This window comes from Chrysemys picta, chromosome 3 (assembly GCF_011386835.1).
Source record: "Chrysemys picta bellii isolate R12L10 chromosome 3, ASM1138683v2, whole genome shotgun sequence".
Taxonomy (NCBI): Eukaryota; Metazoa; Chordata; order Testudines; family Emydidae; genus Chrysemys; species Chrysemys picta.
In genome coordinates this window covers 24,228,616-24,300,704 of record NC_088793.1, presented here as the reverse complement: position 1 = coordinate 24,300,704, position 72,089 = coordinate 24,228,616, and the positions used below count along the sequence as shown (strand labels likewise).

At 45.1% G+C, this 72,089-nt stretch overlaps 1 protein-coding gene and 1 long non-coding RNA gene across 3 annotated transcripts; both read right to left on the bottom strand.

The window, feature by feature from the left end:
- Window positions 1-18,696: 18,696 nt before the first annotated feature.
- Window positions 18,697-49,696, bottom strand: LOC122173586 (uncharacterized). 2 transcript variants are annotated; one of them, XR_010599387.1, is made up of 6 exons: window positions 49,475-49,696; window positions 47,586-47,645; window positions 43,784-43,919; window positions 40,165-40,294; window positions 38,229-38,363; window positions 18,697-25,576 (listed from the first exon to the last, which is right to left on the bottom strand). It is a non-coding gene; the product is annotated as an uncharacterized LOC122173586 (long non-coding RNA). The 2 variants fall into 2 exon arrangements; XR_010599386.1 differs by having other exon boundaries at window positions 38,229-38,331; window positions 49,475-49,691.
- Window positions 49,697-61,647: 11,951 nt separating this feature from the next.
- On the bottom strand, window positions 61,648-63,915 carry LOC135982177 (uncharacterized). The gene is made up of 2 exons (XM_065587607.1): window positions 63,212-63,915; window positions 61,648-62,217 (listed from the first exon to the last, which is right to left on the bottom strand). Exons 1-2 carry the CDS (start codon window positions 63,786-63,788, stop codon window positions 61,742-61,744), a joined length of 1,053 nt encoding a protein of 350 aa, XP_065443679.1. The 5' UTR covers window positions 63,789-63,915; the 3' UTR covers window positions 61,648-61,741.
- Window positions 63,916-72,089: the final 8,174 nt, after the last annotated feature.

The window sequence follows — 72,089 nt, the reverse complement described above, 5'->3', positions numbered from 1 at the left end:
GCCAGGGAGTGCTCGACTCCTGGCTCTGCCCCAGGCCCCGCTCCCACTCCACCCCTTCCCTCAAGGCCACGCCTCTGCCCCACCCCGCCCCACCTCTTCCCACCCTGTTCCATCCCCTCCCCTGAGCGCCGTGTCCTTGCTCCTCCCCCCTCCCTTCCAGCCTTCTGCACGCCATGAAACAGCTGATTACGGCAGGCAGGAGGCGCGGGGAGGGAGGGGGAAGCACTGATTGTTGGGTCCCGCCAGCGGATGAGAGGTGCCTGGGGGGAGGGTAGAGCTTATAGGGGGGCTGCCAGTGGGTGCTCAGCACTCACCATTTTTTCCCTGTGGGTGCTCCAGCCTCGGAGTCAGCCTATGGTGGTGAGTGGTTTGAGGATGGTTTCTAGGAGTCCCAATATTACTTCAGTAAAAGTGCCATGGCCAGATATGATGGGTCTGCCTGGGTTTCCTTGTTTGTGAATCTTTGGAAGCATGCAGAAAGTCCCTGGGGTGGGTTTGTGGGGGATGAGTTTATAGTGTTTCTCTTGGAGTTGTTTGGGGAAGGATTTAATGATATCCTTAAATTGTGGGTAAATTGTGGTGTGGGGTCTTCTTTGAGTTCTTTATAGTAGGTGATGTCAGAAAGTTGATGGTTGGCCTCATTAATGTAGTCAGCACGTTTGAGGATTATGATGGTGCCCCCTTTGTCTGCTGTCTTGATCACTATCTATCTAGTGGTGACTGCAGAGCTGTCTTCTCAGCAGTGGTGAGATTGTGGTGGATGTGATGTTTAAGGATTTCACAGTGATTTTTTTTTCCTGAAGCAATCAATGTAATGATCAAGAGTGTGGTTTCATCAGCTCTGTGATGTCTAGTCATATGATGATTCTTTTTTTCTGATGATTCTCCATGGGGACATGGTAATTGTGAGTGGTGTCGTCATTGTGGAAGAATTCTTTGAGGAGAAAGCATTTTTCTAGTTCTCCACATGTTAGTATGGTATCGGGTTCTGTGGTGGAGCAGAATTTCTGTCCCTTAGAGGAGGGGTGGTCAACCTGTGGCTCCGGAGCCGCATGCGGCTCTTCAGAGGTTGATATGTGGCTCCTTGTATAGGCACCGACTCTGGGGCTGGAGCTACAGATGCTAACTTTCCAACGTGCTGGGGGGTGCTCACTGGTCAACCCCCTGCTCTGCCCCAGGCCCTGCCCCCACTCCATCCCTCCCCCCACCCCAAGCCTGCCATGCCCTCGCTTCGCCCCCTCCCCCACAGAGCCTCTTGCGCATGCAAAACAGCTGATTGTGGCAGGTGGGAGGCACTGGAGGGCGGGAGTTGATGGGGGGGGGCTGCTGATGTATTACTGTGGCTCTTTGGCAATATACATTAGTAAATTCTGGCTCCTTCTTAGGCTTAGGTTGGCCACCCCTGCCTTAGAGAATACAGATAATACAGCTGCAGTTAGGGGCAGTCCTGATAAATTGATGATGTTCGGGTGTCATATAGTGTCCGTGTGGTGGGTACTGATGCCATGGTTTCTCCTTGAGGTGGTGTTCTGTGGGTTGTGGAGTAGTTGTAGTTGGTTCCACTTCTTGTTTTTGGGTTGGAGGGCTTGTCATCAGGTTTTTTTTTAAAGAGTTGTTTTGGATTCCTTGCATGATTTCCCAGTAACTTTCCTGATTTTTTTTCTTCCATTTTGTGGGAGTCTGTGATGAGTTCTTGTTTGCGGTGATCCCTTCTGGAGCATGTGAGGTGCAGTAAGTGGTTCCTCAGTTTTTCTGCAGTCTGTCTGCAGAGGTGTTCAGCCTATTTGGAGTTATATGCAGTGGTCAGAGAGTTATGGATAGTGAGACCTCTGGGGATGATGTTTCGTTTCTTGCATTTGCTCAGGAAGTAGATGTCTGTCTGTGGATGTCAGCTCTGCCTCAGAAGCATGAACAGAGTCAATAGTAGAGGGCTAACATCACTGGTCTACAATTTTTGAGAAGTCGTTGCTTCAGAGATAAAATGTGCTATTTATTATGTATTTTGATGTGCTGAATTCAAACATGACAATTAAAACAACTGATTGGCTACTGTTTCTAAGATATTTAAGTTTTACATTTTATGTCTATGTATATTGTGTAGATAGTAGAGTTTTAATCATAAATTGTAAACCTAGGTCTTTTCATGTGTTTATGGTTGCTTTACATGATAATATTTCACCTGTCCTGTTTATGTAACACTTTAAAAATCAGCAAAAGGGTTATATAAATCAAATTTATTATGAAAAAAAAAGGCAAAAAACTATTCTGTACATAGTTTAGTCCTATTCAGTGTCTACTCGGCGCTTCTTGGCTTGTCTCTTGTATTCATTAAATGGAGCATCTCTTGTCACTGTCAGCAATAGTCTGCAAGCACTGATGGGCTCCATTTGCCCTGATAGCGTTTCTCCATTGTTGCAATGTCCTGGTGAAATCGCTTGCCGTGCTTGTCGCTCACTGCTCCGCAGTTCGGTTGAAAAAAATCTAGATGAGAGTGCAAAAAATGTATCTTTAGTGACATGTTGCAACCAAGGCTTTTGTATGCCTTGAGGAGGTTTTCCACCAACAACCTGTAGTTGTCTGCCTTGTTGTTTCCGAGAAAATTTATTGCCACTAACTGGAAGGCTTTCCATGCCGTCTTTTCCTTGCCACGCAGTGCATGGTCAAATGCATCATCTCAAAGAAGTTCACGAATCTGAGGACCAACAAAGACACTTTCCTTTATCTTAGCTTCACTTAACCTTGGAAATTTTCCACGGAGGTACTTGAAAGCAGCTTGTGTTTTGTCAATGGCCTTGACAAAGTTCTTCATCAGACCCAGCTTGATGTGTAAGGGTGGTAACCAAATCTTCCTTGATTCAACAAGTGGTGGATGCTGAACACTTTTCCTCCCAGGCTCCAATGACTGTCGGAGTGGCCAATCTTTCTTGATGTAGTGGGAATCTCTTGCACGACTATCCCATTCGCAGAGAAAACAGCAGTACTTTGTGTATCCAGTCTGCAGACCAAGCAAGAGAGCAACAACCTTCAAATCGCCACAAAGCTGCCACTGATGTTGGTCATAGTTTATGCACCTCAAAAGTTGTTTCATGTTGTCATAGGTTTCCTTCATATGGACTGCATGACCAACTGGAATTGATGGCAAAACATTGCCATTATGAAGTAAAACAGCTTTAAGACTCCTCTTCGATGAATCAACGAACAGTCTCCACTCATCTGGATCGTGAACGATGTTGAGGGCTGCCATCACACCATCGATGTTATTGCAGGCTAAAAGTTCACCTTCCATGAAGAAGAATGGGACAAGCTCCTTTTGATGGTCACGGAACCTGGAAACCTTAACATCACCTGCCAGGAGATTCCACTGCTGTAGTCTGGAGCCCAAGAGCTCTGCCTTTCTCTTGGGTAGTTCCAAATCCCTGACAAGGTCATTCAGTTCACTTTGTGTTATGAGGTGTGGTTCAGAGGAAGAGGATGGGAGAAAATGTGGGTCCTGTGACATTGATGGTTCAGGACCAGAAGTTTCATCCTCTTCCTCTTCCTCGTCTGACTCAAGTGAGAATGATTCTGGTGCACCAGGAACCAGCAGTCCTTCTCCGTGGGGTACTGGGCGTATAGCTGATGGAATGTTTGGATAATGCACAGTCCAATTTTTCTTCTTTGACACACCTTTCCCAATTGGAGGCACCATGCAGAAGTAACAATTGCTGGTATGATCTGTTGGCTCTCTCCAAATCATTGGCACTGCAAAAAGCATAGATTTCCTTTTCCTGTTCAACCACTGGCGAAGATTTGTTGCACAAGTGTTGCAGCATATGTGTGGGACCCACCTCTTGTCCTGATCTCCAATTTTGCAGCCAAAATAAAGGTGATAAGCTTTCTTAACCATAGTGGTTATACTGCGCTTTTGTGATGCAAAAGTCACTTCACCACAAACATAGCAGAAGTTATCTGCACTGTTCACACAAGTATGAGGCATCTCTGCTCACTTTGGCTAAACAGAAATATGTCCCTTTGCAAAATCAAACACTGACAAATAAGAGAGCACGACACTGTATGATTTCTACAGCTGATATAGGGCAATTTGTTCAGCAGAGTGATGTAAGCTTGGTTATGATTGCATCATCCATGACTTCTAGGAATAACATGATGCAATTCATATCATGTATGACGCAATACCAGCTTCAGATTGCATCATTCATTGTTTTGCCTAAAAAGCAAGTACTGTCCAAACCCAGTCATAGATTTATTCATAGAGCCAGTCAAAGATATATTTTAGTCATTTCTGGTTTAAATTGAGATCCCTTCCCTTTATAACTCACTTATCCTCTGCCATTCCCAAATCAAGGGTCGTATATACTGACCCAATAGCATATCTTGAATACTAGAGCCAATCAACAATTTTAAGCATCATTTTCGTTCTCAGTGACCCAGAATTAGTAAAGTTTGACTACATTTATTTCAGAAGCATTTTGGCTGTAGAGTAGTGCATTTAATCATGGTGTATTTTCCTCCCCTTGGAGCAACTGTTCCTGCTCAGAGTGATTGACTCTGGCAGCCAGACCTCTGGAGCGCGTTCTATTGTTAACTAGGAGCCCTTAGCTGGTACTGATAGCCAAGGGCTGGCCTGCTGCCTGTGCCAGTCATTGTTCTGTTTGCTTCCTTTAACAAAGGGTTTTCTTTTTCTATTGGAGTCATTCCAGTATATTCAGAAGAATTCATGAAAGAGGGGAGGGTGTTTTTAAAACAGTTTTGCCTGTTTGATATGGTTGCTGATTTCCTTGAGTGTGCTCAGGTGCTCCCCAGGACTTGCTAAGTGACCTTGCTCCAGCTTTTGAAGTTTAGTGAATGAACAGCCAGAGCTCTCATAGGCAGGGCTGCAATCTTTACACAGAAGTCCATGACAAGGGTGAGACCCTGCCATGCCTTCTGAGTTCCATATGGCGAATCTTCCTTTAAGTCAGAATCTAGGTGAAACTAAAGAAGCCCTTTCCCCTGGCAGGCCCCATGAAATGTGCCCTTTCCTTCAAATGTCCTCATGGAACTCCAAAGATCTCATTTTCATTTCTCTTGGCATCTCTTTACCACGTTAGGTCTCACCACTGTTCCAGCCCTATCTTTTTAAAAACTGCTGTGTAACATCATAAAATGTTCTGGGGGAACGCTACACACGTACCCTTTAAGGTTAACTGCTTGTATGATGTGACTGGCCAGTAGAAGTGGGCAAAATATTTCATCTGAAATTTTTTTTGATGAAAAGTTCAGATTTGGCAACACTGAAACATTTCATGAATTGGTTTTGCTGCATTGGTTCAGCTGAACACCCTCCTTCCCCTCCAAAATCCAGAAAAATAAAAATGTTTTGTTTAGACATTTTTGAAACAAAATGTTTTCATTTTTTTAGTTAGGATGGCGTTTTTGTTCTGAAATTTCCTTTAATTTTATTTTTTAAAAATTAAAAAGGTACAAAAAGGCTGGGAATAGAAAAGAAATATTTCATTTTAGAGCATTCATCAAGGGTCATGGTGGATTCTTCATTACTGACAATTTTTAAATCAAGATGGACTGTTTTTCTAAAACATCTGCTCTAGGAATTATTTTGCGGAAGTTCTATGGCCTGTGTGATACAGGAGATAGGACTAGATGATCCCAATGGTCCCTTCTGGCTTTGGAATCCATGATTCTATGACTTTTTGATTCACCAGTAAATGTTTTCCATCTAACCCAAAACAACTTTAAAAAATTTTTTTTAATTGTCCGTGAACTAAAAAATGCATTATTCACACATCTCTACCGGACAGTAATAATCAGCATAGTAATATTAATGCCCTCCCTTCCCCACGCTACATCAATTTTATATATTGTTGTGAAAAGTAAAGAACACTATGACCAGAATGCTATTATTATCCATGATAAAGCCATGAAGTTCCAGCTATTTAATGGTGGGAAAATATATAGCCTCTCTTTCAGAGGCTCATCAGTGGTTTGTGCAAATCCCTGCTCTTGGATACACACACTTTCATTAAATTAAATAGTACACATGTGCATATGTGAGGGCAGAATTTTGTCGATTGCAATGGGCCTAATTAGCATGTGGTTCAGTCTTTCCTGTGTGAAAACTAGTACTGTAGCATGGATCTTGTTTCAAAAGGATTTTGGGGACTTTAGAGTCTGTCTATCCCATAGCTGGGAGTGAGCCTCCCAGCCTGGGTCCACAAATTTGTGCTACAGGCCTTATGTCAACACACTAGAAATAGCTGTGTAGACACTGCGGCTGGAGCTTGGGCTCTGAAGCCGCACATCTACACTGCCATTTTTAGTGTGCTAGCATGAGCCCTGCTCCTGCAAGTCTGTGGACCCAGGCTAGGAGGCTTTGTCCCAGATGTAGTGTAGACATAGCCACGGACTTCACAATGTGCTTTGTAGGAGCTCTGACTGTCCAACCCTGCTGAAGCTGGGCTGCCCTGCTCTCCCAGAAATAGTCTCATCCTACATAGTAGCTTTTTCATAATAAGCAACAGAGGGTCCTGTGGCACCTTTGAGACTAACAGAAGTATTGGGAGCATAAGCTTTCGTGGGTAAGAACCTCACTTCTTCAGATGCAAGTGATAGTTCACTGAGCTAATTCCCAAATAAAGTGGGCACAAAGGAGCTTTCAAAGGCCTGCTTGTTACAGAACCAACTCTCTGGAACAAGGAAGCTCCACTCTATGATCATTACTAAAACTATTGGGCCTGAATAAGGGGACTGGTTGGTTCAGGGGTGTGGTGATGGAACCTAGACTCATTTCCAAAAGTCATAACCATCTGAGGATTGTTCATGGCTCTATGTTTGGCGATCAGACCAGTTGCCAATGAACAGGTGCTACCAGCACTGCAACTGGTCCCTTTGTTTGCAGTCTCAGCAGAGAGATCAGGGACTGAATGGACACAGAGACTGATTTATCGTCTGATCCCTAGAAGTGATCCCCTCAAGGTCAAGGCAGAATGACTCCATGAAGGATGGAGGCTGTTAGAATGGCATCTTGCAGCAGCTCTAAATCCATATGAAAAACGTTGAACACATAAAATCAACGTTGCTGCTTTTCCTACGTATAATAACTGTAGGTACATTAGATTAGTAACCTTTGTTGCCATGGGAATGCTGCAAAAGAGAGCCTAGCTGCTGGAATTCAGAATGTCTGTTACTTATGCTGCCAAAACCAGTTGCATGTCTTTAGAAGTACAGCGTAGCATCGTGCCATCATATCACCTACCAGGCAGCAATTACTTTTTAAAAAGTCTCGGCTTGGCTTAATTAGCAAGGTTTGCTAATTAAGGTTTCCCAGTCTGGGAATTTCAGAATGACAGTTTGTGGGAAAGCCACTGTGGGTGGATGAAAAGATCCCATAATTAAATTTAGTTCGGAACCCCATGTTGTCATTTGCATGCACATCCCCCATATCTGAATCTTTGACTCTAGGCCCCTTCTCGCTATATCATCTTCAGTAATTTATAGTCATGTAAAATGGGTAGATTGTTAGATGAACATCATATGATGAGATGTATGGGGAATTGCTTATAACTGAATGTGTATATGTTACTCTGTGTTCTACTACAGTACATCTGGTGTACCACACACTGCCTTAAAGTATGGGCCTCAGTACTTTGCAACACTTTCAGTTTTGACGTCAGAAATCAGGTGTTATTTAAGGTGATCCTAAACGTCAAACCTGTCTGCTATCTCCTGGGACCATTGTTGTTGAAGCACCTCAGATGTTCAGTCCTTGTTAGGGACCATCATCTTTCCTGTCCTCACTTGGCAACCTACACAACTGTGCCACTCCTCTAATGCTGCCTGTTCTTTACATGTTCAGCAATAGGGACAGGAACACAACCAACTTCTCCACCCTGTCCTTGGAACCTTAGCCATTCTTCAATACAGAGCTGAATCCAGACATCACAACTTAACCCCAACGTGGTTTTGAAGCTCTGAAATAGGTAAGATTTGCATTTCAGTTTTGTCTGTCTGTACTGCTAGCTGGGACTGCAAGCACAATTGCTAGACTACAAGAGAGGTTTTACCCATAGCATTTCCAGCCAGGATCATAAGCAGCAGTGCCAGAAGTCTTACAAGAAAGTCTGTTCGTGAGAGTGCCAGGCTTATTTTGCAAAGTCAGGGTTTGGATAGCTCAGCTCTATTGCCAAATGTCTGGCTGCATATCCAGTCCATGATGATGAATCCTTTGAGGTTGACTTGTTTCTAGTCAAAACAGAAGATCTCACAGGCAGCCATAAATTGATTAGACTGACTTTACCTCTGTCTTCTGTGGGTAGTCTACATCTTCATATATTTCTCAGACTCCCCACCTCCTTCCTTGAAAGATGCTGTGGGTTTGGAGCACTCAAATATATACAAACATTCAAGACCTTTTGTGTCATGGATAAATAGTTGTGGTGATCCAGTCCAGAACTAGTCTAAAGTTTGGGAGTGCTTTGAACAGGACATCTGGCTTAGGCCTCATCTCTAACATTTTCACATCTGTGTGAACTCTTTCAGATGGTCTTCTGTGCAATTGTTCTCTGTCTTCTCCCAATGATCACTGTCCACACCTCACTAGCAATCATCAGGAGACCTTCCCACTAACCTGGCATAATCCTAGAGTCTCTTGTTTTGCCTGGGCTTCGGTTTATTAGGTTCTGGTGGGTTGCTGCTGTGATAGCATTCACAGAGTTACCATTTTTGTGTTACAACACTAAGCAGATACATACGCTACTTGTGACGTGTTATAACTGCTTGAGGTGGGAAAGTACTCTCCATGGTCTCTGTGGGCCGTTCTTGTCATGTATGGGGTCCCCAGAAAGAGCATGGCCAGCTTCCTGCTCAGAGCTTGGGGGCCCAACATCAGTGGAGGAACACTTTTGCATTTAGCAACAGCTATCACATTTGGTACTGGGACAGCTGCTGTGATAGCATTCACAGAGTTACCATTTTTGTGTTACAACACTAAGCAGATACATACGCTACTTGTGACGTGTTATAACTGCTTGAGGTGGGAAAGTACTCTCCATGGTCTCTGTGGGCCGTTCTTGTCATGTATGGGGTCCCCAGAAAGAGCATGGCCAGCTTCCTGCTCAGAGCTTGGGGGCCCAACATCAGTGGAGGAACACTTTTGCATTTAGCAACAGCTATCACATTTGGTACTGGGACAGCTGCCTTTTGGATAGCTCTGTCCCTGAGCACTCAGGTTGGGCAGGGCACCCAGTTCAGGGACCCAATTTTCAGAGCTCTTGCAGCGCCCATCCTCAGGTTTGGGAATGTCTCTGGATTGCAGAGCATTCATAACCGAGTGCTTGCGTTCCCTGCTGCATGTCCAAAATGCCCTCACGTATCACTTGCCAAAGGCCAGTTAATGGCAGAGCTAGGAATTGAACTCAAAACTGCAGGCTCCCAGGCCAATACCTTAAACACAAGGCCATCCTTCCTAGCACATAAATCTGCTGTCTTCATTCTTTGCTGGCAGGTTAAAATGTGCATATTCCTTTCTCATTGTCTTCAGTGGGCTTAGGTCCAATGGGGGAATGTTTTGTGCACTCTTTTTATAGTTCTTATGAAAGTTAGAATAGCTGTTATATTTTCAAGCTATGCCATTGTGCTTGGCCTGGACTGGGGAAGATCTAGGCAAAGTCCCACAGTTAATATTTCCCGGTGACTTGACTAGCCTTGGAGGTGGAATACTTGAGACCTAAACAAAGCGAATGGGTACAAATGGCTTAGAGTGCGGTTCTGTGCTGAAGAGTGACTCCAAAATGGTATCAGGGTGTGTCACGTTTAATGCTGCCAAAGGAGTTCACCACAGATGTGCTCAGTTTAGAAGGGAGACTGTGGCTATTCTAACAGCCAGCCCTGCGAACACATGCTGATACAAACATCACCACTCAGAGGTGCTGCAGGACAGACAGGCCATGAGGGACACCCTTGCAACCCCATTGTCTTCAGTAGCTTTGACAGGGCCTGGAACAAGGTGTCAAAGCAGATCCTCCACCTCCTCACTAGCAGCCCCCTGGATTGTCTCCTAAGGCTCCACCCTCACGCCCTTGTCACACCTATTCTGGTCTTTAGGTCAGGGGTGTTATTTGCTATGGGGCAAAGGGGGGGGCAGTTGTCCCCGCTGACCTTGATAAGGCCCCCAGACTTTTTACCTGGCAGGGTAGAGGAGAAGAAATCTACTGCTATTCCCAGCAATCTCGCCCCACTCCCTGTGGGGTTGCTGGGTCTGTGCTTTAGGTGATTCCTGGCCAGCCTCTGCTGAGAAGCTTCCTCAGGGTAGGCCCCAGCGTCTCTGGCAGCTACCCCCTTCTGCCTGAGCTGCAGTCTTACACCCCAGCTGTTTAGGGTGACCTTATTTCCCAAAGGGAAAATGGGACACTGCATAGGGCTAGCTCTCCCCCTCTCCCACCTCCACGCAGAAATGGCCCATACCGCTTGCCCAAGCCCCTCCTCCCCCATGCAGGATTTGCCCGAGCCACTCACCTGAGTCCCCCTCTCCCTGTGGGGCTGGTGTCACTGTTTGCTGGAGGCCGGCCTGCCCCTCGCCCAAGCCCTGGCTTCCTCCCTGCACAGGGCTGGCATCAGTGCTCCCCCCCGCACGTTCTTCTGCACCTCACTTTTTGACAAAAGTGGGCATTTGTCCTGTTTGCTCTTGCCAGCTGCTCAAGTTGGAAATGCCCACTTTTGCCAAAAAAGTTGGGACAGCCAGGACAGAGCTTAAAAAAAGGGACTGTCCTGGCCAAAGTGGAACGTATGGTCACCCAACGTTCCTGTTGGAGAAGAAAATGTATTTTATAATTTTGCTCAGAGAGAATTGAGCCGTGAGGCTGCATGGTGCCCCTGCGTATCTATCCATTCTGTCATGATGAGCTACGCACCGCGAGGCAGTCAGGCGTTAGAAGTGGCTGCCATAGAATATGTATTTGTTTTTTTCTATGACTCACAAAGTGCATATGGGGTAGTAACTGGGGCTGACTGAAAAACAGCAATTCTGTTTTGCAAAAATTTGCCAGGTTTTGAAGTTTATTTTCATTCCAATGCAGAAAGAAAATGAGACCTTTTGAAATTTGTTGTGAAAAAACACAAGAAAGACCCCAGAATAACCAGTAGTTGGGACAGTGTTCTCGGATGAGGGAGACTCCAGCTCAAGTGAATCAGCCAGCGCAGGGGACTAGGGCCTTAGACTCCTACCCACCAGGTTATAGAGTCAGTCTTTGTTTCTGGCTCAATGAATATTTATACAAAATGGAACAGCTCCAACAGGAGAGATTGGCAGTGTCTGAATCCAGCATTGTAGCCTTTTAGTTGATTGTATTAAGCAAGCAGCCAGAGGTCACCTTGGACCTCCTAGATGAGCTCATAGTTTTTGTGTTCTGGCCCCTCAGAGCTTCACAGCAGCAGTGGGGCTAACCCTTGGATCTAGGGCATGGTGGGAATTTCTTGATGAAAGGCTTTTTCGTTGGAAAATGCTGATTTGTTGAAACAGAAACTATTCGTGGGAAAAGAATGGTTGTAACAAATTTCCCGCTTAAACAAAAAATTGAAAAAATATTATCAAAAGACTCCCCACTTTCAACATTTTCTAAACAAAGAAGGTCTAATTTTTTGGAGTTGATACAACTGCATTTTGAAATGCAAGTTAATTTATAGTAAAAAAAGAAATAAAAACATTCTCGACATTCACTTTCCTGTTTTACAATGAAGCCCATCATAGAGGTGTTTAAACTCTAGAATCATTCGCTTCTCTGGCTGGCCTGAAATCCATTCCAGACATAATCAAGGGATCTTCAGAAGGCTGATAAATGCCTTACCATAGGATTAACTGCATCGGAAGAAGTGGGCTGTAGTCCACGAAAGCTTATGCTCTAATAAATTTGTTAGTCTCTAAGGTGCCACAAGTACTCCTGTTCTTCTCTTTACAGTAGGCACTTCTTATATAAAATAACTCTTGGAAAGGTCTGATCAGGTTATGATCAAATAAGGCTTATCCTTAATGCCTATAGGACCTGCATCAGTGCTCACCGGGAGTCTTTCTTTCAACTTCATTGATTTCATTGGGATTTGAATCAGATCCATGAAAGAGGAACCATTTTATTGTCTATTAAAATGCAGCTTCCTCTGGGGTGGAAGGTGATAGTTGTGCAGCATGAACATGAACTGTTGAGAAACTATTGAGGACAGGTATTTAAGAAAACTTACTATATTCAAAGGGGGTTTGGGTAGGCAGATTGTAGCTTCTTACATTGGCATGTGGCCAGGAGACTGGGACTAGGATGTTTGAGCACCAGCGTGGCCAGTAGCATCGTTTTCCATCTTTTCCAAAAAGCTGCATGCAAGCAGCAGCACCTTGCTGGAACATTAATTCCAAACTGACTCAAACAGAAGTGCTTCCTACTAAAACATCCACACTACTCCCAACAGCACATGGTGTTCTTCAGAGGTCACTTATCTAAGCACCAACAACCCTGACACTGCTTTGCTTGTGAAATATTACAACAGCACAGTACTCTATGGATGCAGACAACATGTAATTGCTTTTCCAGTGCTAAACATATGCACCCCTCTCTGAGGTTGTTCATTAATAAAAGTAAACAGATGACGCTATAATCAGTGTGACTCTGCTGGTAACTCACCCTGTCTCTCCTAAGCTCTCTTTATATAACTCTGCCTGCTTCTATCCTGTATTACTGCAAATTGTTAGAAGAGAGAGTGCGGGAGGAGGTGGGAAAGGATAAAGGGCAAGATAAAGCACGTGCTCAGAGAAGGAAGAAGGCTAATTTGGTGTTATGGATTAGGAGCCAATAGTGGATAAATAAACTTCCCTGAATAGAGTGTGTTTGTCAGTATTGCTTTATTATTCCAACTGAAAGTGAATGATAGAAAATATGACCAGAGTTATCTTACTAGAAGCAGAAAAATGTATAGATTCATAGATATTAAGGTCAGAAAGGAGCATTATGTCCATCGGGTGAGTGACCTCCTATATAACACAGCCCATAGAATGTCACTAACTGGTTCCTCTATTAAACCCATAACATGTGACTGAGACAGAGCACGTCTTTTGGAAAGGCATCCACATACATTAGTGCCAGATGGATAACAGAAAATCTTTTTTCTGTAGTGATGTGGAATTAAGGGACACAGAGAAGAAAAACTCTAATTGGGCTGAGACTAAAGTTAGAGCAGAGAAGCCAGGATAATTGGTCCTGCTTTGAGCAGTGGGTTGGACTAGATGACTTCCTGAGGTCTCTTCCAACCCTAATCTTCTATGATTCTATGATAATCAGAACTAGGGCCCAGGACTGGCAATCAAAAGACCTGCCATTTTCTATTCCTGGCTTTGTGACCATGAGCAAGTCTCTTAACCTCTGTGTGCCTCTGTTTCACCAACTATAAAATAGCGATAATTAAGGTTTCATGTATTATCCCCATTTCACAGGGTGGGAGACTAAGACACAGAGTTAAGGTCTGTCTAGTCTACGGATTGTAGAGCATTTGTAAGCTGCTGACCCCCACATGTTCAGAACCTATGAATAACACAGCTCCTAAGCATGTGTTCGTTCTGTAATTGGCCCCTATGTAACACCAGGGCTGGATGGCTTTTCCCCACTGTACTGTAGGGAGCAGGTACTTGGTGCTAGGAGTCTGAAGAGGTTCTCAAGAACTAATTTAAAAAAAATATTTTTTTATCAATGAATTGGAAGAAAATATAAAATCACAGCTGATTAAATGTGTGGGTGACCAAATTATGGCAGAGTGGTAAATAACGATGATGACAAAGCAGTCATACAGAGTGATCTGGAGCACTTGGGAAGCTGGACGCATTCAAACAAAATAAGTTTTAACAGAGCCAAATGCAAGGTCATATCCCTAGCAGCAAAGCATGCAGGCCACATCTACGGAATGGGGAACTCTATCCAGGAAAGCAGTGACTCTGAAAAGGATGTAGGGGTCATACTGGGCAAGCCCTCAACATGAGCTCCCAGAGTGATGCTGTGATGAACAGGGCTAAAGCCATCATTAGACATTTGAGTAGAGTAGTGAGTAGGGTAGGGAGGTGACACAGCATCAGTGAGACTGACTGGAATACTGTAGCCAGTTTTGATGTCCATATTTTAAAAAGATGTTGAAAAGTTGGAGATGGGGCAGCAAAGAGCCATAAAATGTTTTGAGAGCTGGAGAAAAATGCCTTCTTGTGAGCTACTGAAAGAGCTCAATCTCTTTAGCTTATGAAAAAAAAAGTTGAGAGATGACTTCATTGAAATATTTAGGTGCCTTCATGGAGAGAAAATGTTGGGTATTAAAGGGCTCTTTAACCTCGCAGAGAGGCATAACAGGACTCATGTCTGGAAGATGAAAACAGACAAATTCATATTAGAAATAAGGCACAAATATTTAACAGTGAGGATGATTCACTATTGGAACAAACGGCTACAGGAAGTGATGGATTCTCCATCTCTTGAGGTCTTCTAATGAAGACTAGCTGCCTTTCTGGTACGTGCTTTGATCAAAACCTAGCTATTGTGATATACAGGAGGCTTGTGATATGCAGGGGGTCAGATTACATGCTCTAATGGTTCCTTCTGGCCTTAAAGACTACTACTTTATTAAAAACTTATTGTGGCATGGAGATCAATGTTTTAGTGATCCCCATACTCAGAAGTCATTAAGTGGGGTGAACCAGGGGAAGCAACTCAAACATCCAAAGAGGCTGGCCAGGGGCAGGACATCAGCCTTGCAGAGGAGGGGTGGGTGTGGCAGTGACATCACAAAGGCCTTTTGCAGGACCTCAGCCTATTGGGCAAAGGAGGTGGGGAGGTGGTGACTTCACAGAGAGACCCTGACAGCCAGGCAGGACAGAGGCGCAGAGCAGGGGCAACTTCAGAGACCCCGGAGGCTTTGCTGCAGCAAGTCTCCTCCTCGAGGCCTCTCCTTGAGGACTGAGAGAGAATTAGGATTCATGTACATGAGCGTGAGGACGAATCTCTTTGGAACTTTCTCCTTTTCTACTACTGATTTTGTAGTCCCTGTTTAAGGTAAGAGCTTCAGAGAGGTTTGGAATCTGTTCCGTCTGATCCACCTGGTACCAGCTGAATTCTAGGCACCGAAAACACTATGTTAAGATAGCAGAATTTGATTTCCTACCTGGGGATTTTGTCCCTTAGAATTACTGGGGACATTGGGGTTTGTCCTTTTAGGTTTCCCTTTTCCTCTTTCCCTCCCTCCTTTCTTTTCTTCTCTTGCTTCTTTTTTCCCTTTTCCCTGCTTCCCTCCCTCCACCAAGAAGGTGTGTGTGTGTCAGGGGGCTTTGCTCTCATAGTTTGAGGCCTTCGCAAAGAGGTGGGGCTGGAATAGAGCTCTGAGAATGATCCCCTCTGGTGGTGAACTGGGCCATTCTTTGGGACATTTGGTGAGACCCCTCAACCTCCCATCTCTCGGAGTCTCAATATTGATTGGCCAAGCAGAGGACTATTGACAGGGAGCAGATGCAGGTCCTTTTGTTCTCTTTTAAGACCTAGCATATAAGTCATAACCAATCATGTATTTGATTGATCTTGCTACTTCTATCCAATAGTTGTATCTGAGCAGTTCAGGATTCTTTCTAATGTTCTAGTTCTTCTAAAATACTTGCTGAATAGTGCCCATGAACAATTGTTGATCTGTAGCTCATTTGGAAGTACTTTATTCTGATCAGTCAATGTATCCAAAGGGGCTGGCCAGGGGCAGGACATCAGCCTTGCAGAGGAGGGGTGGGTGTGGCAGTGACATCACAAAGGCCTTTTGCAGGACCTCAGCCTATTGGGCAAAGGTGGTGTGGAGGTGGCGACCTCACAGAGAGACCCTGACATCAGCCCAGCAGGACAGGGGTGCAGGGCAGAGGCAACCTCAGAGACCCCCAGGGCTTTGCTGCAGCAAGGCTCCTTCTTGAGCGCTCTCCTTGAGGACTGAGAGAGAAGTAAGAGTCACATACATGAATGTGAGGAGGAACCTCTTCAGAACTTTCTCCTTTCCTACTGCTGATTTTTCTAGAAAATGAATGTCCCTGTTTAGAAGGTAAGAGCCTCAGAGAGGTTTGGAACCTGCTCAGTCTGATCCACCTGGCGCTGGTTGATTTCTAGGCACAGAAAACACTAGGTTAAGGTGGCAGGATTTGATTTCCTACCTAGGACTTTGTCCGGTAGAATCACTGGGGACATTGGGGTTTGACCTTTTAGGTTTCCCTTTTCCTCTTTCCTCCTTCCTCCCTCCTTTCTCTTCTTCTCTTGCTTTCCCCCCCTTTACCTGCTTCCCTCCCTGCACAAAGGAGGTTTGTGTTTTAGGGTGGGGGGTTGCTCTCATTGTGGGAGGCCCTCACCAAGAGGTAGGGCTGGAATAGTGATTTGAGAGTGAGCCATCCTTCAGGACATCTGGTGAGATCCCTCAACTTCCCATCTCTCAGACTCTCAATACTGATTGGCTGAACAGAGGGCTATTGACAGGGAGGAGACTCAGGTCCTTTTGTTCTCTTTTAAGACCAAGCATATAAGTCATAACCAATCATGTATTTCATTAATCTTGCTGCTTCTCTCCAATAATTGTCTCTGACCAGTTCATGATTCTGTCTAATGTTCTAGTACACTTGCTGAATAATTACAATTGTTAGTCGGTAGCTTATTTGAGAGCACTTTATTCTGATCATTCGATGTATGAAATTCAAAATGTGACAGTTAGTTTTAAAGTCAGGACTCCTGGGTCCTATTCCCAACTCTGCCACTGACTGGCTGGGTGACTTAACACAAATCGCTTTACTTTTCTCAGCCTTAGTTTCTTCCTCTGTCAAGTAAGGATAACAATCCTCTCCTGCCTCCGTCACAGTGGTAGGAGCTGTGAGGATCTGTTTGAGAGTGTCACTAGCAGCAGTGCTTAATATGAAGTGTTTGTTCCATCACATTGAAGCATATCAGATTATGACATAATATAATAGCTGAAATATTCTATTTTATTATCAAAATATTTTATTTTGAAATTGTCATGAGCAGCAAATACTTAGCACAGACTGAAGCATTCTCTAGATCAAAGTGTCTCCTCTTTGTGTGTGATGAGACAATTTAACAGTTTGTGACAAATAAGAGGTGATTTAGTCTAGGGTGACCATATTTCCCAAAGGGAAAATGGGACACCGTGCAGGGCTAGCCCGAGCCCCGCTCCCCATGTGGGGCTGGCATCGCTGCTCACCCGAGCCCTGCCTGCCGCCTGTACGAGGCTGAGGCTGGCGTTGCTGCTCCCTCGAGCCCTTCTTACCCCCAGTCCAAGCCCTGCCTCCCCTCCTGCACGGGGCTAGCGTCGCCACTTGCCCACCTCCCCTCCCCCCACATGTTCCTCCACACCCACTTTTTGACAAACGTGGGCATTTGTTCCATTTGCTCTTGCCAACTGATCACTCAAAACATGTAGAAATGTTTTGCCAAAACTTTTGCCAAAAATATTGGGACAAGGCTTAAAAAAGGGACTGTCCCAGACAAAACAGGATGTAGGGTGACCCTACAGATGGGGAGATAACCATTCTATCCATTAGCCCCTTTGTGACTGTTGCCCCCTTATGGGGGAGAAGGGAGAAGGAAAAGCTCCCCTCGGCTGTATTCTCTTGCACCTCCTCCGGTGGGATGTTGGGAGACATTACAATGAAGGGGAGGGGAGGAGTAAACACTAGAGCTGATAGAAAATTTTCCACTGGACCCCCTCCATTTTTTTTATTGACGGAAAATGGCTTTTAAATTAATTGGACATTTCTGTTTCTGTCAAAAAAACAAAACAAAAATCTTCACTTTAAGCTAAGAAATGTTGGTTTTCAGTTGGTGAAAAATGAAACATTAATCATGTGGGGATTTTAGGTTTTTTGATGAAAACCTGAACAATGTCAATAAAAAATAATTTTTCTTGAAATTTACCATAGGAAAAAGCACTAATTCCCAACCAGCTCTACTGAAAAGTGCTCCCCTGCATGCCTTTTGCCATGCTCATATTCCCAGACCCTCTACAATACTTTCTATCCTGTTTCTTCCTGCCTGGTTTATTTAAGGCCTGGGCTACACTAGCCGGGGGTTCAAACGAAGATACACAACTTCAGCTACGCTATTCGCGTAGCTGAAGTCAAAGTATCTTAGTTCGACTTACCTGGCCGTCCTTACGGTGGCGAGTCAACTGCTGCGGCTCCCCCATCGACTCCGCTTACTCCTCCTTCCAAGGTGGAGTACGGATGTCGATTCGGGGATCGATTTATCGCGTCCAGACGAGACATGATAAATCGATCACTGATACATCGAACACTACCCGCCGATCTAGTGGGTAGTATAGACGTACCCTTAGTTTGGTCCATGGTTTACTTTGCCCTGCTTGGCACCATTACTTTTCATGTGATCTCTGTCCAGCTCTTCCTGAACTTTCTGCTTTACTCAATCTTCATCTCAACTTTCTTTTGCCTTTACTGTTACCTCCATGTAATCCCCAGCTGCCCTAGCCTTTCCCTTCCAGGGGTCACTCATCCTGTCTCTCTCACTCCCTCACTCATCCATTCTCAATCATGTTCATTCTCTTCCTCCTCCCCCACCCTTGTTCTTTCCATCACTGTTGGGGGTAAAAAGTTGGAAAACTGAGTCACAAGTCTACCCAATTTAGGTTTTATCAATTTTTGCCTTTATTTATACAATTTCAGACAGAATTATTGTCACCTATAGTGTCTGGACATACGTTTGTGCCAGATAAATAATAACAGACAAGACAGAATTGGTAAATGGGCCCAATTTACCACATTCTGGGGCACCAGGAAGTTCTTTTATCTTCTGTGGTAGTTGTTGCCTTCTCCGATCCTTCAGTCTCATTCTTTAGTTTCTGGTCCAGCCTTTCATGTTTACTTAGGTTTTTGTTTGTTTTTTTAAAACATTTCTACATTACAGATTCCTTAATCTTTGTCCAATTGACTTTTAGCACATCAGCCCTTTGGACTTCAGATAACGCGTACATTGTACATGCACAAACTTCAATTACTCAACTACCAAAGCTATTATTTTTACAATTAATAATTCTTCATTTTATATTTCAATTATATATCTATATATCTCAGTATATCTCAGCTACCCAGAATCTATTAGAAAGGGAAGGGGAAATTGGTGATTCTTTAATGTCCACATTTCTTATCTTCTTTAAACATGGGTTTGTTTTTTCATTGAAAGTTTAGTTTTGTTTATGAATCATTAGACATTTTCCTGTGAATGCATTTTGAGGGGTGTTTCAATTTTTGAGCCATGATATATAGTTGCTTTTAAAGGTACCCCAACAATCACACACCACACACAACCATCCACTCTCACAAAGTCACCCTCCCAAACAGTCATAAGCAGAAGTTCCATTAGGCTATAGTCAGGGAAAGGTGGGTGGCCTACTTACAAGTCATCCTTGTGGCACTGTAGGGGATCTGGAGGCCCAAGAAAAAACTGCTGTTGGAGCCAGAGGCAGATTACCGTTTTGTGGGGCCCTGAGCCAGAGCAAGTGGGGGGCCCTCCCTACTCCTTCTGCCTGCAGTTCCCCCCACCCCGCCCCCCGGCGCTCCTGCTGGGGAAGTGGAGTTGGGGTACAGGGGCTTCCTCCGCTCCCCAGCAGGAACACTGAGCGGGTGGAGTGGGGCAAGCCCCCGCGCTCCGACCCCGCTCCCCGGCAGGAGCGCTGAGCAGGCGGGCAGAGCGGGGCAAGCCCCCGCGGCCTGACCCTGCTCTCTGGCAGGAGCACCTGGCGGTTGGGGGGAGCGAGGTGAGGGCAAGGGGGTGCCCATTTTTCCAGGGCCCCCCAATTGGCCGGGGCCCCGGGGCTCGGGCCCCAGTGGCTAATCCGTCACTGCTTGGATTGGTAGTTTGGGGAAAGAAGGAATCTGAAGTAGACTGCAGCTGCAGGATGTGCAGGCCAAATTCGCTCCCTGTATCCACAGTACAGTGTTTGAAGCCTTTGGAGCAATTCCTGTTGAGAGCTAGGATAGGGGGACCCAGCCAGAACCGTGCTGCACAGACCTCCCCTTTGGGAAGACTATAGTACAATAAAATGATACAATCCCCCAAAGTGGATGCTGTTATTTTGATATAAAGGTGCTTTTATGCTGGTATAGCTTATTCCTGTATGGTAAAGGAGTAAACTTTACTGGTATAAGGCATCTTTATATGGGTCCACACCGAGGGTTGTACTCATTTAACTATTTTGGTAGAAAAAAAATCATACCTCTAACATAAATAGTTAAATTGCTACAGAAACTATGTGTAGACCTGGTCTGGGGTTGAAACTGTGAGAAGCATCTCTGAACTGCCTTGACCCAGAATGATTTGATTTTAAAAATGTTTTCCTATATTCGCTCGGAAGTAACTTGAGCTCTCTGGACATCACCCAAGAGGGCAGGAGTGGGAGAAGGATGTCGGAGTTTGAAATAAAACAAAAGTTATACTGGGGGTTTGGAAAATCTTTCAGTTGCTGCTGTAGGTGGATGATGACACAGCTTCCTCAGAGCCCGGGGAGAGCAGCACAGAAACCTAGGCAACTGGGCAAAACAGAGGCAAAAGCTATTTAAAGCAGAGAGGCTTTGCCCTGGATGTTTATGTCAAAGGTCTAATTTGTAAGAACTTAAACATGCCAGTAAGTGCTACTACAAATGATTAAATACTGACTTAGTTACACCATACACAAGAACTCTTGGGTCAATTTAGACCCAGCATTTAAGAGCCTGTTCCTTTATCTCTTCCTAGACAGATAGTCCTGGCTCATTCAAATACTTCACTGACATCAAGGCTGTTTTCACAAGCAGTGGCTACTCATGTGGGTAAGGGGTTTACAGGGCATAATCTCTTGGCATAACTGAGTGTAACTCCAATGAAATAATGCAGGTGCCACCCACTTCCACCACAGTGGATTTGTCCCTCGGGTATGTAGCGCCTTGTCCCTCAGTGTGTAGCCCCTTCATTTTTAAGTAAAATTATCATCTTGCAGATATTAGAGGGCTCTGGGCCTTTGCAGAGTCATAGCACACAAGGGGTTAATAGAACGGCAATTTGATTTGTAAAGTTGTATATTGTGATTTGACTCACCACTATACAAAGGCAATGGCTAGGAAACCACCCTGATGAGGCCCATAGAAGTACCTACTGTAGAAAGACACAGAAGCTACTGAAGAAAAATCAGTTGCCTTGTTTCCAAAGGTTATGCACTGTATAAAGCCAGGCTTTACACACTTGTACAACCATCATTTTTGTTGTTGTTGTTGTTGTTGCTAAGAACTCCCCCTTCTTTGTCCCTTTCCTTCCACTTTCCCACTTGGAAAACTTCTCTTTCTGCCAGACAGCAGGAAAAGAGCTCTTCTAGCACACACTGTATGTCATCACTCCATGGGTGAGTCACTATGGGCTGCTTCAAGTAGTACTCTTCCCTGTACACTGAGTACAGCACATTTCCTAGAGACATGTCCAAGATGTCACATCCTTGAGCACCTATCTGTGGCATGTCACCACTCAGCACTGCCGCTTTTTGCTTCCAGCCTCATTTTACTCAGACTGAGCCCTGTCTACACGGGGGAGTTGCACTGGTACAACCTGATGGGTGAATTTAAACAGATATCGTTAAACTGATGCAAACCCTCTGTGTGGACGCTCATTTTGGCACAAGAGAGGCATTTTTCACTTTAGCTTAAGTCAATTGGGAAGAGGTTGAAGTTAAACTGAAATGAACCATTTGAATCCAAAACAAGAATGTCAGCCTAGGAGTTTGCACTGGTTTAACTATGTCAGTTAAAAAATCGATTTACGTGAAATGGCTGCAACTATTCTACGAGGACAAGGCCTAAATCAGCTAGGAAATACAAATGAAGAGCGCTGCCCCTGTGTCAATGGCCCAGTGAAGTCAATAGCAGTTTTTCCACTGTCTTCAGTGGGCTTTGGCTCATTTCTGCATCCATTGAAATCAGTGGCAAGGCACCCATTGTTTTCAAGGGGAGCAGAATCAGGCCCTGTTTTAAGAATATTGGTCAAAATCTTTTACAAAAATACAACACCACTGGGCTTATTTGCCTATGAGCAAACATACCATATTACACGGTGCATGAATTTAGCTGTTTGTTCTTATTGGACATGGTCAGTAAACGTTAACATGCATAACCCTTTGCATATCATTCTTAATGACTGAGTGCGCATTTGACTCTGTACAAATATAAAGGAAGAAGTCATGATCCCTGCACCAAAGAGGTCATGATCTAAATCAATCAGTGCAGCAACATTATGAATGCTATGACATGAAGATGTAACAAAAAAAATGGAATGGGAAAACAACCTCTGTTGATATCACCATTAATTATAGAGATGCAACTGTTCTCTCTGCAAACAAAATACTCTTTAAACGAATAGCATTTAATGTAAATGTGCTAAATGGTCTTTGCCACAAATTGTACAATGGGATTTAATCCTCTGCTGGGATAAGTAACCTTGTCCAGTAGTAAGGGCTCCTTATTGAATGTGTGTGTGTGTGTGTGTGTGTGTGTAAGCTATCACATGTGGATGTGGACAAGAGAGTTCAGGTTGTTAATGTTTTTAAGACCTGATCAGTGGAAGCTTTGTTATTGATTTCAGTGGGCATAGGATCAGCCCCTTAATTCAGCTCCTTAATTAATTGATTTGGGATTGAAGCTTTAGGAAGAAAGATCTTGTGGACGAACATAGAGACACAGACACTGCCAGACTGGCTCGGGTTATCTAGTCCAGTATACTGTGGCCAACAGTGGACAGGACCAAATGTTTTAGCGGAAGACACAAGAAACCCTACAATACATCTGCCTGCTATGAAGATTATCATCCCAATTCCTAATAGTTCTAAATTGGTTTAAACCCTTAAACACTTAGATATTAATTATTATTTATTTGTATTGCAGTAGGTAGGTGCTGTACGAACAGAAAAAGACAGTCTGTGCCCCACAGAGCTTGCAATCTAAAGTTTATACCAATTGAACTTAATTCTTAATGAAATCTGTCCTGTAGAGACATGATGATGGGGAAAATCTGAAACTATCTAATGTGCCTTTAAAGATCAGTTCCATCTAATCTGGGACGCAGAGCACTATTAAGTGCTAGTCATATGTTGATGCATGCCATTGCTGCAGGGCAGAGTTAAAGTTGTTGGCCTTCCTTAACTGTGCATTTCTATAACTCATTAGGTTTGGATTTATTTTAAATTTAACCTTAACTCTGAATTTCCTGGGTTTATGATGCTTGTTTTTCAGATAATCACAACATCCCTGTATGTTTTTCCACCCTTAAATTAGTGATATGTACTCAACCTTTAATTTGAGTTTAATGTAGTTTTCATCTAGGAATGGATAGATATAATTAAAAATAAAATATTGGGTCCTAGATTGGTCATGTATACTATATACTGGCTGTTATTGTTTCATACACATTATGATATTAATGTCTTAAATATGCATCATGTTTTCATTTCCCTCCACTCTATTCGTATGGCATGTTCAACCAGCTTTGAAGAATTGAAAAGTATAAGCAGTCGGGGGGAGGGGGAGAACAATTAGAGTCTAAACCTCAGGGCAGGGCTCTTGTGATCCTTATATCAAGTGCCGTACTGTACAATCATTAAATGCAGTATTAATACCTATAGGAGCTTGGTAAATCATTAATCTTGTCTAGGCAATTAATTGGTGCTAATGGAGTTCGTGGTAATGCAAGATATCACAATGCATCATCCAGCACCATAATAGTCCCATAGTTAAAGGTAGCATTGAGATTTGCATTAAAAACACATATTCAATCCTTTTGTTGTTTGAATTATTATTATTATCTTAGTGACTAGGAGCCCTAGTCTGGACGCCATTGCATTAGTTGCTGTACAAACACAGAACAAAAAGATGGTCCCTGCCCCAAATATATAATATATAAATTTCTTCCCTAAAGTACTTGCTTGCAAGTTAGCAAGTTACTATTATTTTAAAAATCACCCTTTCTGATAGTTTTATCTGGGAAGTCTCTTCTTTTTTCAGATCTTTTCACTAAGTTCCTGAGGTTGGAGATTTGAAAGATGGCATGGTTGAAGACCATTTCAAAATCTAACACACGGACTAAGTTTATTTATGCAAAAATATTTGATTTATTAACACTATTAGTTATAACCCTTTCTGTTTACATTGCAATGTTCATCATTTACTTGGCCTCAGAGATGTTTGTAATGCATGGCTTGGAATCAGTTTTCATGAAATTGTGAACTGAGTGTTACTGATGCAGTGTTGCCTTTTTAAGTCTGTTGAGTGACTGAAGTTATAGTCACGAGGGATATGAACTGCTCTGTTCATTTCAATGAAGCTGCCCTGGCATGGGACCAATAGTGGGAGAATTGCCTACAATTCATAGAATATGTACAGCCCAGGACACTACTTAATCTGACATCAATGATGCTTACGTTCAAAGGGCCAAGTCCTGCAGCTTTCAGGGCTTGTCTACACAGGGAAGTTACTCCAGAATAAGGTAGGGTGTGAATTTAAAGAGCAATAGCTCTTCTTGAATAACTGCCTGTTTGGATACTCTTATTCTGGAATGAGAAGGTCCATGTGGCGAGTTATTCAAGAACAGCTGTAGTGGAACAGTTATTCCTGATTCGCTATGCTGGTCAACCTCCCAATGTAGACAAGCCTAAGTCTGGGCAATTTCTCCACTGAAGCTGTATCACAGTTGCTTTTGTTGCTGTAATTTTCTGTTATTACAGAGTCGCAGATTTGCCCTCTGGGGACTTGTCTTGATTCCAGCCGTCAGTGTCCAGCAAGAAGTGTAACTCCCCCATGCAAACCCCTAGCATAGACGAGGCAAGCTGCAATTTGTGCCACTGCAACTTTCCCTGGTTTCAAGCAAGAGAAAACTGCTTCAGTAAAATAACACGTATTTTGTCTACATTAGGAGTTAACACTGGTGCAGCGACATTGGAGCCTCAGATGAAGGGAAATCCCCATGTAGACAAGGGCTATGAGTAACCTGTTACAGAGGAATGTCAGGGCTGTAATAGTATGCAGCAATATTGCCAACCCCAAATGTTCAAAAATCCTGAGTCAGGCTCGCCAGAAATCATGAGATTGGCTTTAAAATCATGAGATTATGTAAAAATAATAGATTTTTATTTGCCTTCTGCTTTTTGAACCTTTAGGGTGCACTGGGGTCACATTTTGAAGCTTTCTCCACAGCCACAAGGGCTAGAAACTTACTTTTTCTTTATAAATGAAGACTGAAATCATCTCATATCCACTTGACTCCAGGAGCTGGGACTTTAAGAAAAACAATAATGATCATGAGATTCTGACAAAATCATGAGAGTTGGCAACACTGAATTGCAGTATTGTTAGCTGTGTCAGTCTCAGGATATTAGACATGGTGGGGGAGGTAATAGCTTTTACCAGACCAACTTCTTTTGTTGAGAGAGACAAGCTTTCGAGCTACACAGAGCTCTCTTCCTTTGGCAGAGAGACCAAGTGCATGTCACTTTGTCTCATCCCACAGCAAGCCTACAAACAAGAATGCATACAGAAAATTCAGGATTAAATACAGCTTAAAGCTCACAGGTAACAGTGTGCTCCACACCTCAAGAAGTTCAAACAACAGAGAATGCCCCATGGTGCAGTCCACTTGTCAAGGTTCTTAGCAGAGTGTGGTAAAAGCCTCAAAGGTACGCTAGACATAGAACAAGCCACAGGCAATGATCTGTCTGGCTGTGTCATTTGCTGGGAAGTAAGCCACAGCCAGCAATGAAAATAGCTGAGAGCGAACAGAGAGCAGATTTAATGAAAAACATGTGGAAAATTTGGCCTTTTGCCCCTGAAACATTGTTATTTAAAGTAGAACAAAGCATGAGCCAATAGCACCATTCACTGATCCGCCATCTGGATATGTTACGTGGGGTTCCCTGGCTTTATTTTAGGCATCTGACCCAACGGCAATGTTCAGGAAATACGCAGAGGCAGGTAGCACTGATCAAGTCTAAGGCCTTGTCTACATGGGGAGGCTATTCTGGATAAGGCAGGGTGAGAATTTAAAGCTTTATAGCTCTTCTGGAATGACTCCCCATGTGTACACTGTTATTCTAGAATAGCTATGGAAGAATAGTTGTGCCTGTGAATTTCCCTGTGCAGACAAGCCCTAATTCCTTTCCTATGTTGTCTCATATCACTTGTGGGGAAACGTACCTCATTTTCTACTTTGAACCTTGATTTGTCTCTTTAGGCTTGAACCTTTAGCAGAGTTCTTTTCTAGGTTTCATTTGTGAATGCTAACAGAACAGTCAGCTTGAATTATGCTGGGCAAATAGAATATTTACATGAGGCTTGATCCAAAGATCATTGAGGTCAGTGGAAAGACTCCCCTTAATGTCAATGGGTTTTGGATCAGGCCCACAAATTATACTTTCTTGCTGTATTATTTCTATTTGTATATGCAAAATAAACATTTTAAAACTGCCTTCCAGTAAATACCCACATCTGGACAGAGCAGCTTTTGAAGCTAATCCTTTCTGTCACAACTGCTCCTCTGATACTTTTAGCTGGTAGCTCAAGGAGTATTTGAAGGCTATAGTTGTTCATTGAGCAATGTGTTTGGTCACCAGCGAAGTGTTTTGTTTATGTTACTTGCTTCTATAGGACCTTTTAGCTACACAGGAACAGATGTGCAAAAACGGTGCCAGATCACAGTGATGCACTGATCCCATCCAGAATCCTACTGGCCTCATTCAGCATCATGTTCCTTGTGTGCCGGCCCAAATATATTTCTGGCCAGCCTTAGTATGAACTGTTTATTTTCCAGGCATGTTATTCCTCTGTAAGCAATCTGTGCTTTTCTGGTTGCACTGACGTTACTTCCCCCCACCCTGTACCCTTAATGACTTTCCCCACAAAAGATAATTACTGATGAGCCTGCTACTGCCTCGGCTAAGAGAGACAAGATGGGTGAGGTAATATGTTTTATTGGATCAACTTCTGTTGGTGAGAGAGAGACACACTTTTGAACTATGAAGCTCGAGTGTGCCTCTCTCACCAACAGAAGTTGGTCCAATCAAAGATATTATGTCACCCACATTGTCTCAATATGCTGGAACCAACACAGCTACAACGTTTCTTACAACAATTGGCTAAAGAGTCTTTTAGCTCAAGCATTAGAGGCTCATCCTTTAAGATCAAAAGGTCCCAGGTTCAATCCCCACCACAGACAATCCATCGGGGATTAGATAGGCAGGTATAGTCAAGTTTTTAGAATTCTGGGAGAACTTTGCCTTTGCTTCTTTCCTCTGTGCCCCTATGAACTTTTCCTTTCCTCTCCTTCAATCTGATATGCTTCTAATGAGGAAGTGTGTGGCACTGTCACAGGGTGGGCTAGCTCTTTACGGGAGTTGGGCTCAGCCTCACCTGTGTCTAGTCAACTGCCTCCTCAGGTGATGGGTGTTAAGGCCTCCTGTAAGAAGGAGCCTGCTTAGCTCAATAGGAAGAGTGACCTATAGGGATTTTGTCTGCAGGATATTTAGTCTCAGGGAGAAGGAAGGGTCTCCTACAGTAGAGCCAGATGGATGGCAGGAAGTGCTTGGAGTCTCTCTGTGGTGGCCCAGAGAAGAGTCCTAGAGAGAGCCTAAAAACAGGCTGTGGGAAGGGCCTAGAGATAGGCAAGGTAGGGACTGGTTCAGGGAGGAGGTGAAGCAAGAGGTCCAAGCAGATGTCCCTTTGCAGTTTGATACAGTGTCCCTGGACTGGACTCTGGAGTGGAGGGAGGGCCTGGGTTCCCCTACAGACCTACCAATGAAGGTGATGTGAAACATGAGGTTTCTGGTGTTGACTGTTTTGTTGGTCCTTCTGCTTATTCCCAGAAAGGGGGATGAAGTTCATGATTTGTCTGGAGGGTTGAATCACTAAGAAGCCCTGGAATTGGTCTCTTCAGAAGAGAGAGACTGAAGGGCCTGGACCCAGAAGAAGGGGATGCAGAGGGATGGGACACCAGGTACTAAGAGAGGTAAGGTGATCTTGTTACAAGTACACATTCCCTGCACCATGTATTTTGCTGGTAACTTGATATAAGTGGATCCTTGTGCATCAGTGGTCAAGTAAACAGAAAAAGTAACATGTTCCCCTTCTTTAATGGCACATACACCCTGCTAAGAATTCTCTAGCCCAGGGTCTGGGCAGGGCTTCCTTCCAGTGTCTTTTGGCTGGTCTTTCTTTTGGACAGGAAGAAGAGAGTTTTTTGTTCTCCCTTCAAGTGGTGCCACCAGAGTGTATTGTACTGGTGGTATGGGCTTGATAAACATAGTCATTTAGCCATCTGTTGCTGCAGCTTACAGCTAATGGACATACAGATATATGTGAACAGCCAAGGTAACAAGCGAAACAGCAAACCATAATTTTTTGTATTAGAGTAGCACCTACAGGTCCTAACCAAGACCTGAGCCCTAGCATGCTATGGAGAGTATGTTATAGAGAATATGTTATGGAGAAGTTCTTACAATTTCTGTAGATGAAACAGAAAGGGGTGGGGAGAAAAGGCAACGGAGTAATTTTCTAAATGTTAAGGATGGGGATCTGAGGCACAGAACGATTGTGATTTGCCTAGGGTCACACAGGAAGCCAGTGGCAGAATCAGGCATTGAACCTATATCTTCTGAATCCCAGCCCACTGTTTTAATCACAAGAGCACTGAGCACTGTTGTGGTGTGTGTTTGTTTGTTTGTTTGTTTGTTTTGGACGGGGGCTGTTGGATCTTTAATGCTGCTTCAGTGTAATATTTAAGGTAAAATAGTTATTTGGTTGCCCAGAAAAGGTACAAATAGCTGTGACCCATCAAATACGTGATTATTTGTTTAATCCCAACAATGTGTTTAGTGCAGTAGAGTAATAGACACAAACAGACAGATCTTACCTAGAGAAATCACTATGGGCTGATTAATAAATGATCGTCTGCTTATCAGCACTCTCAGAGGTAAATGTTTTGCCTGAACCTTGAGGGGTGGGAGAGAACTAGATCATTCCCACAAATACGTCTGTGCAAGTATCGGTGACTGACATGATCAATGAAGCTCAGATGGTTAGACTGAGTTATGAAAACTGAGCCCCATAAGGTGTTGGGAGCATATATGCCAACCGGATGGGAACTCATCATAAAAGTGCTCTGCCTACCAGAAGTAAAGTCATGCCCAGCCCCCTTTCCCCATTCTTGCAATGGAGTACACTTCCTCACATTGTTTTCAGGTCTTACTGGAGGGGATTCCCCATAACAATCTAATCAAAGCTTGGCCAAAGAAGATTGCATATGCCGGGGGCCCCCTCTGTGCAAGCTGCTACCCATGTGAATAAACAAGCAATTGTTTTGATAAGGCTTTTTGGCCAGGGCCCAGAGGGATTTGCCTGGCTGAGGGGAAAGTGCACCCACAGTGCAGCTTCTAAACAATACGATCATTCTGCATGGGCAGCCCTCGCAGCTTTTCCTTGCAGAGTGGTACAGTCACATTAATGTTAGCGGATTCTGCTCTGTCAACCTGCCAGTAACAGCAAATGCTAAACAGAACAGCAAGGTCATTTAGCAACTCTGGGACCCAGAGAGCTCTCACATGTGTTAGGCTTTATTACTGGGTTTAACTGCTCGTTTGGGGGCAGGAATGCCTGGAACAAGAATACAAGTCAGGAGCTCAAAGAATGTTGGAAACTGGGCCGATGAAACAGTAACGGTTCTGCTTAGCGACTTTGAGATGGCTCAGTTTGACTGAAATGACCATGTCAGATGTCCTAGTGCAATCCAATTTACCGTAACTCTTGTACGGCAGCATGGGCGTCGAGTTATATGGGCCCGTGGTGTCTGGGCACCAGGAATATTTCTGTCCCGGGGCTCGGCTCCAGCAATGTTTGAGGCTGGGTCTCTCCCTCGGCCCTGCCTTCCGCCCCCGGGTGCTCCCCCCCACGCATCCCCCGGACAATTAAAAATGGCCAGGGGCCCCCACCCACCACCGGCAGCGTAGCGGAGCTGAGCAGCTCCCTGACTGCTCACTGCACATGCTTGCCGGCCCCTCCCTGCAGCCCCTGGACTGGGTGGGTCTGTGTCCTGCCCCAAGTGCCCCTGCAGCCAATAGGAAGCTGCGGGGGCAGTGCCTGGGGGTAGCAGCACACGGAGGCCCCCCAGTCCTCCCTGCCTAGGAGCTCCAGGTAAGCGCCCCACCCCTTCCCACAGCAAACTCCCTCATAGATCCTGCACCCCACCCCTTTGTGAATAACGTAGCTGAAGTCGACATACTTATATCTACTTACCGCGGTGTCTTCAGTACAGTGAGTCGACTGCTGCCGCTCCCCCATCGACTCTGCCTGAGCCTCTCGCCAAGCTGGAGTTCAGGAGTTGACGGGAGAGCGCTTGGGAATCAATTTATTATGTCTAGACTACACATGATAAATCGATCCCCGCTGGATCGATCGCTGCCTGCCGATCCGCCCGGTAATGAAGACATACCCTAAGCTATACACAGTATTAGTATAGGACAGATGACCGTTGCGATCCCTTCTAACGGTATGATTCTAAGTTAGGTTGATTTAATTTTGTAGTGCAGACATGGCTGTAGCAAGGGTGGTGCAAGCAGTATAAGGGACTAGCATCCTGAGTACACACCTAGTATCTCTGACAAGCGCATTCTCAGGGTGGCTAGCTCCTCCGGCTGCTTGCATTGCTATGGCTACGTTCTATTTTTCGCATGCTAGCTCAATGAGAGTGACGATGAGTATGTCTGCTCAGGTTGGCAATCACGCCCCCAGCTTGAAGTGAGTAATAGACATACCCTGAGATGGGCTGGATTCGTTTTATTGCCCTGCACCTTGTGTAGGAACTTTTCAGAATCGCAGCATTTTGCACCCACTTGGCACGAAATAGTGTTCATACAAAGTATCTCAAAGCACTTCATAAAGAGAGGTAAGAACAGCTAGAGGCTGGTCCAAGGAACTGGGAACAGAGGCGCATGGGTTCTAATCATGAGTCTACTAGGGACTTGTGTAACTTGGATGAATCACTTAGTGCATCTGTTTACCCACTTGTAGAATAGATATAATCCCACCTCACAGGAATGTTGTGATGGAGGTTTAATTAAGGTTCTGGAAGCCTGATTCTAACGTGAATTCTTCAGTGGCAATGTACTGCAACTTATGTTTTGGCTTAGTGACAAGGTAACCTTTGGCCATTGCAGTGTGATGCATGATACCCTTTGCTTAACACCATTCCTGCCCTTTATTTTCTGATGAAATAAAATAACTTCCCTAGGACAAATCACTGGTATCATTAGCCACTATCATGTCAGATTCATCAGTCTTCTGTATAGTAACATGGCTTTGGATAAGACTCCATTCAAAGCATGTGTTTACTATTTAATATGACATAGAGGTTGCTGTTGACTGATGCAAAGCCCTTTTTTACCACAAGGGCTAGTCCTATTGCCTCTTACATGCCCCTCCCCAAACATACTGATGAGTCTGGTTTCCTCACAGGGCAATTCAGACCATTGTTACAGCCTTTGAACAGGCCAGCCATCTCCTTAAATGCATTTTCTGAATTTGTTAAAGAACCAATAATCTCTCACTTACCCAACTCTGTATTCCCTCATTTGCTCTTCTTTGGTCATGCTACGTGTATATCTGATTGTGTGCTTTCTAAGTTTCAGTTTTTCTTTGTCTTTTTTGGCATTAAAGAGATGCAGTCTGCAATTTTTCTTCAGACCCCAGGGCTCTTGAGCTTATGCAGGCACAAATCCCTTAAGAACAGAGCCTTTGGATAAGAGCTATCATTCTGAACATACACTCCACTCCTAGGAGTTTGGAGCCTACTGGGGACAGGAGATTTTAAGATGAAGGGCAAATGAATGGAATGTGGTGTGGTTGACAAAAACGTGAAGTAAGAAGACAAACCGAAATGCTACGGAAATAGTCTGTCTTGAAAAAGACAGGATAGTTGTAAAGCAGAGAAAAGTGCAAGTCATCATTTTGGAAACGCTGGGTATGTGTATCTGCAATAAAACACCTGCTGCAGCTGGCCCATATCAGCTAACTGGGGGTCATGGCAGGGTCCCAGAGCCCAGGCTCCAGCCCAAGCCTGAATGTCTACGCTGCAATTTTATAGCCCCACAGTCTGAGCTCGAGTCAACTCTCAGAGGCCAGCCACAGGTGTTTAATAGCAGTGTAGACATCCCCTTTCAGTCTCGTTCAGCTAATAGGAACTGCTGTTTGTATTGGACATATACTTTCTTCACAAATAATGTAAGATTTACACAGAATATATTTAAACAAAATAAGGCAGATTTATTAACTTTATGTCCCTGTGATGGCCTCCAGGATGACAGTAAAATGTGTACGCTGTTCTGGCGGTTGGTAAAAGAAATTCAAACACAGCAGCTACAGAAATTCTTTGAAATATCTAACACGATAAGAACATAAGAACATAAGAAAGGCCGTACCAGGTCAGACCAAAGATCCATCTAGGCCAGTATCCTGTCTACCGACAGTGGCCAATGCCAGGTGCCCCAGAGGGAGTGAACCTAACAGGCAATGATCAAGTGATCTCTCTCCTCTCATCCATCTCCACCCTCTGACAGACAGAGGCTAGGGACACCATTCCTTACCCGTCCTGGCTAATAGCCATTAATGGACTTAACCACCATGAATTTATCCAGTTCTCTTTTAAACTCTGTTACAGTCCTAGCCTTCACAACCTCCTCAGGTAAGGAGTTCCACAAGTTGACTGTGCGCTGCGTGAAGAAGAACTTCCTTTTATTTGTTTTAAACCTGCTGCCTATTAATTTCATTTGATGACCCCTAGTTCTTGTATTATGGGAATAAGTAAATAACTTTTCCTTATCCACTTTCTCCACATCACTCATGATTTTATATACCTCTATCATATCCCCCCTTAGTCTCCTCTTTTCCAAGCTGAAGAGTCCTAGCCTCTTTAATCTCTCCTCATATGGGACCCGTTCCAAACCCTTAATCATTTTAGTTGCCCTTTTCTGAACCTTTTCTAGTGCCAGTATATCTTTTTTGAGATGAGGAGACCACATCTGTATGCAGTATTTGAGATGAGGGCGTACCATCGATTTATATAAGGGCAATGATATAGTCTCAGTCTTATTCTCTATCCCCTTTTTAATGATTCCTAACATCCTGTTTGCTTTTTTGACCGCCTCTGCACACTGCGTGGACATTTTCAGAGAACTATCCACGATGACTCCAAGATCTTTTTCCTGACTTGTTGTAGCTAAATTAGCCCCCATCATATTGTATGTATAGTTGGGGTTATTTTTTCCAATGTGCATTACTTTACATTTATCCACATTAAATTTCATTTGCCATTTTGTTGCCCAATCACTTAGTTTTGTGAGATCTTTTTGAAGTTCTTCACAGTCTGCTTTGGACTTAACTATCTTTGGACTTAACTATCTTCCCGGCTCTTTGAGCTCTGGTCAAGTGAAAAATTCTCTAAGTTTCATCTGCAAACTTTGCCACCTCGCTTCACGATTTAACTGTCTTTTGAGCTTCATTACTGATGACTGAATGCTCTTAAGAGTTTACTTGTACCCATGATGTACACAACTGAAGATGGACAGAGAGCAGCAGCAGAGCTAACCCCTTCCCAAGAATGCAAATAATTGCTGCCTCTTTTTATACAGTTTTAATTGCCTCTCTGTTTCTTATCTCATCTTCATGCCTCCTATTATAATGAAGATGTTCAGTCTATCAAGAGAAGTGGTAGATTCGCCATTTCTTCATGTCTTCAAATTGTTATGAACTGGTTTAAAGCTTGCTCTGGGTTGGGTTAAAGTGCTACAGGTTAAATTAAAACCCCATTGAAACTGATGTGTGAACACCCACGCCCTTCATTTAAAATAGCTGTCAGAGACATTTAAGGAGCCCCACCTAAAAGAGTCTGCCCAGAAATTAGCACCATGTGGGTGGAGAATTCCACTGGGAATTGTTCTGACAAGTGGGTGGGTGTGTCTGACAAAAGATAAACTGGAGGGTGGGGGGTGACACAACAGGACACAGCTAAGAGACTGAAGGCAGCCGAGGAAGTCCAAGCAGCAGCCTGTAAACATGGATGGGGCATCGGGAGAAGGCTAGAGAGAGTTATTTTGGGGCCTGGTGCTGGCTGAGAGAAGCTTGGGCCTGTAAGCTAAGAAACTACTCCTTTTATTTTCGGTTCCTCCTGCATTTGCAGAAACAGGACTTTGTACATTTCTTGTAAATAGACAAGCTTTAATAATTAATAAAAAATACCAGATTCCATCATCAATTTCTACTCCCAACTGGAACAACCTACAAAGCCCCAAACTTTGACTAGTCACTCAGCTCAAGAAGGGGCAATAACTTCTAGAGAGGCATCCAGTCTTGATTTTATGTTTTAGTTTAGTGTCACCCAATTTACTGGGCTCAATACAGGGGTCACTGGTTGAAGAATGGCCTCCGATATACAGGAGATCATACTAGATGACCTAGTGGTCCTGCAGAGGAGTGGCTCACCACTTGAGGGCTGGGGCTAGCCAATCCTAGTTACAGAATGAGCCACGCTTGGGAGAGATCAGGGCGATTGCCCTATAAAGAACAGCAGGGGACAGCACTGAAGGGGGGAATGTTCAGGGATTCGAGACCACCAGGAGAAAGCGGGCTCTAACAGAGAGTCCTGGGAATTAGGGCTGAGACTCCAGCTAGGTAGGGTCTGAGAGTGGCCTGTCAAAGCAGGAAAGATCCCATGCAGGAAGGCCTGAGAGGAGGAAGAGAAATCGGTTGTGTGTGCTTTTGGATGGACTTGAACAATTTGTCTTGAATTTGTTTGTTGATTTAACAAAGCACAACTCAAGAAAGGATGGGAATGGAGAAAAGTGGGTTTTGAGTTCAGTAAATAATCCAAGAGGGGAAACTGAGGCAGCTGCCTGCAAAGCTACCCCTGGCCACAAGAGGCTGCTCAGGGCCTGTAGCAGTGTTACCATATACTTTCTGATTTAAGCTCTATGAATCTTCAACATTGTGGGCCCTAATCCAAATCCAAGAGTGGCCACATTTAAACTCTGGGAAAGTTTGGATTCACAATAGAGCTTTGATGCTCAGGCTCATCCCCAGTCATAACCTCTTTAAACATTTTTCTGTTTCTGAGAATTAGACCCTCTCATAGTCTTTGCTAGAGTGCTGTGAAGCAGCCTTTAGTGATCTCAAGAGGGTGTAGTAATATTTACAACCACTTTGAGGCCACTTCACATTATGGGAGGCAGGGGGAGAGTGGGAAATTCAGGGCTTGTCTGCACTTGGAAAGTTACCAAAATAGCTATTCTGGAATAATTATTATACAGTATTTATTTTGGTATAAGGTCTGCGTGGAAGTGGATTAAGCTACAGTGGGAAAAGACACGCAATACAGAATAAGTGTCCATGTGGCGAGTTCCTACGGAATAACTATTTCAGTAAATTTCCAAGTCCTCAGGCTGTCTTCTATCCTTCTTGATATCCTTTGGAGTCATGTATTTGTGTGGGAAGGACAGCATTACCTGATGTCCCCTCTCCAAAGATGGGAAGCTTGGGAATGGTTGCCTGAGACCCCAAGTGGGAACTAAAGGGAGCGGAGGAGAAATCGGGCTACCTTTCTTCCAACTCCCAAGAAAACTACAAATATTTAGATTGAGGAAGGAGCGCAGCTTGGGGATATGGCTTCCAGGTAAATCTACAGAGGTTGGTTTATTGCAGATCACTGCAGTTCTGGTTCATGTAATCCACAGGAACTGAATTCACCCCTTTTTATTTCATACCAGCCACTGTACAGCCAGTGGACAGTTAGATGGTTGGGTCACTGCTGAACTAGCTTCCTTTGGAACCTATAACCTAACCTGAAGGTGAAAGGCATCATGTAGCATTAGCCATTCTCTGAGCCATCTAACTCCTCTTCATCAACAAGTATTTTATGGGATAGCTGAGAAGTAGAGTAAAGATTATGTAGGGACCATTAAATATCAGGCCTGTAAGCTTAGGCACTAACACGAGCAGTTAATTCAAACAGTTATTCATTTAAATGTCCAAGTGATGTAGTAGCTACCAGAAAGGATTCAAGCAGGATTTATGAATTTAAGGCAAAAATAAGTTCTGGGAAGAGAAAATGGAAGAAGATACAAATTTATCTCCTATTCTGGCACAAAACATTGAGTCTGTTCTATAAACAAATGTGCATGAAGGCAGAAGACCTTCTCTGTGATAAACAGCTTAAACGTGCTGTGCTCCCTTGCCTGAAGTTCTTGGAACAAAGGCAGATTTTAAGACCCATGGACATATTTTCATGCTGTTGACACATTTCAGAAGCATAAACGAGAATCTGAGGCCTGGACTACAGACGAAACCTTACAGGGCAGATTGTGGCTGACCCCTGTATGGATGTGCCACGAACCTCTCTCCTCTTTTGCCAGTGTGAAGAGGCAGCGCTTGTGCTAGCATGGCTTTCCTGAGTCAGTGTAGGCTTAAAGTGCTTGCCATGTGTTTAGTCTGTAGAATGGCTTTGTAAATCTCTCAGACATGGTTCACAACAGATCAGTCTTGTCTACACTGGCCCAAGAAATGCTGACCTTACATCTCCTCAGCTATGTAATGCAAAGGAGTGGGGAATCCTGATGGAATAGCCCCAAAACTGCTAAGTGAAGGGGAACTACCTCCCTCACCCGGAGACAGCAGTTCCCCCATATGAATGCTACACTGTCAGGATGTCACAGGTTGAGGGGGTGGGGGGTTGTCAGGCCAGAGGGGAGCAGGCATGAGAAACAGCTACTCCATGTAACTATCTCCTAACCATCCCAGGGAAATCCCAGTGGGAGTCAATGCTGCTTTATTACAGAGTGATAGAGTATAATTGTATTTGTTGTACAGAACAGTATAAACATTCCTTCCTCCCTATTCTGTAAATAGTGACATTCTTGTTAATATCCTAAGGTGGGCCTTGACCCAATTCCTAGGTACAAACGCAATGGACCTGCAACAATTTACACCAACAGAGCTTTGTCCACAACATTCAAATGGGTTTGAAATTGGCTAAAATGAATTCACCTGTCCCCTACATCCAACTCGGCCACAAATCCCGGGTGAAGGGTCCACCTGTTGGTGGTGCCAGCCCATAGTTCTGGCTCCAGACTATATTTATTCCTACCCAGAGAAATGTGTTTCGGGGTAACAGAAGGGACTCTTTTCAGAGGACAGATTGCTGGTGGGTGCTATAGTCAGTATTTTTAGAAAAAGAGGCTGAGAAATATTTATATCTATGATGTGGTGCTGTATAAGTGAGGGATAAATACAATAAATACCTATGACACATAGGATAGAGGATGATAACCTCATAATAGTCAAAGGAAAGTACGTGGTTTCTAAATCTGGTCAGGGTCTTACGCAAGCCTATTTTTCTAAACCAGTCATACCTCTCTGAATGTAACTCTTTTTAGAGCATCCATTAACGTAGATAAATATATACCTTCTGCCCATCTGTAAGAGGTGGGGGGAAAAATTCCAAGTCCTGAACAGATGTGGGCTTTGGCTAGTCATGCTCATTGTGTGCTTGCTGTCCTATCTATTTTAGCAAGCAAGTTTACTAGCAGGAATATTCACTGAAATAACTAGAAGTAATTACATATTGCAGAATAGTCCCTGAAAATGACTTCATCGACATGTGTCTCAGAAACCTGGTTCTATGGAGTTATGCTCATTCAGTCAGGGATCAGAAACATGGGCCCTAATTGTCCAATTAACAAAGCTCAAATATTAAATATTTGCAACAAAAGGATCAGAAATGAGCCCCAAACCCAGGGCCAAATTACCCAACCAATGAATTCAGGGAGATCATAAACTGCTTGTGTATAAGAAGTCAGATTACACTGAATTATTTCTTATGAATGATTTGCCCAACTCAGGTGTATTGATACATATGCACCGATACATATAGCACTTAGATTAAGCATATTCTTCCCTCCAGTTGCCCTGTTGATGAGCCTAGGTCTAACTGAAAGCATGAATGTGATAAATGTCTTCAACTAATCTGGAAATCAGCCAGCCGTAATGCAAGTTTCACAAAGAGTGAGTTGTAGCTGAGAGGCTTGTTATTCAGTTCCTACCAGCCTAGGCACAGGGAGGCTCGTATTTGGCTTACCTGATAGTGCTGCTGATTCAAGTCTGGGCACACACCGCAAGCCCAGCCACCGGATGGTGGAAACACTGTTAATTGATCAATTCTGCTTCTGTCTGGTCTCCAGCTGGCAGATACAAGACAGGATAATGTCAGCACCTGTGTAAAGTAACAGGGAACCCACACTGAGCATTCAAAGGAACTCCAGACAAACCTCAGGAAAATACTACATTCCCCTCAGCCTTCAAAACATGTCTGTCTGCAGAAACTGTTCCTTTATGTGGTATCTGCTGTCATGCATGCCTGGTAACTCGCTGAGACTGCTTCTGGGGTGGGAGAGGTGCCAGGCCAGAAGGAAAAAAAATATACTCGCATTGACTCGCATTGAGAATATCATACCTAGAAGTCTCCTCTACACGGGCACAAGAGGGGACTCAATGGGTAAATGGATTAGTAATGCGCTAGGAAGCCTTTTTGTTTCTGGTTTGGCAGGTCAGATCCAGCCCCGATAACCAGTATTTAAAAGTAGTTACCATCTGCTGGCTAGTGACTCTAGATGAACTGAATTGGTGAGTCCCTGTCTAATACGCTACAACGGGTACCATGCTGGCAAGTTCAGCAGGGAGAATCTGGACTGGGGAGGAAGGGAGATTGAACTACTCTGAAAGTCACTCCGTGAGGAAACCTCTCCAGGTCAGGCTTGCTGGGCAGTAGGAGAAAGCCCGCACTATTATGGCCAGCACTGAGAAGTTTCTCTTGGAGTCAGTGCTTTTGATCAGTAACCAGAGCTATCAATCTGCCACCTTTCACAAACACTGATGGCTCAACTTTCAGTGGTGCTGAGCACTCAAGCTGCCATAAATTCATCTAAAAAGATCATGTATCACTTATTATTAGTCATGCAGACACAAATTGGAAAGAAAACGGTTCTATTAAACTGAGCATTCCATTACATCCCATCTCTCCTGTTCAGAACTGAAAATGGAAGGCACCCCTCCATTTAAAACACCTAACACTGGCACCCACCCCAAAGAGTGAAGTTCCAAATGGCGCAGCCCAGCTTCAGATCTAGTCTTTCTTTGTTTCCTAATAGTCACTACTTGGCTCTGTTCTGAGGCATTCCAGTAACAGGAGTTTGTTACCAAAGGCAGTGTACGTTTCAAAAGTATACAAGCTGGGTACAAATGAAAGGTAATGTGAATTTTGAAGTCCTGTGCAGCCTTTGAAAGATTTTTGGAGGTCTAAACACCTCAGGGATGATCTAGAAAATACCTAGTCCTGCCATGAGTGCAGAGGACTGGATTAGATGACCTCTCAAGGTCCCTTCCAGTCCTATGATTCCATAATCTATGCCTATTAAGTGTTTGAGCCCACACATTTACCCAGTTGGCCAACCCTCTCCTGCTAATAATAAGCAATCTATGCCCTGCAAGTTCTCGGACTCTTTAAATGTCTAAAAACAATGTGACCTGCCTATAAGTTTGGTTCACCTTTGTATTTTACTTATTCTGGCCTCCCTTTCTTGGGAAGATATTGTTATATCTGCATATTTCTAAACTCAGCACAAGACTGATTGACAGAGAGACATGGGAAAATCATCAAGAAGGGAGGTTGGATTGCTTGAAGAGCACACTCAGTTCTACACCTCTGCAGCAAATATAGTGCTAAGTAAGATGGAAAAGTAGTTAAGAGTATTAAGGAGAAACAATAAAAATAAACTCACTTAACACGGGGGGTAGCCGTGTTAGTCTGTATCCACAAAAACAGCAAAAGGGTTTTTTACCCATGAAAGCTTATTCCCAAATAAATCTGTGAGTCTTTAAGGTGCCACTGGACTCCTTGTTGTTTCACTTAACACAATGACTACAGCTGCCTGGATATATTTCTACCCTCTCTCTTACTGCTGACTTTTGTATCTGTGCTCTTTGCTTTCTCTCCCTGAGGGTATAGGACTTCATACCTGTTAGGAGCAATTCCCTCATGATTTCCAGCAGCCCCCACTGATCTAATCTCTCCAGGTCACTTGGTGCCATCCTCTTCTGTGACTGGTGTAAATTCAATCTTGATCAAATTTTCACATGACAACAAAACTGGAGAATTAGCAAAGAAACAAACAGGCAAGAAAGAGACTCATGAACAGGCTCCAGTTTCTCTTCAGGAACAGGCAGAGAAGCATAAAGGGGCATCAGTCAAAGGGAACTGTGCATGAAGAATGAGGCCTACTACACAACCGAAAGTTTCTTAGGATAAGGGGTCTGCCTCTGGTTTCAGTTGGGCATGCCTCCCCCATTGTGTGGGAAGCAGCTCTGGGGACCATCTAGGAGTTCTCTATAGACCAGGTTGACAACCACTTCCCTAGAAAATATATTTAACCATAGAAATTAGAGAGAGGTAAAGACCTATTAAATCACTAAAGGCCTGATCCAAAGCCCAATCAGGTCAACTGAAAGCCTCCTATTGCTTTAAATGGGCTTCTGTTCTGGCCCTTAATCCATCCCCATGTTGGTGCGGATTGTCCCATACACTATGGGTAAGTGTTTTGTCCAGTTATAAATTATTCAAGCACCATGACCTCCACAACTTTCCTAGGTAATAATTCCAAAGGCTAATAAACTGAATTGTTCAAAGTTTCCTCCAAATAGTCACCTTTGCTCAGTCTTGTGCCATTATTCCTAACTATCCTCTCTTTGACCAGCATAAGCAAGCCCTTTCCCTACTTTGTTTACATTATCAGTTGCTTATAGATGCTTATCTTGCTCTCCTTGGTAGCTAAGTACAGCTCATCTATGTGACATAACCGTGACCAGGAAGACTTGCGGTGAACTTCTGTGGAAGGGATGGTTCCATAAATTAAGGCTGACTAAAGATTACAATCAGCTATGTTCCAAGATTTCAAAACTTCCTAGTTAAAAGAATATGTAAGCTGCTTGTCGGGGCCAGTTTCTGGGAATGAGATACGCTGCCTTTTCTTTATCTATCTGGATCATCTCCTTAAATGTGCAGTGTGCACACACTGACAGGAAGGGGAAAATGGCAATTTACCTAACTTGCATGTGAACTGTGCAACACTCATCTTTGACTCAAATGAGATGCCACAGTACCGCAGGGTCATATACGAGATCAACCCTATAGCCTTTGTTGGAGGCAGTGAGCCTTAATGTAATTTTTAACCATTAGGTTCATAGCACAGTCTTTGGAAGAGGCTGCTCGTATTATTCTACGTGACAAACAAGTAAAGGCTTTCTAGATTGCTCCTTCATCAGGAGGGATTTGAACTTTAGCTGACCTTTTCTACAGCAACGCAAGTCAGTTGGATATGCTGACTGTTTGCCTCCTGTGCAGCCCTCTTTGATGGAGAGCAGAATTAATGACGTTCTCAGTGCTAACAGCACATAAAACTTGGTATTCTTGACTGTTTCAAGAGGTCACATTTCCCCCCCAGAAAATTAATCTGAAATTCCTGGAAAGGGGTGATCTTCAAGGGACAGAGAGTATTAAAAATACAACCCATGCATGTATTTAAAATAAACCTAAAAAACCACAATAGGGGGCTGATACTTGTTATCTTTTGTTTGCCAGTGAAGTTCGCTGACAAAGACATTCTGTTGAAACCGCTAGTTTAGTGGTCTCAAGCTAACTGCACATTTATGTAGCTATAGTCTCAAGTTTGTAGTCTTCAAGATTAAAAGAGAGGTTTTAAAAGAAAATTTCCAGCAGAAAGCAGGGATATTGCGTAACACTTATGCGCTCATATTTTCTGGAGAAGTATGATCAAGGGTTTGGAACATTCTCCCACAAATAGGCTGCTTATCAAAAATGTATTTAAAGCTCTGGTGTTAGCTTCCTGCCTTATCTTTTCCTGCTTCTCAGTCCTTCCTCTTTCTTAGCCCCCAACCCTTTTCTTTCCTCCGGCTCCTCTGCTCTGTTCTCTGGCCGTGCTTCTCTCCTTAACTTCTGTGCTTTAAGAGCCAGATTTTCAAAGATATTTAGGCGTTTATCTAGTGGGATTTTCAGAAGTGACTAGGTGCCTAACTCCCACTGATCTCATTAAGTGCCAGGCTGATCTCCTGGGGTGGGCGGAGTCATTAATTCACCCCAGTGCTCCTCACTAATCTTTGACCCCCTACCACTTCCTTTTATTGATCTCCCAGCTCCTCTATGAGATCTGAGCTGGTTTAGCAGTTTCTCAGATCTGAAGGCAGCAGGTGCCCTCAGCCCTGCACACACTGTGGGGCTTCCCTTGCTGCTGCAGATTCATGGCAGAACCCACATTTTAACTACTGTGTCTTTAAGTGTGTATTTACTATGGAAATTTGATCAACATTTTATATATGAAATATTTTCAAATTGTTCAACCTATAGCCCATTTTTCACTGACATTATATCTTTAGGAAAGGCAAACCATAGTCATGCCGCAACATGCTCCTCGAGTCAAAACAAACCCATCTGGCATGGGCAGTGGGTATCATGCGCTGGGGGAGGCTGAGCCTTGCCAAACAGCCTGGCATGGTCCTGCCCATGTGCGGCCCGTCTGTCACTTTGGGGATGGGGGCGCTGCAGCCACGCTGCCCGCCCGGCATTCCGGGGCTAGGGGCACTGAAGCCGTGCCGCCTGCCTGGCACTCCAGGGCTTGGGCTGGGGGCGATGGGGCTGCCCACCCGGCACTCTGGGGCTGGAGCGGGGCAGGGGGCGGCTGCAGTGTGGGTGTTCTGGGCTCTGGCGGGGGGGGGGCGGTGCATCCCCCAAGGGCTGGTTCACCTGCCACCCATGCCATCTGGCCTGAATGTAGGACTAGGGGAGTGTACAGGAAAGATACAATCTAAAATCTTTTCCCATACCAATCTAAACCAAGGCAGATTCACTGGATCAACCAGCGAAAACTAGATCCAAAATGCCAGATAAGGCAGGAATGCAAAATGCAACATTGCCAACTCTTGTGATTTTTTTTTTTTTAATCGCAAGCATTTGGTGTTTTAATTAAAGCCCCAGCTTGTGGAGACAAGTGATTATGGAGAATTTCTGCTTATTTATATTTTAAAGACAGTTTCTAGCTCTTGTAGTTGGGGGAAAGGGTAACGTGGTGGAGGCACCTAATTCCCATTGACTTTGTCTCTTTTGGGGAGTAAACCTCCTAACTTACTTTGACAGTTTTCAAAACTTTACCCCAAATCTTGAAAACATGACCCAAGAGTACCCTAAAGGCACAAAAACCAGAAGACAAAACCAAATAACCCCAAATGTATTTGGCTTAAAAATCATGAGATTAAAAAAAATCCCACAATTTTGGGGTGAGCTGACATGATTTTTAAATGTTTGGGTTTTTTAATTCTGGAGCTGCTGAGTTCTGAGTGAAATCCTGGGAGTTTTGCCATTGATATCAATGGGGCCAGTGTTTTGAACAGCGGGGAAAAAACAAACTCTGAAGCATCTGAACTTGCAAGAAGCCCCTGTATTTTTTCTAATTCATTCTCTGCAGCAATGTCACTTCCCTCTCCCACCCAAACGTTTAGGTCTCCATATCTAACAGAGTGGAGCATAACCAGAAGCGTAAGGGGATTAAATAGTACACTGTATCTCACTTTGTTTATGACAGTCAAGAACATGAGACGTGCAGCCACACTTTTCTTCTTTTATCTTACGTACAGTCCCAGAGCAGTGAATCTGCTTCTTTGTCCAACACATAGTTTCCTTGCCTCAGAGAACAGCAAACTCACACTGAAAAGGGGAAAACAGAAAATTAAAACAAGTGTAAAAGGGCTCTGAGATAGCGGGGGAGAAGCACAGCGGAACTGCATTTAACCTCAATATTTAACAACAAAGGGATAATGGTCTGGGGAAGAGAGAGTCGGCCAACTTCAGACAGAGCTACCATCCAAAAACAGGCTGGCAGACTTAAATAGAAAGAAGCACTGTTATCTCTATAGCTGGGACACTTCCTGCCATCATTTATTGTATGTTAGTCACCACCACCTCCCACTCTTTCGCTGCTCATTCTTTTAGCATGCAGGAGACAGCATGCAGAATATTGCATGAGAAAGGACCACTTACCCGTCACCACTTGCAATCTATTTCTTAAAAGGCTTGTTGATTTTTGCCAGGCATAGAGAAGCAATTTGTGCTTTGAACTAGAATCACTGGATTCCTGTATTCAGCCACCATTAACCATATTGTTGTGGTTTATAATTCAGTGCTTTCCCACCTCATTGATCTGCGGCTAAGCATTATCTTATTGGAGTAACTGTGCTAAATTATTTTCATTGCTTACGAGGAGGAGGATGAATGGAGAGCAGAGGCTTTATCAATGAGGGGTTTCTGGCCTTATGCACACTAAGGCCATGTCTACACTGGCGAGCTTACAGCGACGCAGCTGTAAGATCACCGTGTAGCAGCTCTATGCTGATGGGAAGAGAGCTCACCCGTCGACATAATAAAACCACCTCAGCGAGCAGTGGTAGCTATATCAGCAGGAGATAGTGCTGTGCACACACCCACTTATGTCGCTCGGGGTGTGTGTGCTTTTTTCACATCCCTGAGTGATATAAGTTCTACAGACATAAGTGGCAGTGTAGACATGGCCTAATACATACTTGCAACAATACAGTAGCAAAACATTTTTAAAGGGAAGGATTTAATAGAAGGGATTTAAAGCATTGATTAGAACCTGGCAGAGTTCAAATAAATGCTAGCCAAGTTTCTCAGTGTGCCCTTCCATCTTAGCCAACAATAGTCTGATGTATCTAGATCCAGCCTGGATTGGATGTGCTGAAAATACTATGAGGTTTGTGGTTCTCATAAGGTTTCCAGAGCAGTTTTTCAGATTTCAGTGGTTCAAACAGTTTGACTAAACTTCAGATAAGGCTTCACACTTTGGATACCTATCAGCAGTCATTAACCTGTTCTCCAATACCCACTTCTAGCAGTGAAGACAGATAATTAACACACCTCTCTGAGAATAGTACAGACAATGGGCCAAATTCTCACCTGGTGTATCTCCATTGTCTTTGATGGTGATGGCGTTTGGACCTGTTTGGTAAATTAATGAGGTTTGGGCCCAGCAGTCAGGGGAAAGTACTAATGGGAGTTGGAATTGAGACTACAAAATGGAATTGCTACACAACAAAAACAAATCAAATCAATGTGCACTAGATATACAGCTATAATGAAGGAATGTAACCTCATGGTTTGAGGCCAATGACTGTGGGTGTGTGTGTCAGGATTCTAGGGTACTATTACAGCCTCTGCTACTAATTTGCTTTGTGACTTTGGAGAGATCACTTAAATTCTAATCCCGAAATGAGTCATCAATTTACTATTAACCCTTGAATTCATGCGAGTCACTAGTCTCACCAGTGTGTCAGCTCACAGACGAAAACTAACCTTCAGAGCTGGAGTGGACATCAGAGGCACAACCTCTAAGCAGAAGATAGATCTCACGCTCTCTCTCTCTCTCTCTCTCTCTCTCTCTCTCTCACACACACACACACACACACACACACACACACACACACACACACACACAGAGAAGTGTGACCTACTTTATGGTCTCTTGTTGTCTTCCAAACTTCCCTATCAGAGAAATCTGTCCTCTGTCAGAACCAGGGTGTCAATGATATGGTCTAATAAATTACTGTTGGCACTCTACCACCACACCGATCACCAAGGCTCTCAGACAGCTAAAATGAGAAGGCAGGAGTACTGATGCAGAAAGACCTGTGACAGAAAATATGACTGCCTGCAACATCAGGATTTTGCATGAACCTATGATGTGACTAAATCCCAAAGGGCCACCTCCTCCATGACCATAGCATCCTCCAAACCCAAATCAAAGGCACTATTCTGACTCACAAGTTGCCCAATAAATGCTGAGACTCATTTTGCAGCTAAAACCCTACCACTGCCTGCTGCAAAGAACTTGCAAGAATTCACAGGGCACATCTTCATTACCCGCCAGATCGGCGGATAGTGATCGATCTATCGGGGATCGATTTATCGCGTCTATTGTAGACGCGATAAAATCGATCCCCGATTGCTCTACCGTCAACTCCGGAACTCCACCGCAGCGAGAGGCGGAAGCGGAGTTGACGGGGGAGCAGCAGCGGTTGACTTGCCGCCGTCATCACAGCCAGGTAAGCCGACCTAAGATACGCAACTTCAGCTACGCTATTCACGTAGCTGAAGTTGCGTATCTTAGGTCGCCTCCCCCCCGACTCCTCCCGTAGTGTAGACCTAGCCACAGTCTCTAAGGGCTGGTCCCCACTTAGTCCGGACTTCGGACTAAGGTACGCAAATTCAGCTACGTTAATAACGTAGCTGAATTCGAAGTACCTTAGTCCGGACTTACCGCGGTCCAGACGCGGCCGGAAGTCTCCCCCCGTCGACGCCGCGTACTCCTCTCGCCGAGCTGGAGTACCGGCGCCGACTGTGAGCACTTCCGGGATCGATCCGGGATCGATTTATCGCGTCTTAACCAGACGCGATAAATCGATCCCAGAACATCGATGGCGTGCCGCCGGACCAGCCGGTAAGTGAAGACTAGGCCTTAGGCCTGAAGATAAATATCTTGGAGCTCCTAAAACACACACCACATCCATCCTGATAGAGCCAGGTGGAGATGGAGACAGAGATACCAGATGCAGTGAGTGAGGTCTGTGCTGCTGCCTGCAACCTGGTCCTGGTTTGTCAAATCCAGCCAGGAACGCTGTGTCTCACTGCTGACAGAAATAGTTCCTGTCTTTGTCGAAGGGCAGTCTACCAAACCCCACAAAGCTCATTATAGCCCAGCCTGGAACTCAACATTTTGTCCAATGTCCTCACTATCTATCACCTAGGGCTAGTCTACACTGGCAACGCTAAAGCGCTGCTACGGCAGCGGCCACGGCAGCGCTTTAATGTGACTTGTGTAGTCACGGCAGAGCGCTGGGAGAGAGCTCTCCCAACACTCTAAAAAACCACCTCCACCAGGGGAGTAGCTACCAGCACTGGGAGTGCAGCTCCCAGCGCTGGTGCACTGTTTACACTGGCACTTTACAGCACTGAAACTTGCTGCACTCAGGGGTGTTTTTTTTCCACACCCCTGAGTGAGAAAGATGCAGCGCTGTAAAGTGCCAGTGTAGACAAGCTCCTAGAAGCAGGCCCGTTTGGTGCAAGCTAGTAACTCAGCATGGGGCTGTGAGAGTGTTTGTAGCCTGTTCTGTTAGGCATTCAGACCTTTGCCCAGGGGTGCTTTAGAAATTACTGTTTAACATTCAGAATTGTACCAGTCGCTTATTAATTGCTTATTAATCATTGACTAAGAAGCTATTTTCAATCCAGAAGAGAGGCCGTGTACTGTCCAGCTCTTGGGAAGAATTATAAAGCAGAAAAGCCTTTGTTACGACATACTTTTTGAAAGCTTCATCTCTTGGCAGACTGTGCACGCTCTTACATGTATCATTTGGATGGCTGCCGGAAGAAAAGTGAATCAGTAAGAGTTGAATTCACTTAGCAGAGTATGAGCTTTATGCTACCACCAACTCTGAGACAGAGATGCGTGACATTAAAATCTGTATGTTGTGAGTATTATTAAGGCTGTGATCCTTCAAGCTGCACTGTCATATGTAATCCCATTGACTAGCTGGTTAGCTCCTTGAGGCAGGACCCATGCCCTCCTCTGTGTTGTGCGCCATGATGGCATTTTAACAAACAGTAGACAATGAAGACTATGAGCTCCTCAGGATAAGAACTAATCCTGCTTTTGTGCCAGCCACTATCTTGGGTGACACACCGGGGATCGCCAGAGCTAAAAGCATGAGTTACTTCAATTTGAGCTAAAGAGCCAAGCCAGGCAAGGGGTTTTAACCAGTGATGAGCTGCCAGAATGTTAATAACCGGTTCCCTACCGGGTCTTCGGCGGCACTTCGGCGCCGGGTCCTTCACTCTCTCCGGGTTTCCGGCGTCACTTCGGCTGCGGGTCCTTCAGTGCCGCCGAAGACCCAGAGTGAGCGAACGACCCGCCGCTGAAGTGCTGCCGCCGACCCGGTAGGGAACCGGTTATTAAGTGCCGCCCGGTGAGTACAAGCCCAAGACCTCCCCACCCTAACTGCCCCCCAGGGCCCCACCCCCTACCAACTCGCCCCGCTCCCTCTCCCCGACTGCCCCGACCCCATCCACCACCACCCCGACAGACCCCCGGAACTCCCACACCTATCCAACCCTCCCCGTCCCCTAACCCCCCCCCCCCCAGAACCTCCACCCCCTCCAACTGCTCCCTGCCCCTTATCCAACCCCTCCTCCCAGCCCCCTTACCATGCTGCTCAGGCAGGGCCGGCTCCAGGCACCAGCTTGGCAAGCTGGTGCTTGGGGCGGCCACTCCGGACAGGGGCGGCAGGTCCAGCTATTCGGCGGCAATTCGGCGGACGGTCCCTCACTCCCGCTAGAAGCGAAGGACCTTCCACCGAATTGCCGCCGCAGATCGCGATCGCGGCTTTTTTTTTTTTTTTTGTGTGTGTGTGGCTGCTTGGGGTGGCCAAAACCCTGGAACCGGCCCTGTGCTCAGGGCAGCACATATGGATGCCGCATGGTCCACTGGAGCTCGCAGCCCCACCCCCTTACCATGTCGCTCAAAGCGGCAGGAGCTGCAGAGCTGCCCAGGAGCAGTCCAGAGCACTGGCGCCGGGCTCTGCGAAAGCGGGTGTTAAGGCTGCTTCTCCACTTTGAACTTTAGGGTACAAATGTGGGGGCCTGCATGAAAACTTCTAAGCTTAACTACCAGCTTAGATCTGGTCCGCTGCCACAATCCCAAAGCTAATTCCCTTCCCTGGGTAGCCTTGAGAGACCTTCACCAATTCCCTGGTGAATTCAGATCCAAACCCCTTGGATCTTAAAACAAGGAGAAATTAACTATCCCCCTCCTTTCTCCCACCAACTCCTGGTGGATCAAGATCCAAACCCCTTGGATCTTAAAACAAGGAGAAATTAACCATCCCCCCTCCTTTCTCCCACCAACTCCTGGTGGATCAAGATCCAACCCCCTTGGATCTAAAAACAAGGAAAAATCAATTAGGTTCTTAAAAAGAAGGCTTTTAATTAAAGAAAAAAGTAAAAATCCTCTCTGTAAAATCAGGATGGAAAAATAACTTTACAGGGTAATCAAACTTAGAGAGCTCAGAGGACCCCGCTCTAGCCTTAGGTTCAAAGTACAGCAAACAGAGGTAAACACCCTAGCAAAAGGTACATTTACAAGTTGAGAAAACAAAGATAAACTAACACGCCTTGCCTGGCTGTTTACTTACAAGTTTGAAATATGAGAGACTTGTTCAGAAAGATTTGGAGAACCTGGATTGATGTCTGGTCCCTCTCAGTCCCAAGAGCGAACGACTTCCCAAACAAAGAGCACAAACAAAAGCCTCCCCCCCCCCCCAGATTTGAAAGTATCTTGTCCCCTTATTGGTCCTTTGGGTCAGATGTCAGCCAGGTTACCTGAGCTTTTTAACCCTTTACAGGTAAAAGGATTTTGGAATCTCTGGCCAGGAGGGATTTTATAGTACTGTACACAGGACAGCTGTTACCCTTCCCTTTATAGTTATGACAGGGGGGAAGGTGGGGGAGGGCCGGGGGAGCCTCCCCAGCCGGGAGCTCAGGCGGCCCAGACAGGACGGTCCCACAGGCTGGATGTGGCCCGCGAGCCGGAGTTTGTCCACCCCTTTAACAACCGGTTCTAAACCGGCTTCTAAATTTAACAACCGGTTCGCACGAACTGGTGCGAACAGGCTCCAGCTCACCACTGGCTTTAACAACTCATAACCTCTGTGAATCAGCTCAGAGGGAAATCTGCAATGGACACGCACCAGTGGGTTACGTTTGCACTGCTCTCAGTTAGACCAGTGGTTAATTGAAGGGTGGAGAGCTGTCATTCTGTTGGAGAGTTTGTATCTGTGGAATACCAGGACTCAGTATTGATGATGTTGTGAAGAGTCAGTAAAAAAAAAACAGAAAACAGCTGGCATACCATACTTTCAACTGTATGAAAGTCTCAGACACCCAAAACGTTTATAAAATTAAGGAGTTGGGAAGAAATACACTAACTTGTTGTTAGGATGGTGGATACAAAGGAACTTTGGATAAGAGGGAGTTTTATAAAACTGGAATTTGCCTATACCTTCCCCCCCCCCCCCCCCCCACTGGGTAGCAGTCTCAGTGCGGGCCCCACTCTTGGTTGGTGCATAAACATGATTAATAAAAGTGTGAAGGTTTTGCTTTAAAAGAGGCTTGGCAAATCTACTAAGTGTGAATATAGGTTGTTAATTGACACAGGTGAAATCTCTGCCCCATTGAAATCAATGGAAAATTTCTGCTGACTTCAGTGGGGCCAGGATTTCACTCAGGTTATGTTTACATTGGCAATTGGAGGACAAAACTTTTGTCTTTCAGAGGTGTTGGAAAAACAACAACCCTGAAAGACAAAAGTTTTGGTGACAACAAGCGCCAATGTGAACAACGCGTTGTACAACGCAAACGCCACTCGTTGGGGGTGGAAGTTTTTTGTTGGCAGGGAGAGCCCTGACTGGGAATACAAGCTATGCTATTAATAATAGATTGTTACACAAGTTGAAAGAAAGTGCACAAGCCAGGAAGCAATCTGTGACTTTTCCTAGATAGCATAAAATGATGAGGGATTAGATATCTTGCTATTTTTGGCACCTACCTAATATTAGGCAAATGGAGATCCAAACAGATAAACCTTTCAGAACAGAGTAAATGCAGAGTATTTCTTTGAATTTTTAAACAAATGTTTTCATGTGTGCTCTCTGAGAATATTCTGCAGAATGCATTAACTGGCAGGAATGTTCATTGAAAAAGTAAATTTTAAGCAAATGTTACAAAATATTAATGGAAAGTGAATTTTGAATTCATAGTCTTGACTCTTCATGCAGGAAAACTGATTCTAGCTATTACTCTTGTCCATCAGAGAACTGAAATGTGCCGTCTCACCTATGTGTCCAATCACAACAGCAACATTTTAAATATTAAATACATAAAATTGCTTGTAAAAGTACTACAGACCAAGAGCAGAGAGTATTTGGCAAATAATTTTGAATACTTAAGTTCATTTTAAAAAGTCACAATCTATTTGCAGTGCTTTGAGATCTATGGATGTAATGCGATATATAAGAGGTAGGTATTAATGTTAGTTATTATTGCAGACAAAATGTATGTACATTGACACAATCAATAATAACAGGATGCAAGCAGACATCATGATTAACAGTCACATCGTAGAGGCAGTAGATGAATTTAATTATCTGGGATCATACATATCCAACCAGAAAGGCATGCAACATTTACACGAGGAAATTTCAGAGGCCCTTATTTGTGTTTTCATGTCCCAGAAAAGATGTTGTCTGGTTGGGAATAAATTCCTACTGTATGTACTGTATTGCATGGAAGTGTGTGTGGAATTACTGAAAATGCTTGGGGCGTGGAGCAGGGCGAAGAAAGAAATACTATCAAAGGAAAAGCCAACTGCATTGATCAGCTGGAAAGCTATCTTGCTAATTGCTTGTAGAATACTTTCCAGGTTACTACAGACCACCAGGCCACAACGTTTATTCAGCTGAACTGAAAATTACAGTGATTTCCCCCCTCCCCTTTCTATTATTTGACTGATGAGAGTCTTGCATCTCCTCAGGCACTTGCAGGAACTAGGAAATGGTATATACTACTGCAGGGTGTCCTGCTGGTTTGGCTTTGATTGGAGTTCAGTGTTTGTTGTTGAAAGGAGATATTTCATCTTGGCAGATTCACAAAATGTACACAGCCTGTTCAAGGCTATTGCCGCAGGACTTGTCAGACAGAGAAAGAACAAGGGTTTCCGCTGCCCCTCCCCCAAACAAATGATGAACAAAAGCAAATGTCCAGCCATATTTGGGTTCGTTTCCATCTAGCACAGAATGTTTAAGAATCACTCAAATATTCATTATTCCCATATCCTTAAAGACATCATCATGCTGGACAGTTTTCAGAATGGTTTCTTATTAGAAGTATATAGTTAATATCAAAGTCAACTTTCAAGTACACCAATGTCCTTAATGTCCTTAAAGAAATACTCGGCATTGTGCATCTATAGTTCCTGTGCCAAGCTTTATAATTAAAGCAAGACTAGCAAATATTCAAGAGCAAGTACAGAGGGCCACCCTCCCCAACCCCCAACCTAACCAAAATAAAACCTACGAATAGATTGTGCTGCACTTCATATTTTTCTTTTGTCATTGACTCTGTCCAGCATGTTCTAACCCTTTGCTTCTCGTATTTAACCTGCATGAATTTTCTGTCCTTATGTGATCCACAATCTCTGGTTCTGATTTACACCAAGGACAACCATCTATATATTTGGGAAAACAGGGTAAGCAGGTGTCAGTGCACAATTAAGTTTTAGTTAGTGTGAGAGTTTGTTAACCAGATATTGGATTAATAGGGTTATATGATGTGGCCTATTTTACACAGGGAAATTGACCAGAATAGAAATTGTGGAATAAACTATTCAGGATTAACTATTCCAGAATCGCTCCCCATGTGGACACTCTGTTCCAGAAAAAGTCACTTTATTCTGGAATAATCTGCCTTCATTTTTCATGTTTATTCTGAAATAAAGAGAATTTTATTCTGAAATAGAGTGTCCACACAGGGAGCTCCTTCAGAACAGCTATTCTGGAATAATTTATTCTGTCATAGCTATGTCCATCAATTTCCACGTGTAGACACAGTCTCAGTTTAAGTATTCATGTGTGTGTAGCTACACACATAGCCTTTCCTGTGTGTGTGTAGCTGCATATATAGTCAATCCTCCATTACTGAAGAAATCAGTCACAGTCTTGGCAAAATATCCTTTTGCATTAACCCAACTCACCTTTTTGCTTCTATATTCAGTTTTGATCACCCAATGCATATGTAAGATGATGTGCGGGAGGAGAAGCAAGTTCTCCTCTAAATGAGAACTCCCACTGCCGCTTAGTTTGGGTAGAAAAAGCTAGAGCTTCCTAAATTCTATTGCCAAAGAGGGGCTGATACAAAATTGCCTCTCCAGTGCCCAGCATGTTGTAAGTAAACAAAGAATTGAATCTGAGGTGCTAGTGGATGGCATTTCTGTATTGTGGAAAATGACTGGGTGAATCCATGAATCTCCTTCATTCCTTTCCTTCATGAGCCATGGGGAGAACAGAAACTCTCCATTGCCCTCAACATGCATATCATATTTTAGCTCTGTATTAAGACAATTACTATAATAAAATCTCACGATTTAGGGCTTTAGCTGGTTGCTTGTAGGGGTCAGGAAGGACATCCACCCCCACCCCCTACATAATAGCTAGATGTATCTTGGGATTTCCCTCCCGCCCCTCCCCCCCCCCAAAAAAAACATTAGAGATTGTGACAGCTGGAGAGGGAACAGTGGACAGGGTGGAGCTGTGGTCTGAGGTGGTACAGAGAATTCACTTTCACAGATGGCTGGCTGGTGTGTCCTGCTCATCTGCTCAGGGTCACACTGATCACCAAATTTGGGGCCAGGAAGGAGTTTTCCCCTGGGTCAGATTGGCAGGGACCCTGGGTTTTTTCAACCTTCCTCTGCAGCTTGGGGTGTGGATCACCTGCTGGGATCATCTGGGCATATCTCACCTAATCAATTCCCAGCCATTGGTTGCACCTCAGTTTAGTACCTTGATGACTGAAGTGCTTTTGGGCATCTACACTTAAAATGCTACATTGCTCTGGTGCTTCTGTGAGGACGATACCTACGCCGACAGGAGGGATTCTCCTGTTGGTGTAGGTAATCCACCTCCCTGAGAGGTGATAGCTAGGTCAACGGATGAATTCTTCCATCCCCATGTAGTGCTGTCTACATGGGGCCTGTGGTTGGCTTAACTACGTCGCTCAGGGCACCTGAGTGATGTAGCTGAGTCAACCTGATTTTCTAGTATAGATCAGCCCTTAGTCTAACCAAGTCACTGGGTTCAATATAGGGGTAACTGAGTGAAATTCTATGGTTCTGTGCAGGAGGTCAGACCAGGTGATCCAATAGTCTTTTCTGGACTTAAAACTCTGATACTCTGAAGACTCCAAAGACAATGCCAGGCTTATGAGAGATGCAAGGGCAGGGGTTAAAGTAAAAAGGAATGAAAGTGGGAGGAGTGAGAGCACAGCTCCTTCTCCTTTGCTAAAGCAGAAGGGAGCTGTGACAGTGTACCCCATAAGGCTTTATGGGGAGGGGGTGCTTATAAATGTATGTATGACATAACTGGAATATGTTTTGTGCTGCCTGTGCCATGTAATATATCTCCATAAAGGTTATGGTCTACTATATCTGTTCATCCTATTTGTACATATATATCATTTTCTACTTGAGGTTAAGAATATGGGCTGTATGCTTGCTTGGTTTCTAAGTAAGCTTTGGGAGGCATTTGGTCAGCTTCTTTAGGAAGGAATTCGCCAGGTTAAGTACCTGATCAGGAAACACTTGGAGAACAATGCATCTTGGAATGCTCCAATCCACATAAGAAGTTTTCCTGGAGACATGCAAGATACCATGTGAATAATGGCTTCGGCCTGTAAAGACTGAGTCATGCAGGGACATGTGACTTGCCCAGGTGACTCCAGAACTCCATCTTGGAGCTGGACTTTGCATAGGAGGGAGGAAGGGGGTCTCCACCCACAAGAGAGAGGCTATTTAAACCCGTGGGAGACCCCTCCATTTTGTTTTGAGCTGGCTAAGGAAGGGGCCTCTCCACCCCCCCAGGATACTTGAAGGGAACTGGAACAAATGACAGTAACTACAGGGTAGGGTTACCATACGTCCGGATTTTCCTGGACATGTCCGGCTTTTTGGGCCTCAAATCCCCGTCCGGGAGGAAATCCCAAAAAGCCGGACATGTCCGGGAAAATAGGGAGGGAGGGACCGGCGGTGCTCGGCCGGGTTGCCGGAGCTGTTGGGGCCGGCGGTGCTCGGCCGGAGCCGCCGGGGCCGGTGGTGCGGGGCCTGGGGCCAGCGGTGATCGGCCGGGCGGTGCTTGGCCGGGGTCCGGCAGTGTGGGGCCGGGCGGTGCTCGGCCGGGGGGCGGCGGTGCTCGGCCCAGGGCTGGGGGCCGGAGCCAGCGGTGTGGGGCCGGGGTCGGGGTCGGGGGCCAGTGGTGCTTGTCAGGGGGTCAGGCCGGTGGCCAGCGCCCCAGGGCCCGAGCCAAGCCGGATGGGAGACGCCGGGGCCAGAGCCTCTTGACCTGGGCTGGCCGGCCGCCGGAGGGAGCCGCTCGGCCGGGGGGCCGGACTGGGCCGCGCCTCCTCGCGCCCCCCCGCCCCAGCTTGCCTGCTGCTTCAGGCTTCCCACGAATCAAATGTTCGCGGGAAGCAGGGGAGGGGGAGGGGCAGGGGGCGAAGCGTCCAGGGGAGGGGGCGGGGCTGGGGCAGGGGGCGGGGAAGGGGCGGAGTTGGGGCGGGGCTGGGGCAGGGGCCCATGGAGTGTCCTCTTTTTGGACACTTAAAATATGGTAACCCTACTACAGGGGGTGTGAGTGATTGCTGGACTCAGGCTAAAAGGAGATTAGCCTGTAAAAGGGAGCATTCTGGAACTGGTGAGGAACTTATCTGTATTTAGTTTGATTAGACATAGATTTGCGCATTTTATTTTATTTCACTTGGTGACTTACTTTGTTCTCTCTGCTATTACTTGAAACCACTTAAATCCTATTTTCTGTATTTAATAAAATCACTTTTTATTTAGTAATTTACTCAGCGTATGTATTAATACCTGGGGGAGCAAACAACTGTGCATATCTCTCTATCAGTGTTATAGAGGGCGAACAATTTATGACCTGCATAAGCTTTATGCAGGGTAAAACGGATTTATCTGGGTTTAGACCCCATTGGGAGTTGGGCATCTGAGTGCTAAAGACAAGCACACTTCTGTGAGCTGTTTTCAGGTAAACTTGCAGCTTCGGGGCAAGTGATTCAGACCCTGGGTCTGTATTGGAGCAGATGGGAGTGTCTGGCTCAGCAAGACAGGGTGCTGGAGTCCTGAGCTGGCAGGGAAAACAGGAGCAGAGGTGGTCTTTGTACATCGGGTAGCAGCTCCCAAGGGGGTTTCTGTGATCCAACCCGTCACAGGAGCCCCTACTCCTCTCTGTAGATTGGGGGAGTGCTCCTCCATAGCTCCCCTTTGCTTTGCCTGTGTGATGGGATGTCCACCCCACACAAGGCAGAACAGACTAAATTTGGTTAATTAATCTTGAGAACCAAGGACTGAAAGGCTCATTGAAGATGGAGCCCAGCTGAGAAGGAACAGGCAGGGCTGATATAAAACCAGGAAGTTGGCAGCAGAAAAGGGGCTGCAGGGAAGTAGTCTGCAGTCACTCCCTGGAAGAAGGGAGTTTGGGTTGGTAAACCTAGGGGATGGGGACCAGAAGATGGAGCAAGGAAATAGCAACAGGATCTGGGAGCAAGCAGGCCACAGTTGCTGGACATAGGGTCCCTGCTTGGACTGGAATAGTGGGTGAGCCTAAATTCACCTACCAGCCACTGAGGAAGTGGCCCAGACTGGGCAATGGAACAGGAGTCTGCCTGAGACTACTGATCTAGTGAGACTTGGAGACCCCAGAAGGAGAGAATTGTACAGTGACCTGGCTGGAGGGCTGAGTCGCGAAGAGGGAGCACCCCAAGTCCCAGAGAGAGGGGAGCCATGGTGTGAGGGAGGGGGCTAATCCCCAGATGAGGTCGCAAGGAGGTACCCCAGCAGTGAGTGCATGCACCCCACCCCATAACAGGCTGGCTCAGCGAGAACTCCCAACCTGTTTCAGTCCTGTTCAAGGTGAAACTCTGACATTGGGTTAGGCTCTATGGTGCTTATTCAGCAGTCAATGAGGCTGTTCACACTCTTTATGTGCTTGAGTACCTTGGTGAATGAGGGCGTATGAGTGGGAGCTGGAAATCTACCACCCACTGGGGCCATTGATCACAGAAATGCTCCATTACAATTTCTGAGCATTGTGAGTATCTCAGTATGCCGGAGGAATGCAATTTCTTTCTTCCAGCTTGTGCTGATTTCTGCTTTATAACTGAAATCCATTTTACTTACATGGCTTGCTTGTCTGGAGCTGAATGCCTGTGTCTTACAATTCTTCATACCAATCACCCTTAATAACACACTTCCAAATGGATTTCTTGCCCCTGGATTAATTACTGCAGAGAAGAATCCTCTACCCAGTGGAGAGACCTTCCAGTGAACCTCTCTGTTCTCCCCATTCTGACGCCCCTGATTGTGCAACTGCCTTCTCACCTTTCTCCCTTCCAATTTATTAACACACAGCTGCTAAATCCTCTTCACTCCCACTGCTCTAATTATGGTTCTGTCTCTTCTGTAGCTTCCCCTCCTCTTCTGCCTCAAACTGAAACTCATTGTCATAGCATCATAGCAGCATAGAAGTGTAGGACTGGAAGGGACCTTGAAAGGTCATCTAGTCCTGTCCCCTGCACTCAAGGCAGGACTATGTAATAACTAGACCAGGGATCGGCAACCTTTGGCACGTGGCCCATCAGGGTAAGCCCCCTGGTGGGCCGGGCCAGTTTGTTTACCTGCTGCATCCACAGGTTCGGACGATCACGGCTCCAACTGGCTGCGGTTCGCCATCCCAGGCCAGTGGGAGCCACAATCGGCCGAACCTGCAGACGCGGCAGGTAAACAAATGGGCCCGGCCCGCCAAGGTGCTTACCCTGGTGAGCCACATGCCAAAGGTTGCCAATCCCTGAACTAGACTATTTCTGACAAGTGTTTGTCTAACCTGTTCTTAAAAACGTCCAATGACAGAGATTCTATAATCTCTCTAGGCAATTTATTCCAGTGCTTAACTACCCTGACAGTTAGGAAGTTTTTCCTAATGTACAACCTAAACCGCCTTTGCTGCAACTTAAGCCCATTGCTTCTTGTCTTATCCTTAGAGGCTACTGAGAACAACTTTTCACCCTCCTTCTTGTAACAACCTTTTATGTACTTGAAAGCTGCTATCATGTCCCCTCTCAGTCTTCTCTTCTCTAGACTAAATAAACATAATTTTTTCAATCTTTCCCCATAAGTCATGTTTTCTAGACCTTCAATCATTTTTGTTGCTCTCCTCTGGACTTTCTCCAATTTGTCCACATCTTTCCTGAAATGTGGTACCCAGAACTAGACACAATGCTCCAACTGAAGCCTTATCAGCACAGAGTAGAGCAGAAGATTTACTTCTCATGTCTTGCTTACAACACTCCTGCTAAGACATTCCAGAATAATGTTTGGGGTTTTTTTTGCGCAGTGTTACACTGTTGACTCATATTTAGCTTGTGATCCACTATAACCCCCGGATCCCTTTCTGAGGAATTCCTTCCTAGGCAGTCATTTCCCATTTTATCTGTGTGCAACTGATTGTTCCTTCCTAAGTGGAGTACTTCACGTTTGTCCTTATTGAATCCCATCCTATTTACTTCAGACCATTTCTCCAGTTTATTCACATCACTTTGAAGTTTAATCCTATCCTCCAAAGCCCTTGCAACCCCTCCCATTTTGGTATCATCCTCAGATCCAGCACTGGACACTAACCCTTAACATGCAAGTATGTTCTGTCTCTATCTGTATTCAATAGGATGGATGGTACAATGCAGGAGGCACTCATCACTTTACAGGATTGGCCCTTTGTATTAAGCTTTTAAGACAAGAGCCTGATTGTTTTCTCTGTTCTGTACAGCACACAGTGCACTAGTGCTCAATAAATAATAATTGCCCATTTCTAGCTGCCCCGTCTTGTGCTCTGTTTCATGGTATCTTTCATCATCACCTCCGAGGTATCAACGAGTCACATGCTAAGGTGCAGATACTATGGATTGATTGTACTGAATGAATGATTTAGCTACCGAACAGACACTTAATCAGTGACAGGCTCTAGGAATAAGTCTTTATTTCATCAGACAGCAGGAGACACTGATGGATGGGAAACCAAGGGTGTTTCCTTTATGGTGATCATAACTCATTTCTGATTAATTGTTATGCCAAACCTCTGACAAAACAGGGTTAAAAAGTTAAACCTGATGACAAGTATACTTAAGCAGACACTGGCACGGCACAGGAATGAGTCTAAGGCCTTGTCTACACTACGAGAGTAGTTCGATTTTACTTGCATCGAATTTTTGTAATCGATATTGCAAAGTCGAACGTGTGTGTCCACACTAAGGACAGTAATTCGACTTTGTGCGTCCACACTAACGGTGATAGCGTCGACATTCGAAGCGGTGCACTGTGGTCAGCTATCCCACAGTTCCCGCAGTCCCCTCTGCCCATTGGAATTCTGGGTGTAGCCGGCAATGCCTTCTGGGTAACAAAATGAGTCGAGGGTGCTTTTGGGAAACTGTCGTCATCCGTCCATCACTCCCGCCCTCCCTCCCTGAAAGCGCCGGCGGGAAAACAGTTCGCGCGCTTTTCCAGTCATTGACAGCGCGGACGCCACTGTACTCCGAGCATGGAGCCCGCTGCGACCATCGCTGCAGTTGTGGCCGCTCTCAACGTTTCGCAGCTTATCATAAAGGTTTCCCTGAGGCAGATGCAGAAAAGTCAGGCGAGGAGGCTACGGCACCGCGGTGATGTCCTGAAGTCTGAGAGTAGCACAGACCTGTCAGAAAGCAGGCGACCCAGCGCCGAGGACATCACAGTGGCAATGGGTCATGTTGATGCCGTGGAACGGCGATTCTGGGCACGGGAGACAAGCACTGAGTGGTGGGACCGCATAGTGCTGCAGGTCTGGGATGAATCCCAGTGGCTGCGAAACTTTCGCATGCGGAAGGGAACTTTCCTGGAACTTTGTGAGTTGCTGTCCCCTGCCCTGAAGCGCAGTGACACCCGGTTGCGAGCTGCACTGAGTGTACAGAAGCGAGTGGCCATAGCCCTGTGGAAGCTTGCAACGCCAGACAGCTACCGGTCAGTCGCGAACCAGTTTGGGGTGGGCAAATCTACCGTGGGGGTTGTTGTGATGCAAGTAGCGAAGGCAATCGTTGATGTACTGCTGCCAAAGGTAGTGACCCTGGGAAACGTGGAGGCGATCATAGATGGCTTCGCAGCGATGGGATTCCCAAACTGCGGTGGGGCCATAGATGGAACTCACATCCCTATCCTGGCACCGGACCACCAGGCCACCCAGTACATTAACCGAAAGGGATACTTTTCCATGGTGCTGCAAGCACTGGTGGACCACAGGGGACGTTTTACCAACATCTACGTGGGATGGCCGGGCAAGGTTCATGACGCTCGTGTTTTCAGGAACTCTGGTCTGTTTAGACGGCTGCAACAAGGTATTTACTTCCCGGACCACAAAATAACTGTTGGGGATGTGGAGATGCCTATAGTCATCCTCGGGGACCCAGCCTACCCGCTAATGCCCTGGCTCATGAAGCCCTATACTGGCGCCCTGGACACTGAAAAAGAACTCTTCAACTACCGGCTGAGCAAGTGCAGAATGGTGGTGGAGTGTGCTTTTGGCCGTCTCAAGGGGAGATGGAGAAGCTTACTGACTCGCTGTGATCTCAGCGAAACCAATATCCCCATTGTTATAGCAGCTTGCTGTGTGCTCCACAATCTCTGTGAGAGCAAGGGGGAGACCTTTATGGCGGGGTGGGAGGTTGAGGAAAATAGCCTGGCTGGTGATTACTCACAGCCAGACAGCCGGGCGATTAGAAGAGACCAGCGGGAAGCGCTGTGCATCCGGGAGGCTTTGAAAGCAAAGTTCCTGAGTGAGCAGGGTAACCTGTGATTTTATAGTTTGTGTACTGAGAAGCTAAACCTGCCCCCGTTTCTTTACCCAGGTAATGTTGACTATCCTATCCAGTTACATACCCCCTTCACCCCCCCTCCAACACACGTGTCGAAATAAAAATAGTTCTACTTTGTTAAAGCACACCGTTTTCTTTAATACTGTTTTAGCGGGAATTTTTTAAAACTGGGACGCAGACTGTGGTGCGGGGCGGGTCTAGTGTTGTGATGCGAATGCAGCTTCTAAACTCAAGGATTGACAGGCTCCGCTGCGGTGGGATGCTTGTTTCAACGGAGCCTGTCACCCCTCCTGATCGGGACTGTGTGTATGGGAGGTCTATTTGACTTTGTGGCAGGGGGAGGACGGTTACAGATCCCATGCTGTGTGGCTCTGTGATCCTGTCTAAGGACCGGCGCTTAAGATCTGTAACTGCCCTCCCCCGCCACAAAGTCACAGAGCAACCCACCCCCCCCCAACATTACATCAAAACAACCTCCCAGACTAACCGGGGCAACTAGTCACTGCATCACTGCACTGTGTATGTGCCCTGCTGCTGTGCCTGCCCCCGACTATGTACCCTGCCAAAGGAGACTGTCCTGTCCAATTTCCAACCCCCTTTCCCCTCCTCCTCCAAAAGAACATGATTGAAACAGTAGTTAACAGAAACGAATTTTTTATTATCAACTACACATGGCATTGGGAGGTGAAACTTGGACGTGGGCTTGTGTCAGGCAGGAAGGAAAGAACTTTTCAAATTTTGGGAAATGAGAGCCTTCTGCTACTAGAGCTCTCTGCAGGGGTGGAGTGAGAGTTAGCAGGGACTCTGCCGCCTCTCCTTCTTTGCACTTTGGGTGAGGTGGGTATGGGACTTGGTGGCGGGGGAGGGCGGTTAGAGATGGACTGCAGCGGGGCTCTGTCCTCCTGCCTCCGTTCCTGCAGAACATCCACAAGGCGCCGGAGCGTGTCCGTTTGCTCCCTCAGTAGTCCAAGCAGCGTTTGAGTCGCCTGCTGGTCTTCCTGCCGCCACCTCTCCTCCCGATCCATGTTGGCTTGGTGCATTCGGGTCAAGTTCTCCCGCCACTGGGTCTGCTGTGCTGCCTGGGCTTGGGAAGAGGCCATAAGCTCAGAGAACATGTCCTCCCGTGTCCTCTTCTTCCTACGCCTAATCCGCGCTAGCCTCTGGGAGTGTGATTCCAGGCTAGGTTGTGAGACAGTCGCAGACGGGGCTGTGGAAATGGGAAAAAGGGAGTGAATTCCTCTGAAAGATAAATGTAGTTGTGAACAAAGAACATAGTCTTTCTCTGTGAACAAGACCATGCACAGCACCTTTCACATGCGCACTCAGCACAAGGTCGAATTCTCGGCCTTCGCATTCTGTGCCTGGGGTCTTGAACAGCACATTTGAGAAGCGAGGCAGCACAACGGAATTTCTGTTGCAGGCAGACATGGTAAGCCGTACACTTGTGGCAGTTTAAAACTTTTATATTACCACTGGCCTCATTTCACATTTAAATCAATGTCAGTCCCTGCTGCCAGCAATCCGGCAAGCGGGAACTCTGCCCCTGTCCCACCCCCTCGCGGCTGTCCCCGGGAATGATCCCTTTCGGCTGCCCCTCTCCCGCCTCCACCGCGTGGCTGCAAACCAGCGGTGACAGTTCTGTAAAGGAACGGGAAAGCAGTCCCAACACTAACATTCCCCTACCTAATTAAAAGCAGGTCACCATGGCCGACATCACCCTGATGAGGATCTCCGAGAGCGACAAAGAGAGAATGCTCCGGGAAAGCCTCCAAAGACCAGGGCCGTATGCCGCCCTGCTGTGCAGAGCAATGATCCCCGAGTACCTGATAATCTCGTGGCGCGGCAACGTGTCGTACTTCGGAGGACCCAATAAGGCCGCTCTCCCCAAGAACCTCATGCAACGGCTTTCAAGTTACCTCCAGGAGAGCTTCATCGAGATGTCCCAGGAGGATTACTGCTCTATCCCCGCACATATAGACCGCATTTTACTGTAGCTGCAGTAGCAGGGAATACACAGTAGAGCGGCTTGTGCAGGACAATCACTGAAAACCGGACATTGCTAGATTTCTTTTCAAAACTTGCACTGCCCCTTACTAAACCGTTAAGCGCCTAGGGCACACTAATCATGAACAACCCATTCTTTTAATTGTTAATATTCCTGTTTTGTTAAAAATAAATGTTTAGATGTTTACAACACTTACTGGCTGATCCTTCACCAGATTCTGTGTCCGGGGTAATGGCTGGGGACGCTTCGTAGGGGATCTCTGTAAGGGTGATGAAGAGATCCTGGCTGTCGGGGAAATCAGCGTTGTGAGAGCTGCCAACTGCCTCGCCCTCCTCATCTCCTTCCTCATCTTCCCCGTCCCCTAACATGTCTGAGGAACCGGCCGTGGACAGTATCCCATCCTCAGAGTCCACGGTCACTGGTGGGGTAGTGGTGGCGGCAGCACCGAGGATGGAATGCAGTGCCTCGTAGAAACGGGATGTCTGGGGATGGGATCCGGAGCGTCCGTTTGCCTCTTTGGTCTTCTGGTAGCCTTGTCTCAGCTCCTTGATTTTCACGCGGCACTGCGTTGCATCCCGGCTGTATCCTCTCTCTGCCATGTCTTTAGAGATCTTCTCGTAGATCTTTGCATTCCTTCTTTTGGATCGCAGCTCGGAAAGCACGGACTCATCGCCCCACACAGCGATGAGATCCAAGACTTCACGATCAGTCCATGCTGGGGCTCTCTTTCTATTCCCAGACTGCATGGCCATCACTGCTGGAGAGCTCTGCATCGTTGCCAGTGCTGCTGTGCTCGCCACGATGTCCAGACAGGAAATGAGATTCAAACTGGCCAGACAGGAAAAGGAATTCAAATTCAAATTTTCCCGGGGCTTTTCCTGTGTGGCTGGTCAGAGCATCCGAGCTCGCACTGCTGTCCAGAGCGTCAACAGAGTGGTGCACTGTGGGATAGCTCCCGGAGCTATTAGCGTCGATTTCCATCCACACCTAGCCTAATTCGACATGGCCATGTCGAATTTAGCGCTACTCCCCTCGTCGGGGAGGAGTACAGAAGTCGAATTAAAGAGACCTCTATGTCGAACTAAATAGCATCGCAGTGTGGACGGGTGCAGGGTTAATTCGATTTAACGGCGCTAACTTCGACATAAACGCCTAGTGTAGACCAGGCCTAAGTTTGCTTTGCACGGCACATTATAAAGGCATCACTTATCTGTCTGGTGAAAGAGGAGCACTTAGTTTAGTTGAGGAGCCTTATGAATTAAAACAGAGTGGTTTTCCACATTGTATTTGAGCAACCTGGGACCCACATACAGTACTGACTTATGCATATATGTTTCTTCCATTCCAGCTGGTGTGCTGAATGCCTCTTCCAGTCCAATTAGTGCTGTTGAATGCCTAAACCAATGTCTGATTGAGATCGGGGAATGGAGGAGAGGTAGCAGGTAACAAAACCACATAATTATAGACAAAAATCAGTTTTAAAAAATGAAAAATCAATGTACTGACCAATGTCAGCCTCAAGTAAACTAACCCTCAGAGTAAATCTAACTCATCCCTCACTGCTTCAGGGAAAGGTCTGAGGAAAATAGGTAAGCCTTAGGCTTTGTCTACACTAGACTTTTGTCGGCAAAACTTTTGTCGTTCAGGGGTGTAAAAAAAACACCCCGCCCCCGAATGACTAAAGTTTTGCCGATGAAAAGCGCCGGTGTGAACAGTGCTTTGTCAGCAGGAGCACGCTCCTGCCGACAAAGCTCCTGCCGCTCGTTGTTAGTGGAAGTTTTTTGTCAGTGGGAGAGCTCTCTTCTGCGGACAAACGGTGGTTACACTGCGCGCCTTTTAGCGGCATGGCTGTAGCGGCACAGCTGTGTGGCTAAAAGGTGCGTAGTGTAGATATAGCTTTAGACTGGTCCCTAAAATTCAACAGACATGGGATCTGTTAGACCCATAGGAGCTGCAAGTGCAGAACCAATGATTTTCCACGGAGAATGTCTCCTGACATTCAAACCTCACAACTTACCAAAGTCTGCTACAGTTAAGGTGCCAGCTGTGAGGTTGTGGGTACCTGTCTGCTGAGAACTGGACTCATCCCATGCTCATTTCTCATAGACAGTGAGGAGCCTTCGAAGGATAACAGCCTTCAGTCAGTCCCAACAAAGCAGATATTTGCTTCTGAATATGATGTAGTCTGATCCTCACATCCCATCATTAAAATTCCAAGGGAATTCCAGCACAGGGGCCTCAGGCCGATTCAGAGTCCTATGGGTGATGTCACGTCTGCAGTGAGCCGATGACAATAATTGCCATTATATGACCCTAATTATTTTGCTGAAGACACATTAACGCCACTGCTGAATGAAGCCCTGGGCTACAGAGGAGGCCATCTATCAACTAGGATCTATTTGTGGTTGTGTGGCTTTATTAACCTAAAGTCGTTAGTCATCGTTTCCAATAGCCTCAATCTGTGGCAGTGGTAATATGTGATGGATCGTTGCACTTTAGTTTATCTGCTCTGATAAATAAATAATAAAAAAGCTCTTTCATGTGGGCCCCACAGCGGAATAGGCTAAGTGCCAGCTTCCAGCATGTTTTGGAGTTTATTAATGTAATACATGGCTGGGTTCCAAAATATTTCCATCCTTTTATATTTTTATTTCAGAAGGCTTGAGAAACGGTTGCCTTCATTATCACAAGGATCAGAGAAGAATGTGGTTCTCTCACTCCTTCCTTCTGCAGGGTGGCCAGTATTCTGAAATGGGAAGCCATGTTAGGTGTGTCTGGATCTGCATTTAAGGCCAAATCAGGGCTTGGAGTCAGTCTTGGATCTACTGTGCAAACTCTGCCTCTCATACAGTTTACTTTTGTTCTCCATTGTTTTGTTGTACTGTAAATTAACCGTTATTCAGTCTGAATGAACGGTTAATTTTGAGACAAACATGAGAAAACAAGTATGGGAGAAATATAGACCACAGCCACAAACCGTCGCACGCCCTCCCCTGCAGACTGGAGAATGATAATAGTTTGTATTCACAGCACTTTACATGGAAGGATCTCAAACTACTTTACCAGTATGCTTCCCCTCAACACCTCTGTAGGTTAGATATGTATTATTATGCAATCCATTATTCAGATGGGGAAACGCAGGCTCAGAAGAGTGAAATGACTTGATAATAATTACCTGTGAACCAGTGGAGGAAGTAGCATCCACAGATCTTTCCTAACGTCCAGTTCTGTTCTCTAACTTCTAGACAAAACTTCCTAATGGAGGCTGCTGGGTTTTCCTGTTCTTGGGGCGCTGCAGAAAGCTACTCTGCAACCACTTCTTTGTGTACAAAGAGTTAATTTACAAAATTCCTGTCTATTGTGGTACTGCAGTGCAGGGGAAGAAATCTGGGGCAAGCATGAGTGAACTATACAGATCTGATCATTATGAAGTAACAATAAATAAATAAATAAATGGTAGTCATGGTTAAGACAACATCCCAGAGCTTAGATCTGTCTCCAGCCCTTTCTGCCAATTTGCTTAAACTCTCAAGAAAAATCAGAAATTGTCTCAGAGTTTTTATTTGACTCAGCAGATTTCTACTTGCACTGCACACCAAACATTTTAAATTAGATCTTTAGCCTAAAAACAATGTGCCAGATTCTAGTCTCCCTTATGCCAGTGAAAGCCAAGTAAAATTCTTGTGGAGTGACGCTAGTGTGAGATCAAGATCAGGTCCAATCTACATTGAAGTACACTTCTAATTTTCCTTTCAGTGTGTCTCGCATAAAATAGTAACATCCTCTTTGCTTCTTGGAGGGTGGAATGAGGAAGTGATTTACACTTAGGCCTTGGCTACACTCGGGAATTCACAGCACTGCCGCGGCAGCGCTGTGAAGCACGAGTGTAGTCGGGCCGCCAGCGCTGCGAGAGCTCTCGCAGCGCTGTATGTACTCCACCTCTCCAAACGTGCAGCACTGTGAGAGCTCTGATTACACTGGCGCTTTACAGCGCTGCACTCGCTGCGCTCGGTGGGGAGGGGGGCGTTTTCACACCCCTGAGCGCAACAAGTTGCAGCGCTGTACAGCACCAGTGTAGCCAAGACCTTAGTAGGTGGCTACCAGGAGGCTTAAAAGCTAGTAGCCACCTACTGTATATGACCCCCACACACACACTCCAAAATGAAGAGGACAATATGTTATGAAAAGGACACCAATGGGAACATTAGAAAAGTCTCTCAGCATACTTTGGGTCTGATTTATTCTGTTCACATTCCAACTATTGCACAGTTCCTCGGTGTCTAATGTTTAGTACCAAAATGGGAAATTTACAGTGGTTTTTTTTTGTTTTTTTGCTATTTTTGGTTTACTACAGTTCTCCTTTCATGATGCACTGAGATTAAAAATAGATGTTTGGTACATCTGGATTTATTCCAAGGTACATATTTCAGCATTCTCAGATAGGAACATTTTCTACATTGCTACATAATTATTTCTTATCGAGATCAATATGTTGCTAAAGTGGAAATCCCACCCATCCTTTCATTCAATTTTTGCGCATTTTTTTCTGGCCAGGAAGTTGGTATAAAACAATTCCAATTTCAACTGAAATAAATGGCAACACGCTAAGGCCCCTGTCTCTGGGAACATGAATTTCAGACTTTTTCCACAGAATAATTCTCCTGAGGAAAAATCCTTAAAAGTTTGCAGCTGGCTATTTGTCAGAGAGATGAATGAATCTGGGGGAATCCGCACCACTCTCATCCTCATTCATGGCTTGTATGAAAATCAGAAGGTTCTTGCTCAGCTTATGCTCCACTCACCTTGTTCCAGTAGCCTCAGTTGCTCTGAGTTTGGGCCAGGTGTTCTGGACAAACTGCTAACATTACCATGCAGTCTGACTTCATCCAGCCCCAAAGCATTTAGTCTGAATTGCAGCAGCAGTGCCGCTGGAAGAAACACTGGAAGGAAGTAGATAGTGCTATAGAAATATTTGCAAGATTTGGGACTAAATAAACAGGAAGAATTAGAGCTGATCAAAACACAATATTTTGTGACATTTCTTGCAAAAATTGTGTTTACTTATTTGCATCATTCAAAATTTGTCAGCCTTCAGAATTCTTTAATCGGTTCTATAGCTGGTTAACAAATGAAACAAAATTGCCAAGAAAGTTTCAGATACTTTTGTATTATTTGAAACTTCAAATATTGAAAAATTTTAACCAGTTCCAGAAAATATGGAGGTGGCAACCTGTAATCATGGAAGGGGTAGGTGAATAGTAAATTGAGAAGGTGCCTTTCTTTATACTAATGCTGTCATAAGTCACATGAAGAGGGAATAGGGGAAGAGATGAAACAAGGTAGGAAACTCAGCTGGGCGAGGGAAGACTGAGAGATTGTGGAATATATTGAGCTGGAAAAGGTGGATAGATTCCAAGGCCAGAAGGGACCATTGTGATCATCTAGTCTGACTTCTTGCATAACACAGGCCAGTGAACTTCTCCACAATAATTCTAGGAGCAGATCTTTTAGAAAAACATCCCATCTTAATTTAAAAATTGTCAGTAAGAATCCACCACAAACCTTAGTAAATTGTTCCAATGGATAATTATACTCAACATTACAAATGTATGTCTTATTTCCAGTCTGAATTTGTCTAGCTTCAACTTCTGGCCATTGGATTGAGTTATACCTTTCTCTGCTAGATTGAAGAGCCCATTATTAAATATTTGTTCCCCATGTAGTTACTTATAAACTGTAATCAAGTCACCCCTTAACCTTCTCTTTGTTAAGCTAAATAGATTGAGCTCTTAGAATCTGCAATTATAAGGCATGTTTTCTAATCCTTTAATCATTCTTATGGCTCTTCTCTGAACCCTCTTCAATTTATTAACACCCTTCTTGAATTGTGATTGCCAGAACTGGACACACCATTCCAGCAGCAGCTGCATCAGAGCCAAATATAGAGGTGAAATAACCTCTCTGCTCCTACTTGAAATTCCCAGTTTATGCATCCAAATATTGCATTTGCTGTTTTGGCTACAGCAGCACATTGGAAGCTCATGTTCAGCTGATTATCCACTATAACCCCCAAATCTTCTTCAGAGTCGCTGCTTCCCAGGATAGAGTCCCCCATCTTGTAAGCATGGACTACATTCTTTGTTCCTAGCTGTATTAATTTACCTTTAGCCATATTAAAACACATATTGTTTGCTTGCACCTAGTTTACCAAGCGATCTAAGTGGCTCTGAATCAGTGACCTGGCCTCTTCATTATTTACCATGCCCCCAGTTTTTGTGTCATCTGCAAACTTTTAGTGATTGTTTTATGTTTTCTTCCAGGTTATTGATAGAAATGTTAAATTGTGTAAAGCCGAGAACAGATCCCTGTGGTACTCCACTGGAAACACATCCACTTGCTGATGATTCCCTGGGATACATGTACTCCGTCCTGGTTAAGAGCCACTGCCCTAGATGGTGGGCTTCTGTGCTTGAATATTCCAGATTCATAGCTACAGTTTAATCCTACCCAGTTTCCAATTTTTCCTGCTGGGCAGGAAAGGTCCACCTCTATTCTCACCCCTTGAAATCCTAAGAAATGAATTAATTCCTGCTCAGTAGTTCACGAGGACAGCAAATTCTCCCCCCCCCGCAGAAAAAAAATCCCACCCTGACCTCAGATATCAGCTTGATACATGTCAGCAACATGCCCCTTAAGCAAGCATCAAACTCATTTATATCCCAAAATTCTGTCATAAAATGGTACATTCAAGATTGAGTAGTTGCATTGTCCTCTGGGTTCACACTATTTTGAACAGCTTTTCATGTAAAGAGCAATAATTTCCTGGAAATCCAGAACTAAATGAATTTTATCAAGGGTCAACGATCATCTAGAGACATACAAAAACTTGACTTTGTATAAACAGTTTTAAAAATCATTAGGAATTTTACTTTACAAAAAGAAATGTCCCTTCATTAGATCTCAGAAGCCATGGACAACTCCACGTGTTGTAAAGGTTTCTTGATCTAGGCTGTAAATTTGGATCCCGGTGTAGCTAACATCTTTGCACTGGCATTTACAAATGAGCACACACACACACCCTGATGCAAAACTATGGTGACCCTAGAGATCAGCTACATGATCACAGCGAAGAAAGTCCTAGGGCATGATGTCCTTTTGAGCAGCATTATGCATCCTGTGGGAGCTGTGATCCAGTGGGTGAACTGAACACGGAGCTTGAGAGTCAGGAGACCTATTCCTGACTTCTGCTGACCCACTGTGTGACCCTTCACTAATCTGTTCCATTTTCTCATCTTGAAATAAGGCAGATGATGCTTGCCCATTTTGGAACACTGTCTGAGAACTATGGGAAGTGTGAAGTAGTGGCAATAAACATGGAAGATCATTCTGTTATAGCAAAAAATAATTTACCCCCTGTAGATCACAAAGTGCTTCTCAAAAGAGGGTGTCATTAGCCACATAATATATAGAGACATATTAATGACATTATTATATATCTGGGGAACTCAGAAGCTGAGAGGTTAAGTGATTCACCCAAGGTCAAAAAGTGAGTCAGTGACAGTGTTGGGGATAGATCAAGTCTGGGGTCCAACCACAGGATCATGCTCCCTCCTTTTATGATCTGCTCTCTGAGTACAGGTAGATCTGCCAGGAATCAGGGCCTGCAGCAGAGCTAGTGTTTGGGCCCCCCTAGTGAGCATAGCTAGCCCGTGGTAGGCTGCCTGATTGGTTGGAAGAGTCAGCAGATCAGCTCTTAAGTCCAGCAACAGCAATTCAACAGCTGCTCAAAGCACTCACTTATGGCTGTGATAGCTCCTGCAGCTGCTTGTTCTCATGCGTGCCTCGCTCCAGGTAACCTGGTTCTGACCCTCAGCTCTGATTCCTGGCTTCTGACTTTGGCTCTGACCCTTGGTTCAGGCATCTGGTGCCTGACTCCTGCTCTAACTCAAACTGCTGGGCATGACTACCTGCATCCCAGTCACTGACAACATCTTTCAGAACCAGGCAAGCCACTATTCCTTTTACTTACCCAGAACGATTGTCTTTGTGTCACTGACCAAACTAGGGTGACCAGACAACAGGTGTGAAAAATCAGGACAGGGGTGGAGGGGTAATAGGAGCCTATATAAGAAAAAAACCCAAAAATCGGGACTGTCCCTATAAAATCGGGACATCTGGTCACCCTAGACCAAACCTTCTCTCTTCCCTCTCCACTGCTGCGCAAAGGGTGAGCATTCAGTTTCTGCTCTCCTGCCACCTCAAAAATAACTGAATGGTCCCCATATGTTTGCAGTCCCATATTGACTTGGTGTGAGGTACCTGGCTACGGTGTGAAGGGTGTGAGGCACCTGTCTACGGCGTTCCCTTAGCATCAGGCAGCCTTGTCTATGCCTGACATGGGTTGGCTCCCGAACTGCACTGGTCACGGGCAACACAAACACCCCCCTCTAGGCCTACGCAGATTAGGAATAGATATACTTCAACCCCCAAGCCCTCTGAGCACCTCCCCAGAGTGTCCAGCCCGTTTTCCACTGGACACTCTCAGATTCCAGATTTGCTGCTTTGAAAGAAACAATTCCACTCACACACCCCCTCCAGCTTACCAGCTTCAAGTCAGATTACCGCTCTGTGTGACACAGCCCTTAGATCAGTGATTCTCAAACGTTTGTACTGGTGACCCCTTTCACATAACAAGCCTCTGAGTGCAACCCCCCCTTATAAATTAAAAAACCCTTTTTTGTATATTTAACACCATTATAAATGCTGGAGGCAAAGCGGGGTTTGGGGTGGAGGCTGCAGCTTGCGACCCTCCATGTAATAACCTCATGACCCCTGAGGGGTCCTGACCCCCAGTTTGAGAACCCCTGCCTTAGATATGTTTATAGTGAAAACAACGAAAAGTTTATTTAACAAAGGATAGAGATTCAAGATAGCAAGTAGAAGTACTGGAAACAAATGGTTACATATAAAATCAAAGTACATGTTCTAGATGTAATTAACTACATACTTTCATGTCTTACAGAGCAATGCTCTCCCAAAGTCATTCCAGAAGCTTACAACCAGGGTTGGCTGAG

What these genes read in the sequence shown, in the direction of transcription:
- LOC135982177 (XM_065587607.1), bottom strand. Translation starts at nt 63,788, where the DNA reads ATGCAGAGCTCTCCAGCAGTGATGGCCATGCAGTCTGGGAATAGAAAG. An exon ending in ATCTGGTGAAGGATCAGCCA is followed by an intron (nt 62,218 to 63,211) that starts GTAAGTGTTGTA and finishes CCATTTCCACAG; the next exon opens with CCCCGTCTGCGACTGTCTCA.